The sequence below is a fragment of the Sciurus carolinensis genome, chromosome 12 (assembly GCF_902686445.1).
Source record: "Sciurus carolinensis chromosome 12, mSciCar1.2, whole genome shotgun sequence".
In the NCBI taxonomy this organism is placed as follows: Eukaryota; Metazoa; Chordata; class Mammalia; order Rodentia; family Sciuridae; genus Sciurus; species Sciurus carolinensis.
Window position 1 is genome coordinate 94798089 of NC_062224.1, and position 72089 is coordinate 94870177.

The following is a 72089-nucleotide window of genomic DNA, read 5'->3' on the forward strand; positions in this document are numbered from 1 at the left end:
AAGTTTTTAAGATCCATTTGAGTCTCACTTTTTTCTCAGATTTCTTTTGAGGCACTCCCTGTTCCAGAAAAACACATATGCGCCTGAGGGTACACACACTCCCACTTTCTCAAACTCCCCTCTGCCCCGCCCCATGCAATACATACAGGGTCTTCTTTCATGGCATTTTTGTACTAGTTTCCCTATAATGTGATCATTGAAAGTTCAATATTATTTAATACATTGAGAGAAGTCCTTGCTTCTTACTCTTCTATCAATCAAAGTTTTTAAGCAACCCATTAATTAGTTATCTCTTGGATTAATTAATCGTCCAGAGGATCACATCAATGGATGGACAAATGGATGGATGGATAGATGGGTGGGTGAATGGATAGATAGACAAATGCATGAGTTAGAGTAATAACTTCCTTTTCCTATTGTCTTGTCATTATTCTTCACTATTGTTCATATAATAAATATAAAGAAATTTTCTGTCTCATGGAGATATTTGTTAGGGTTGGAGTACATATAGCATAAATCTAAAAATAAAAGCAACAAAAAAGCAGAAAAAAGTTCAGTGACCTTTTATGCCTTGTTTGATTATGATATTTCTCAAAACTCCTTGCTACAGTGTGTTTAGTACATATGTAAAGTATATCTATGTATTTACCAATTCATGAGTTGATAAAGCACTGTCCTGTGCCACTTTTAGGGAAAATGTGTTTATTTTCAAACGTTGTGTAATGCCAGAATTTGGTATTACCCCTGAAACACTCCGACTGATTTAAACAGAATTTGGGTGATTATTTTGATGTTCTGCATAGGGCTCTGGAATTTAGCAACACAGTGAACGAAACTGGCTTTCAAGTGGGCAACCTTGCTCAGTTACATAACTACAATATGGAACCACAAGTGGTGAGACACAACTACTATTATATATGGTGAATTTAGGATTTAAAGTGGTGACTTCTCGTAAGAAGACAGTAAACAGTGGATCTGGGAGCGGTGAAGTTTCAGTTGCGTCCTCTCACTTGTAACACATTCTAAATGCAATCTGTTTAATTCAAAGTATTATCATCTTTAGAAACTATATGCCTCTTTTCTAAGGCTTCTCTTATTCACTTGTAGGCAGCTGGTTGATGAGCTTTCAGAAGGAAAATTCCCATTTTTTTTTTGAAAATTCCCATCTTACACAAAATAATAAATTTTGACATATTTTTAGAGATAGTTTCTCCTCTAACAAAGGATGACTTATTTTTTCTCTGTTGATTGTTATGACCTCCTGCTTAGGGAGTGACTTTCTGCAAGGTCAAAAGTAGCTCTACATACACAATCCGCACAGCAAAATGTCTCAGTATCCTTTGCATGTTCCTTGAAACAAGACTAGTTATTTTTTACTTTTGGGTGGTAGGAGACAATTCTCCATGGTCCTAACATTTCTACTTATTAGCAAGTAGAAGCACTGATTGCTTTGGTTGTAGAATAATTTTTTAAGGATGTTGTATAGCAAACAGCCTTGGAAAAAGAGTGTCTTTCTCCACAGCAGAAGACAGACATATCTGCTATCCACTAGAAGAGATTCAGATTCCCTAAGTATGGACTTTCTCTTTTGAAACACAAACATCTGAGCATGTGGGTTATATATCAGGCCCTCTGCCTATTACCTCATCGAAGTTGGGGCTTGAGGATGTTAATGCTCTGACTACTGTTCCTGGTCATGCACATTACTAACAACAACAAATATCACTACCACTATGAGTTATAGCATATTTTGTTTCAGATTTAGGAGGCAGTATTTTCTTCCATATCCATGAGATTATAGTAGGTTAATTTGTTATCTCGAAAATAGTGTACCTCTCTGATCCTTCACAATAAGTGAGAGTCATAAAATAGGATATATTATTTTAAGTACTGTGATGTAGAATTGATTAATTAATACTTTGATTTTGACCTATACTTGCAACATATGTTACAAGCCCCTTCTGATGGTTAAGTTGCTCTATGATGTTTAGAATACTACAAAGAAGTGCTTCATTATAATATGCTATGTGCATTTATTCAGTGTGATAGCAAGGGTAAAATTACATTTGCATAATGCATTACATAGATCTCCAAAGCCAGTACATTGCATTTTTTTTGTCAAGAGTTGCTACTTTTCTAAGCTTTCCATTTTAATCTACAGAAAAGTAATCTTTAAGTTTTGCAATTAAAATTTTTCAGACAGTTTCTGTCATAAATTTCCTCAATTACTTTCTTATATTTCTTGTCCCTAAGAAATTATATTTCTCCCAAGACATGTATCTGAAATACTCATGCTTAATAGAAAATCTGTTTGTTCAATGCACATATGTTTATATATTAAAAATTAGATAATTTGTATGTGGTTTATTTTTATGAAACATTATTAATTTATGTTTATTAACATTTTATGTTTTCAATTTTGGGAATATTCTTAAATCATTAAGAAGTCTTGTTTCAACAGTAATTTAAATAACTCAAATATCATTTCATAATGTATGTATATCAGGGCTGAGGACATAGTTCAGTGGTATAGCACTTGCCTAGCATGCTCAAGGTCCTGGGTTTGATTCTCAGCACTATTTAAGTAAGAAAAGGACAGGCATAATGTATATATTTCATAAAATTAAAATTTTCATTTAGTACTTACATAAGGTTTGAAATCCTTTTATTCATACTGTGAATTAATAAGAGTAATTCAGCATAATACTTTTGTTATTATATTCAGGATTTCAAATTACTTGAAAAATGCAAATGCAGTGTTTTAATAGTGTCCTTCACTGTGAAAATTTAGTAGATTTTAATGTTAATTTATGGTTAATATCTGATAATTATAATGTCCATAGTGAGAAATAGATTTCAATTAATGAATTAAATGTGTTTCATTTCTTCTTCTTTTTTTCTTTATGCCCAAACTTCTATAGATCAACTTGGATGCTGTATCAGGGAATGACAAGATTCACTGTGTGATTCTTAGTTCTTGATTCTTTTCCATTTGTCTTCTGTATAGTATTTACTTTCTTCATTTTCTTTATTCTTCTTTCCAGATTTCTTCTCTTCTTTTCTAGCCTTTTATTCTTTAACCAGCATTGACTTTTAGCAAGTAAGTCCTCTGACTGCAACTGTTCCACATAGCAATAAAAAACAAAAAAAAACAAAAACCAAAAAAAGACCAATATTGATTCCACTCCTTATTAAACATAATGCATAAATAATACAAAAGGAATATATAAGTAAATTCAATTCTTTTTTTTTAAAGCTTATCAAAACTCTGTGTCAGTGGCTTATACCACCCTTCATAATACAGTTCCTGCTTACTTCAATCTCACCTCTCACCTATTCTCCATTCCCAAATCTCAATGCCATCCTACATTCCCCATAATATTAGAATATTACTTATAACTGATGAAAGCATTTTAAGTATCTGTATCTATATCCATTGTTCATTCTGCCTGAACTATCATCATCTTAAACTTCACTTTGTTAATTTTCTCTGGTCCTTCCCAGATACAAAGAATGTCCTCTCTGATGCTGACTTCTAACCTGGATTAAGTCTCACCACATAAACCCATTCACACATTGATTAGGCTATAAATAATGTAGTAAAATTGATATCTATATTCATATTTAAGAATCCATTATTTTGATGGATGAGCCTTTAGCACCTAAAGGGAACTGTGAAGATTTTAGGGTTGCAATCTTTGTGTCTGATAACATATTGATGTATTGTTTCCCCAAGAGTTGATAATGAAAATTTCCTATTAAGACAGAAGTTATGCAATGGTCATGAAAACTGAGATTAAAAATGGATCAATAAAATATCTGTCCTAATACTTCCATGCTTATAAGTATTATTCTCTATATTAGTCTGCAAGTCATCTTTTTCAACATGATCAGGAACAAAGAGGGAATCATGAAAATAAGTAAATATATATATCTTATGAAAATATTTTTTTCTCTAAAGAGTGAAGCCATTTTTTCTGGTTTCAGATTTATCACCTATTTTGTACTTGATACCCTTATAAAAAATGCTTCAATTAACAAGTTCCAGATTATTTAAAGTGAATGGGAACTTAAAGAAATGATCTGAGTGTGGGACTTGTTCCCAGTTTTGTTTTCCAAATGTGGGATTCCATTCTAATTGTGGGGTCAGCATTTAGACTATTTATGATAGTGGCCTGTGTTCTTAACTTGGGTAAAAAGAGCTTAGCTACTAAGAGTGAAAGATGCACCTGCTCCCCTATGCCTTCTGAATGCCTCAAAAGTGCACTCTGGAGCCTTGGACTGATGGGTTATAGAAGAAAAGACTGGTAATGGACTTTTTACCCCCAAATAAATTCAGCCCCAATCCCCCTTTAAAACATAACTACCTTGTTATTACCATATCACACAAAAAGTAATAAGCTTTGTAGCTGTTATCAACCCATAAAGAATAAAGATTTTCAGATTAACAGAGGGAATTTACATAGAGCACAAGTGTTTTCAAAATTAGGTACTTCCAAGCAGGATCCTAGTCACAGCCAAAGACACCAATCTGTTGGGAATGCTTCACCCGCACTTATATGCACAGTAATTATTAAGCAATTCACCGTGGTTGAGTCTTTCCAAAAATTCAATTTGGTCTTCATTAAACTAAATCTCTTCCTGCTCTCATTTTATCTGTTTATACGTTGCTTACTTGAATCATACAAAAACAATAATAATTAAAACAAGGAAAAGAAAAGCACATCTGTCTCTGGAAGAATATACAAGCTTACTGGCATGAACAAATTAGCACTAGCTACCAGGACTCACGATTGCATAGACAACATTATTTTAAAAAATGGAGAACACCAAGAGGACCCCAAATATAAACCTCATACTTTTAGTGATTAAGACTTGTTAATGTAGATTCATCAAATGCAACAAATGTATCATGTTGCTGGGGGATGTCTTCGATGGTGGAGGCCCTGCATGTGTCAGGGCTGGGAGTATATGGGAAAACCCTGTGCTATCTCAATAATTTTTCTAAGAACCTAAAACTGCACAAAATATAAAGTCTTTGAAAAATGGAATGACCCAAAGAGGTCCCTTACTGGAGTTCTGTTAAAGAACCATCTAGACTTTAAGTTAAGCAATACAGGAAAATCCACATTTATTTATTCGAAATGATGTTGTATTAAAACCCTGTAAGAGCTGGTAAATAAATAGAAAAGAAGTGATTCTCCATTTATTGTTAAGGCTTAGATTTTTAAGAGTAAAAATATAATTCAATTGCATACAAAAATAAATGCATGTCAACTATTTTATTCATTAAGGGGGAAAACAGTGAAATAGCAAAGTTAATTAAAAAGAGAATGAGGGTCCTGGGGCTGTAGCTCAGTGGCAGAGCACTTGCCTAGCATGTGTGAGGCACTGGGTTCGATCCTTTGCACCACATAAAAAAATAAATAAATAAACAAGTAAAATAAAGGCATTCTGTTCATCTATAACTACAAAAAAAAAATTTAAAAGAAAATGAGACTGAAATACTTATATCAATCTAAAAGATCCTGAATTATTATTACTAAGTGATAGACAAAACTGATTAATGTCCTGAAGAGTAATACAATAATAATCTTTAGGGTTTTTTTTTTTAACCAGTCAGAAATAAATGACTTCTCCAGAATGTGGGGGAAAAGGTACACTCATACATTGCTGGCGGGGATGCAAATTAGTGCAGCCACTCTGGAAAGCAGTGTGGAGATTCCTTAGAAAACTTGGAATGGACCCACCATTTGACCCAGTTATCCCACTCCTTGGCCTATACCCAAAGGACTTAAAATCAGCATACTACAGAGATACAGCCACAACAATGTTCATAGCTGCTCAATTCACAATAGCTAGACTGTGGAACCAACCTAGATGTCCTTCAATTGATGAATGGATAAAGGAACTGTGGTATATATATACAATGGAATATTACTCAGCCATAAAGAATGATAAAATTATGGCATTTGCAGGCAAATGGATGAAATTGGAGAATATCATGCTAAGTGAGATAAGCCAATCTCAAAAAACCAAAGGACAAATGATCTCGCTGATAAGTGGATGATGACAGGTAATGGGGGGTGGGAGGGGGGCAAGAATGGAGGAAGGAGGGAGTGTATAGAGGGAAAAGAGGGGTGGGAGGGGTGGGGGGGATATAAAAAATAACAGAATGAATCAAACATCCTTACCCTATGTAAATGTATGACTTCGCAAATGATATGTCTTTACTCCATGTACAAACAGAAACAACATGTATCCCATTTGTTTACAATTAAAATAAATTAAAATTTTAAAAAATTACCTCTCCAATGGACAAAAATCACTTATCAATCTACAAGTTATCATTCACCTTCACTGTATCTGAATCCTAGTCAACAGTACACCCTAAGTCAAACAAGGGTCCATTCCCCTAGAGCAGGAGTGGACAAACTTTTCTATAAACAGTCAGATAGTAAATATTTCAGTATTTTTATGCCACATGTAGTCTCTGTCCTATACTAATCTTTTTAGTTTCCACTCCACCCACCTCTTTTACAATTCTTGGTTCAAGAACTAAACAAACTCATGTCTTGGAATTTTGTGTGAGTCATAGTTTGCTAAACCCTGCCCTAGGCAACAAAATAAATCTTTGAATGATCCTGTTGCACCATGCTCTAGTGTGATGATAAAAATCTTACTTCTTCCCTTGTCTTATTTCCAAGTTTGGCTAATTCGTTGCCCATACAAATGAGGAAGCAGAAGAGTTAATTAGTTCCAAGACCTAGAACAAGATACATGGCTAGGAGAGAGTCTGACTTCAAATGCTTTACTTGCTTTCTCATTCCTTTGAGCACTATGACTCATTGGAGAGGGAACCAGTTAGGAAAGACTTTGGAAGGCAGATAAAATGATAAGGCCCTAGATTGTAGTGGTGGCAGTGTTGATGGGAGTATATTGAATAATCACTTGTACCTAATAATTAATTGGATGTAAGGTGGGAAAAGAAATGTTAAAATGACTCCTGATTTTTGACTTAGACATCTGGGTAATAGGTGACTGATACCTGGAGGAATGCTAGAGGGTATGAAAGGCATTATGGCCTGGAATATAAGATGGCCAAATCATTTTTAAGTTTGAAATTTGAGGTGTTCATGTAATAGGCAGGTGATATCCATATTGATTGGGCAAACTTTAGGTCACTTCACTTGAATGTTTCCAGGAGTGTCCCTAACAATGTGATCCTATGTTGACATATTTTTGTAAAATTTTCAGAAGTCATGTATGTTAAACCGTTGCGTAAGACCACTGCCCCTTTTTGCTCTGATTTCCCTCAACCACATTGAACCTTTTAATTTTTTAGAGACTGCATTTTGATTCATTGTACACAAATGGGGTACATCATTTCATTTCTATGGTTGTAAATGATGTGGATTCATACCATTCGTATAATCATATATGTATATAGGGTAATGATGTCTGTCTCATTCTACCATTTTTTATACCCCCTCCCTCTCATTTCCTTCTACATAATCTAAAGTTTCTCCATTCTTCTCTCCCTCCCCACCCCCACCCCCATTATATCATTCTCTATTTATCAGAGAAAACATTCAGCCTTTGGTTTTTTTGGATTGGTTTATTTCACTTAGCATGATATTCTCCAATTCCATCCATTTATTTTTATTTTTTAAAGGTATTTGTAGGAAATAAACTTTACCTTTTATCTAAATTCTTTTTGTAGGAGAAATACCTATAATAGTATCACATATACCAAGTTTATCTGGGTTAAAAAGTCTCATGTTCTTTGCATTTTAAATATCCATACTAAAAATAGTATTTGATCAATCATGTCTAGTATATGACTGATTCATCATTTTAAATTCTTTATAATATTACAAACTAATCAAGGGAAATAAAGTAAATAACGGAGGTATGGCAGATGGTTAATCAGTGAAAATGGTGTGTTACCTTTCAGTTTCTGTGACACTATGGTATTTGTCAGCTTTTTAATATTTGTGATTATTCATCCTCATTGTGTATGAATTAACTTTTTTTCTTCTTTTAATATTTGTGATTGATTATTCATCCTCATTTGATGTATGAATTCATTTTTTTTCTTCTTTTCTAGTACTGAAAAATTGAACCCAGGGCTTCATACGTGCTAGGGAAGCACTCTACCACAGAGCTACACCCCTTCCTAGATGTGTTTTCCTTTTAAAACCCAATTTTATGTTCAGAATTTTATATTAGTTTTTCTTAAAGGACCTGTCATATTGTATAATCTTCAGAACACACAGGACCTAAATCATTCCATGAGAAAAAATACATATATATTGGGAGATTCAGGAGTACAGATGCCTTTAGGAGACTATGGGAAGCCACACTAGGAGAACAGGAATGGAATCCTAAAACTGGGAAACTAAGGAGTAGACAGAGAAAGAAGAGGGAATCCATGAAGCAAATGGAAAGGGAGTATCTGGGAAAGAAAAAGGCACTGGTGGAAAATGACATCACAGGGACCTTGTTATTGAGTTTCTGGAATGAAGTGATTTGTCATGTTAAATGCCCCAGAATGGTCACAATGAGGTGACTAAAAATGGACCACTGAATTTAATCCCCCAAAGCTATTGCAATTTCAGTGAAAAAATGGGCGCCACTGACAAAAGCCCCACTTGTACTAAGTTCATAATGAATTTGAGATGAACAAGGAGATACTGAGCACACACAAAACTTTCCTGATGCTTGGTTATGACAAGTTTAAATTAGGACAGTTATAGTATGAGAGAGAGAGCTTTTCCATTAAAAAGTGGGACATGTAGCATTTTTAACTGCAGATGGAAGCTGAAAGAGAAGAGGTTATGCTCACTTAAGGAGGAACGTGCACTTCTTTTACATCCCTCAAAACCACAGGACATGGGTAGCAGTTACAATTCTACTTGTTAAATGGAATGCCTTTGGTATGACCTTGCTCCCACCATTCTGCCTTTGAACAAGAGATCCCTCTTAGTTTTAGCATTACTCTTCCATTCTTCCAGAGCTGAAATCTTGGAATCAACTTTGTTTCATTTGTCTGGCCAACTATAAGACCATTATTCTTTGCATTGCTTCTTTTCCAGTCCGACCTCTTGAGTGCGCTCTGTGTTGGGTGTTCTGTGCTTTTGGCTGCTTCCTTCACAGCTTCTCCTGTTCTTTTTCTCTGTCACATGACTACTACATTCACCCCCTCCCTTGATTCACACTTTCTTTTTTTCTGTCTCAGCAGATGCTATTTTTAAGTAGTTCATGTTCTACTAGTAACATATTAATATAAAGTGATATGAATATCAATATTCATATGCATGTATATTATCCTTAAATGATCATTTATGCCATAGCTATTTTGTTTACATATGTTATATGAAGATGAAACTACTTTTTATTTGAGAAAATACTTTGAACTATAAGCTACAGTACAAATGGTGCTGTCTTTTCAGTCCATGGTTCACTTAGAGACTTTGCAAGATCTCTTTCTTGTGCTTTCCATATTGCTTACCTCTGAAGTACTAATTTAATGAGAGATTCTTAAAAAGACAGTAGTTATTAAACATTTGTAAATATACAGTCACATCCTTTAACACTGCTTTCATTTTATGTTTTTTTCTAAAGGTTTACTCTTATTTGAAATAGTGCAAAGCACAACTTATAGACACTTAAAAGTAGATAATTGAAATAAGTCATCGATGCTTACAAAACAGCAACTTTTAGTTCCTATAAATAAATATATACATGTGTTCATATATACATGCAACCTTTTTCTCAACAAAGTTCTAAAGGTATTTAAAACTATTATGTAAAGGTATTTATTTTCCACTGGCTTCTACTATGTAGTTTAAAAACTTCCTCTGGGACAAAGGCTTTTCTCTTGCTTAAAATATATTCAAGGTTCAATCTCTAACCTTTAAGTGTTAAGGTCTATTTACTCTTTCTTAAAAGACTACTTCTACCAGGAATAAAAACCTACAAATAAATCTATAGAATCATAGGACACAACACTTTAAAGCACATTCTTAGAAGATTGATCATGAATTCAACCATTTAAATCTCCCGGAATGTGCTCTTGGATTTTAACAATGGATTTAGCATGTTTCCATAAAAGATTCATATTCAAAAATTAAATACTACTTTGAATGATTAATTTTAAAATTATATTTTTTCCTGCCAAATAATAGACATTTTCTGTCTTTTCCATATCAGAAGTAAGAAAAAACAGTCTTATCATTTTGAATTCATGATTATATCTTTGTAGTAAACCTGACATATTTGGAAAATGGGATAAAAACTATAACTCAAAGACATCTTGCACAAAAATATTTACTTTTGAACTATCTAAACTGATACTATAAAAAATTAGATGTGTAATTTGAATTCATAGGAAATCCATGCAGGAATATTCAGTATATCTAAGTAAGTGAAACATTTAACTTCTTTTTATTATCAGTTTTTAAAAACAGCCATTTATTTATTATATTTTATTTCTAAGTCATCATCATCCACAACATTATTGATTCAAATATTACAAACTATTTTCCTAAATGCAAAAATGAAAAAAAAATAAAATAAAAGCACAAGAAGAAAGAACCTACACTATTTGTAAGGAGTTAATTTCTTTAAAATTCTTATTTTTAAAAATAGAAGTGTTGTAGGTAAAACATCTAGGAAGTTAATTAAACAATCACCACCCAAGGGAAAAAAATATGAATTGAACAAGACAATTTTCATTTCTTCGAAATATTCATCACTGACTTTAGATATAACACAAAGCATAAATATTCAATGGCTAAATCATAAACTGATTAAACTTCACTGGGTATTTTGTTTTTCCATTACTGTTGCATCTTAAGCAAACTGAGAAGAAAAATATAATGTTTCTTAAAAATAAGGTCTTTAAAAATGTTATTTCCCTTGTGTATATCATGTTAAGTGAAATAAGCCAATACCAAAAACCCAAAGACCAAATGTTTTCCCTGATAAGAGGATGATGATTATAATGGAGGTTGGGGGGGTGGGGAGTGAGAGAAGAATGGAGGAAATTTATATTATGTAGAGGGAAATGAGAGAGAGGTGGGTGTGAAAAATGGTGGAAGGAGACAGACGTCACTACCCTATGTACATGTATGATTACCTGAATGGTATGATTCTACATTGTGCACAACCATAGAAATGAAAAGATGTACCCCATTTGTGTATAATGAATCAAAATGTAGTCTGAAAAATTAAGCAATAAATAAATAATAAAAAAATTTAAAAAAAGTTATTTCCCACCTTCTATTTTGCTGTGAAGCACACCAGTATTTGTTCATTTATTATTACAACTCATTATACATGTATATTTTAATATACTGTATAAATAATAATTGTATATAAAATACAAAAAAATTTCTGAAATGACATAGTAAAGTTAAATAATATCAATACTTGTTTCTGATGGTTTCCCATTAAAAGGTAGTGGCAAATCTAACAAAAAAATAAGAGGACCATAGTCTATATGAATATTCATATAATAATTGATTATGGCTGTGACAACACCCCACCTTTTTTATGTAGTTGTAAAAGGAGTTCACTTTAAATTAACTGACATCACTGTGAAATAAATTACATAATTATGTGGGTGGGAAGTAAATTAAGCCAATATTAGATGTACTGCAGTGAATATGTTATATAGGGACTGTGCGGGGAAGGGTAGAGATAAACTTTTTTAAAAAAAATAAAGGTGAGAAGATGAGTGATACTGAGACCAAACTATATGTTTTTGCTTTTAAAAGCTATTTATTTTTTCCTTTCCTTTGTTTTTTAAGAATGAATCTCTTTAATTTTCCAATAATGATTCAAAGTGATTGTTTATGTTACCACTATATAATTGGGAATACTGGCTAATCAGCTTTCATATAGACAAAAGGAAGGAAAATTCAATCTGAATTTTAAGTCTTGGGTAATGAACTTAAAATGTTCTTTAAATTCCAGGAAAGAAACCTAGATTATTTCTCAAATTTATGACCCAGAATGTTACTGTACTTAAAAGTCCAAGAAGACACAAGACTTCATTAGAAAGAATGCTAAAAAGGAAACAAACACATTTCTTTTATTCTTGCTTTTATTAAATCAACATGTATTCTCATCAAGAATATCATGAATACATAAATTTGCTATACCATAGAGATTAGGTAATATTATAGAAAAAAGTAACTAAAACGGAAGGTGTGGAATGAACTGTACACATACAATAAAAATAAAAACATGGGCAAGATTGGGAAGATAAAGTAAGTTGGAAACTAGATCACATCTGTAATGCCCTAAAGGTTTTAGATTTTTATAATCAATATTGGGGGGAAAAAAACCCCAAAACTCTTGATTTTTTGTCCTGAGACTAAAATAGATCCTTTTTAGGCAAATATAAAAATCTGTATTTGTATAAACATAAAAATCATTGATGAAATGATTAATATTTGATATACTCATTCAAAAGGATTTTGGAGAAATTTATGGATTGTAGCTCCACATGAATTATTAAAGAAGATAAGATTCTTTTAGAAATATTTCTTCTAATTCCTTTAGATCTGAATTAGTGGTAGGAGAATGTAAGTTGCCTTAAAACATTCTGTGAGAACAGTCAGGAAATAGAAAAAAAAAACTGCTGGGGAAAAAGAGTGATAATTTGAAGGTTATTTCTACTTAAATATATTGCAATTTTATTGATGTTTTACTGCTTAGCTTTTTAATGTAAGTACTTCATTTCTTAAAGTTAATGGAAACGTTTTTTAGAAAATGAGATTACAGAATCACTGAATATTAAAACGCATTTTTAGGAGTGTTAATGTTGTTATTCATCTTTCACAAATTCATCTTTAATGTTAAATTTCATTCATAAAATCACTCATTGATGGAAACTGATAGAATAAAAGTATGTGGAGGGAAAGAGACATGAATAGAATCACATGTGGAAGAGCTACAGCTGATATTTTTCTGAAAATCTTCACTACCAAAAACTGGTAATTGCTTTCTTTTCTAATTGATTAAATTGGGACATCTGGAATCATCACTGAGGATGAGGAGTGAGTGGAGGAGGTAGGAAGAAGGTATTGATATTGAAGGTCTTTGGCTGGATTTCTATTAGAGGTCATTTAACATTCAATTTTCAACAGTTTTGACCCCTGCTCTATTTTTAGGCACTATCAAGCACTTACTGCTTCTAGTGGTGGAGGTGACATTTGTGCTTCCTTAACTCAAGAAAACTTGAGTGTCACTCATTAGCTGTGAAGTCTTACTCTATGATCATAAGAAAGAAGTTACTAGCTATTTACATATAGACATTCCAAACAGTTCCAATAATAAATGAAAGGTTCATGACTGAGTGTTTGTGGATGAGTAGGAAATTAGATTCCAAGATTTCAATGAATTTCTTAATAGGAAAGGGGACTACACAGCTTCTGCATTACAAGGAACCTGAATGGGAAGGTGGAGAAGTGACTGCTTTCCTCAGATATGCCACTGACCATGTGTGATCTGAAGAAATAACTGACCTTTCAGTTTTTATTTTTTTTTCCCTGTCTAAAAGCAGAAATGTGACTTTAATTTCTAGGCTTCCGTCTATCTTCAAAACTCTATTTCATTTTTTTGGAATAATTAAAACTTTCCCATTTTAAACAGAGACTAAATTAAAGTTGGAACCTCCAGAATAAATGCTATGTCGCTATTTTCCACTAAGTGCACAAAAATGCACACTAAATATTTCACAACCAGTTTGCAATATGCCGTACTTTAAAGGACTTGCAAATGTACAGGGAGTATTCCATTTGCATGTGTTTAAATGTTTATTTTCCATGATGAAGGGGAGGTGAAATTTTGTCTATCAAATGAATAGTTTGAAGAAACATGGGATAAGACATGCTATTTTTTCCTCAGCTTTTAAATGTTCAATCTCAAAATAGAAATAGTAATAAAGAAAATAAATCTGTGCAAATAAAATGGAAACATGCAAGATCTGTTGATCTTTTTATAGCTTCTCATATCAACAGGAAATTATCCATAATTATCATGGGACATTTATATAAATTAACAATTTTAGGAAAACCTTAAAATAAAAAATTTAAAAATTTGAGTTTGTGAATAAGTTCCATAGCTGAATGAGTGAATAGTTACTTAACTCCACAATTGAGTAGATAATGTTGAAATTTTAAAAACTTTTATGGGCTATGCTGTTCATCATAAAAGGATTTATCCATGCTCCTTATTGTACCTTTTTCTTTTATATTCCCATTAAAATAAGAAAATGGATATTCATCACTCTCAAACCCCTTTCCATACAAAAGCCTATGCCATTAAATACATCCAAGGAGTATATTTTGAAAAGCTTTGGCTCCTGGTGCTATTGGACATACATGTTAATTGTGCATATTGTAATTCTTCTTTTTAATTACTTTGAGAGCCACAGAAGTTTAGATGACCATTATATTATATGAAATAGTTTAGAATAGTTGAAAGGAAACAAATTCACAAAATGGAAGTTTGTGTTTTGGTCTAGAATTTTACTTTGTATAGAAGTGAGGCTTTTGAATAATGCAAATAGCATTTAAAATCATGTATATGATGCTTAACAGGTTCCTACTCTGCAAGAGGAAGATAAATAGTTTCTTGAATTTATAATGCCACAAAAATATCCGCTTATGGTTTAAAATCTAATTATTATTATAAATTGTCTCTGTACTCTCCCAATAGGAGATTTTTAAATACCTGATAAAATGACTAAATTCTAAACAAATGGCTTAGGAATTTAAGTGTGGTATATAAAAATATTCTGTTCGAATAAAAAATGCTTTCTAAACCCTAAAAAAAATTGTGTTGTGATTGTACATTTAAAACATTTAGCCTTGAAATATAGTGACTAGTTTATCATTTTACCTTCTTCACAAGAAAGGGAACCACTTTTTATGATTTCCAACCTGTTGGCTATTTACCAGTTTCTTATAAATCTCTGACTTTAGAAATCGAGGAAAGGAATCTTTGGCCATGAGACTGTAGATTAATTTCTGAGCCTCATCAAAGCATTTAGTTGTTGGTTCAGCAATGTTCTTTGAGATGAGTTCCCTGGTACTGAAGTCAATGTTAATCTGTGGAAAATAAGGTTGCATATCATTAGATTAGTTTAATCAAAGAATACATGGTTTGGACAGATGGTAGATACACATATTATTTGAATTTTTTTCCAAGCACAAAACTAATCTGATGCAAAACAGCAGAAAGGTCATGCGTTCATTTTCTGGAATGCAGAACACATGCTTGGTTTAATTATTTTCCTAGCTTAAGAGGGGTGTCACTGACAGGGAACAGAGGTAAAGCCTTATTTTGAGATTAAAAAAAAAAAAAAAAAAAGGAAATGGATACGCAAACAAGACAGTTTATAATTTTAAATTTCTTTTCCTAGTTACCTTTTCTTTTCTAGTACTTTGACCTAAATCCCTAAAATGTACTTTCTGTAGGCAGAACTATAACTAGAATTTAGTAGGTTGAGTTCTTTATTCCCATTCCGCATGGCTCCTCTTGCTGTTCCCCACAACATTGCTTTTCCTTCTTAATTTTTCTTTCTGTTTGAAAAAAAATGGACTAAATAAGCCCCCTTTTCACCAACTCTCATATCTTGCACAGAATGAATATATGTATATATAAAACTGATATATATTAAAAATGTTATATCTATATATCTCTATCTCTATCTCTATCTATTTATTATATACATATATATGTATATACATATACACACACACACACATATATCTTCAGCAAGGATATCTGCAACACACTATTGACCTGCAAATATGTAAAATGCCCCAAACCTTGTGAAGATATTTTCCCAATTCTACACATATTCCAGGATATGTTCTCAAAAGCAGAAAATCTTTTTTATCTAAGGTAGCTAATGTTAACTGAAACTATTCACAAAGTACAGAAGAGATTTGAGATTTGAATGCTAAAATTAAAATCTCCCCAAGGCAGGTTCTTTGTCTTATTTATCATTCCATTTTCTAGCACTTAGCAGAATACCTACCATATAATATGATATCAATAAATATTTTTTGAATAGAATGAAAACTCTTGGGCAAAATGGGGAGATTATTAAAATGCTAAAATTTGGGGGTCTGTTAAAAAAAAGACTATTAAGGCCTGTTTATGCTGCATTGAAATGTGGTTAAAGGAACTGCAAACAATTCCCTCTGTAGCTACTAACTTGCTGTTTGCGATTGAAGAAAGCTGTATAATTTCCTTTCATCTTCAATTTCCATGGTATAAAAAGTAGTAAAAGAACCTATCTATAAAGTATTTCAAAAATTAAGTAAGTACTATTGAAATAGTTAATTGTTCTATAAATAGGAAGAAAGAAAAAAATTAATTGGAAAAGAATCATCCAAAGTTCACTAACTACTCACAGATGTTTTCTTTCTTTAGGGATTTCAGGTACTCACAGATCCCAGAACACACCTGCATTTTTTTTTCTTTAATGCACCGGATAAAGTGTTGAACCTCCCTTAGAGGCCTCAAAACCTAGAATGAATTACCCTTTCTTTATACATGAAGATGAAGCAAGGAAGCGGAAGGCTTGGGATCATTATCAAATCTGTCTTCTAACACATGACCTTGGTGACCTAAGGAGAGTGACCTTGGTATTTCTGAGCCTCTGCTTCCTCATCCTTAATCTATTAAGATTTCATGAATCAAATAGAACTAAGATGAGATAATACATCCATTTATTGATACCACGATATTTATGAGTATTTATTTGAGCAAAATGCTTCCTTTATTTGTGGGCAGAAACCCAGTAACAAAATAAGTAGTAGTATTTTAGATTTAAAGTTGAAGGATAAGAATAAGACAGTCCTCAAAGGATCTGAGGACTAACATTTCTGCAAATGCAGAGTCTTGATGCAAGAAAGAATTTAATTTCTAGAGGGCCACTGTGCCTGGATGGCTGCAGGGTAATGTGGGTAAAGGGAAGTCCTGTGAAGTTCTGTGGTGGGAAGGAGATCCAAGCCAGGTCTTGAATCTGTGCATCTGTGCTTTGGCAAGGTCTCCTTGTTTTTCTACTGCATGCAATAGGAAGACATAAGAGTTTTTCACAGTGAAGTAGGGTAATAACTTATGTAATGAACCTAGTATAGTGCTTCCTGCATAGTGGGAATCAATGAATAGTGGCTATTATCAGGAACTTGTACTCATTTTTAAAACATTTACTGTGGTCTTTTTCATAAGCCTATCTTGTGTTATGGAGATATGGAAAATATGAATATGAATATATTTCTTCATCTAGATACCTTATTTAATTCTTAAACAGAATAATCTGTGATTTAACTTTATATTTCTCCTAGTGATAAATATAGTAACTTAACATTTAGGTGCTCATCAGGGGAATTTATACTGAAAGCAGGACCAACGTGTGCCAGCTACACAGTGATAGCTTATTATTATTATTATTATTATTATTATTATTATTATTATTCTGTTGTCATCAGGACTAACTACTTGCAGTACACCCCCCATTTCCTATTTAAAAAGTTCAAATCTCTGATTTTGGCATTTATGACTTCTACAATGTGGTTCTAATGTATACCTTCATTTTCTTCTATGTGTACCACATATTCCTACCAAACTAGACAAATGCATGTATTTTTCTACTTTTGAACATTTTTTCATACCATCCTAATATAACTGAAAGTCATCCCTTTTCAAGTAATTTTTTTTTTTTTCTTCTAAGACTTAATTCTTATAATACCTACAATGTGAGGTTTACTTGTGGATTTTTGTATATTCCTGACCTCTCAAAGGATTTTTGTGTTACTTATGTTATATTTGCATTTTGTACATTTTTCCTTTCATGCCTCATACAGTAAGGACTCAATAAATATATGCTGTACAAATCAGGTGAATAAATTATTCACATTTGTTTTGTTTAACATAATTTTAAAATTTAAAACAGAACTATTCATTTCAATGTAATAATACTATTATTATTGAACTATATTCAACTTGAACTTCTCATTTACTCCTTTCATTTTTCTGATATGCCTGTTTTCCTACCAAGGAACTACAGGTGTCAGTCATTGATAGTTAAGTAATGAGAAGATACTTTCCCAGGAGATAATCAGTGGTTTTAGGAAGATATGTCTTGGCATTCAGCTTAATTTCAGTGACAAAACATCACACCCACATGTTTAGATAAATGTCATTATTTTTCTCCAAGTTGTTCAAGCTGGAAACATAGGAATCATCTCTGACACTGCTTTTTACCCTGCTCTCTTATCAAGTGTGTGTATAAGGTGTTTAAAATTGTACCTTTCATATTGAAATATCAGTGATATTTTGCATATCAATCTTATTTCTCCTTAGGCCTTTGTAACTAACCTCTTTCCTAAACTATTAAATTTATCATTTCTCTGATACCTCTTTTTACAACATCTTCCCCTTCTAAACATTGTTGACAGTATTGCTATATTAATTTCACCAAAATATTACTTTTGTCATATGACTATTCAGTTATTATTTTCGGTGACATAAATTGTAAGTATTTTATTCTAGCTTTGGGATTGTTCACACCCTACCTCAGCGTGTTTCCAAACTAACTCCTACTTGTTCATACTGGTCCCCATCAAGCTGCTCTACTCTGTTCAAAGTGAATCTTTCACCTGAAACTCTGGTTCATATTCATTCACCATCTAAATTCCCTCCCACCTCAACTGTGCAAAATTTCCTCCTCCAAATGACTTATCTTGAGTTGAATATCCTCTAAGAAGCCTTTCTTGATCACAGAAGAAAAGACATTATAATTTTTGTGTCATTATATGTAATTTTGATTTTAAAATCTTAAGAAATTTTATTTCTTGCTTAAACTGATTTGGATACAAAAGCTTCTGTTAAAGTTAAGTATTTAATTTAATTTTCACAGAAAGAAAACTTGTCACTACAAAGGCAATTCAATAGTTCTCAGGATGGATTCAGCCTGTCTTTTGTTTATTACTGTTCCTTTGCTTCTTTTACTCTCCTCTTATTCTCCACATCCCTCAAATATGTGAGCAGAGCAGATATTCATTCCTCATGTTCTGTCCCAACCCTTTTCCTTCTAGTTTTTCTACTTGTTTTGTGTTTACTGACTCTTTTTTCTTTGATAGCAAAATATTTTGAACGATGGCATTAATTCTAAAACAACCACAAGGATATCTAGAGATTATCTTAATCGTAAGATAATAAGTTTCAAAAGTTTAATATTAGTACTGATGTGCTATCTTCGCCTGGCTACCTTATATTAAATATATCCCACGTGTGACTATAAAATGATTCAAAAGATCATCACCATTTTTTGGGAAAAAAAATCTAACATATCTTACATATCTGAAAACTGGTCATTTTATTTATACTCTTCCTTGAGTTTGTTCATTTGGTATGTTAATTGAGTAGGTGCTTAGTAACAGTGCTAGGATCTGAAGATATAAAGATGATTAATATGGAACATCAATCAAGAAGACTGATTTTGAAAAAGCAACCAAAAGAAAAAAAAATGCTTTCTGGAAGAAAAGTTTTCCAAAGGAAATGAGACTTTAAACTGACCTTTGAAATATTGTGAATAGGAAATATTTAACAGAGGATTTGCTCATGAGATAGTGAGCTAAAAGAAGCCTGGTGGGTTTTGAGGAGAGGAAAGGCAAGAGTCAGGAGAAGAATGGACGTTCCAGGTACTATAGGACCTTACAGGTCTTGTTAAGAAATTGTGTCCTTACCTGAGGGCATTGAGGAGAATTGTAAATATGGAAATAATGTAAGCACACGTTTTTTTAAAAAATTCACTGGCTTCCAAGTGGTAGAACAACAGGTAGGTTTGGATATAAGGAAGAAATATTCGGAAACTATTTCGGACAGGTGGACCACTGAGGGTACATTGGGGGCTGGTCATGTGGCCAGACTGACCAGAGGGTATGCACTGTACACATGCTCAGAAAGCAGAAAGGATGGGAATTGATATTGAACACTTATGAGCTGGGGCAAGGGAGAACATCTTTAAGGAGGGTTGGATTTTAGAAATATTCTGAAGAATGATAGGGCTGATAGATTGGATATGGGGTAGGAGAAAAATATCAACTGAGGCAGAATAATGGCAGAACAGTTTCCATTAATGAAGATGAAGATTTGGGTAGAAAAAGAGCTTTGAACAGAAAATCAGAAATCAGTTTTCAATTTGTGGCAAGTTTGAGGTGGCCTGTAAAGTCATAAGATTGGAAAAGATGACTGAGACACTGAGTGTAAACAGAAAAGGAATGAGGACTATCTCTGTTCATTACAGTGCCTGTCAGCTGATGAGTAGGAACAGCAGAAGAAATAAAGAGAGTCAGTAAGGGAGGAAATCCAGTCCAAGAAGTCAATCAAAGATATTTCCATTAAAGGAATGATAAATTTAGTCAAATACTCCTTCTAAGTCAATTCTGATAACTTATGGAATTGGACCCTTTCTTCTTGACTCCATGAAATTTCAGTAATGGGGGGAAAAGTGAAAAGTCAGGATACTGATATCTATCTATCTATCTATCTATCTATCATCTACTTACCTATCTGTCTATCCCTCTGCCGCATGTCTGTGAACTGAGTCCCTAACTTTGCACTCATCTCAAATGTGAGGTTTGGTTCAGTTCAGCTACAATGTATTTGGATAAATTTCTACCTCAAACAGTAAGAGATGAGATTATGAGCCTGGAACGTGCTGAAGATGGAAACTATCAGGAGGTGATCCTCTGACTTTCTCAGGCAGACTTCCCCACTGATGAATCTAAGGCTTCCCTGACCTGCTTGGGAGCTATGGAGATCCTAAAACGTTGCTGAACTTCTCAGAGCATTGGCTGAAGGTCAAATCAATTAATAAAGTTATATATATATTTACATTCACATATATGCACATATAAATATGGGTGTAAAAAGATGTTTGTATTCTGTTTGGATACTCTTTAGTTTCAAGGACTTTGAGAAACACGATATTGTATTAGTTTCTTTTTCAAAAGGGCATGAATTATCCTAGATATCTGAGACCACCACACTGCCATCTCAGAAAATAAGACACAGGTTTGTGATTCTTATGAAATGACAGCTGAGATGTCATCACAGCCATTTAGAGGCTTTTATATCCTGTCAGTTTTGAAAAGGCCTTGACACAGCTGACGTTGACAACAATCCATTGCATTAAAATGACTGCCGTCTGAATGACGTTTGTGGTAGTTGTTTAAAAACAATTTTATTATAAAGATCCAGAATAATTTAATACTCATGTGGTTTTGTTAACTGAAAGTTATGCAAGCCAAACTCCTTTCTTCTATACCAGCTTCTTAGAATTCTTCTAGCTTTCAACAAAATATTTTTGCAGGAGGAATACATTTTAAAGTGTACCTGTTGACTCTCCTGTGACCCTAAACTGTGCTTTATATATTTTTACATAATTTGAATGAAAAGTTCTCAATTGTGCTCCCAGATTCAAATTAGATAGTCTTTCCTCATTTAGAATGTATAGTGTAGCAGGAGACGATCATTATGCAAAAGATGTGTGCATGCATAAGTAAAACGCCTCACAAAGATGGAGCAGGCAGCATCTTAGACCTCATTCATAACAGAGCTGAAAAATTGCTATTCAAATTAAAGCCATCTATAATCATGTTTTTGGTTACCTAATTCTATTTAATCACCACTAACGCTTCTAGTATTACTTCATTTTTGACATCATCAAAGGCAAATGAATGTCCTAAAATATATTCTTCAAGGTGGCTATTAAAGTTGAAAATAGCAGTTTGCAACATTTAGAATAAATTCATCCCTGCACAAGAACTGTATCAGTTTGTTATCATTGGCTTGGGCAACAGAAATAGATGACCCTAGCTGGAAGGTAGTGCTAATAACTAAAATTGGGCAAGAGAAATGAAAGAAAGATAATTCCAAAGCACCTTGATTAATTAGACAAGTAGTCAAAGCAAAGATGGGGAATGAATAGAAACCAGATGCCTCTTCAATTTCTATGGCAATAAAGGAGATGACATGTATAAAATCATAAAGTATACAGATTGCTAAAAATAGACATACAAAAGCTACTTGCTGGAGCAGCTGAAAGGGAATGGATTCACTGATATCCTTCACCAACCCCAACCAGCCCAAGGCCTGGTGACCCAGAGACATAGGGATGTTTAAAGAACACGAGCTTTTTGGTTTTGACTTGAAATGTAGAAATCATTTTTGGAAGAACAAATGAGATTGTAGATTATTAGAAGAAATATTCCTGACACTTGTTTTCTTCTAATGCTTGAATCTCGGCTTCACAGTCTAAGAAGTTATAACACATTAGAGTGTGATAAGAGGAAGAAGGCTTCTTACAGAGAGGTAGATTCTATGTGACTTGATAATTTTAGGCTTCTGCCTCTAACATAAACCTCAAGGGGTCCTGGCTATGTCATTAACATGTGAAAATAAGTAGTAGATCTAGGGAAATGAATTTGAAACCAAAAAGCATGAACAGCAGATCTCCTTCCCAGTGGATCCTAATGACTGCAGGGCTTATCACTTTATCCCTAAAGTTCAGTTCATTTTTCACCCGCAACATGTAGATGATTGTGATACTGTCCTAAGATACTGAATGTGATAATGAAATGAGATAGTCCATGTAAAAGCACTATGCAGGTATTACAGTTTTTAGTTCTGTTTTTCTTTCTCTTCCTCCTTCTTTCCCTCCCTCTTCTTTCCCCCTCTTTCCTTTCTCTCTCTCTCTCTCTCTCTCTCTGTCTTTTAAAGAGATTCCTTTATTTTAAAATTGAATCAATAAGAATGCAAAATATTGGGATCCAGAAGGTATGGCTGACTCAGTTTACACTCTGTTACCCAATACTTAGCTTCTTTCACAACTGGGCTTGTCTTTGGGGTACTGGCTAGTCCTTTGCTAAATTTCTGTTAAGGTTTACTAATTACTTCTGAGGTACATTTCTTGATCTCCTAGACTTTAATTTTTCTGTCACAAATGCAACCTCACTTTGTATGTTCCTATCACAATGCTCCTGAAAGTTTGTTGTAATATTTATTTATTTATTAGGTACCAGGGATTAACCCCAGGGGCACTTAACCACTGAGTCACGTCCCAGCCCTTTTTAGTTTTTATTTTGAGACAGGGTCTCACCAAGTTGCCTAGACAGCCTCACTAAGTGACTGAGGCTGATTTTGAACTTGAAATCCTCCTATCTTAGCCTCCCAAGTTGCTGGATTATAGGCATGGGCCAATGCACCCAGCATCATTTTTATTTTTTTAAAACTGGAATCTTCCCAACTAGATGGTCAGCGACCCTGACCATCTTTTATCTCAACTCTACCAGCATAGTACTTAGGAGATAATAGACAATCCACTATTCATTAATAAACAATTTAGAAACTGAAAAATAAGCAAAATTGTTATGTCTAGAGAGGATTCCAGAGTCGAGCATGAATGGGGAGTTAGCAGTGACTCGTGGAATAGAGAGTCTCTGAAGAACTTGAACACACTAAGGAAGTGAGTGACATTTAAAAATGCAAAGGAAAAATATGAAAACGAAATAGAGAATATGAATTGGCATTACCAGTAAAAGCAAGAAATGTTACTTGGCGCTAATTTTTATAGACTTCTCTCAACCAACAATTCAAATACCTATTTCTTCCTTCAAGACTCAGTTTCAAAACTAACTTTATTTAAAGTAAAGAGTTCATCTCAATATCCTGTCTTACTGTTCCATCATTATATCCTTCCCAGATATAAGACAATCTTATTCTTTTTTTGCATTTAATCATTTGTGTCTTTGCCATTTTCCTAGTTCTAAAAATTTTATTTTTTAACCCAATTAAATCAAAGTTTCTTCTGCAGCTATTCATAATTTCTACTTATTTTCTTACGTTTCCTTATTGAGAGCTTCCTAGTAAAACCAGTGCATTATGCTTATGTATTTGTTATTTGTTTTTCTGCCTAGACTGAGCTTCCCTTTCATGGAGAGATTTCTATCAGAAGGAAGTGAATAATAGTTATAGAATAAGCCTTTATTGATGGTAAATAAAATATTAAACCATAAATAACATTGTACCTCATTAAAAATTAAAGAAGTCAGACACTAGTATTAAAAAGTGTCCTATGCAGATCCATTAGGCTATCTTCTTTATGACCACTATTTCTTCTTTGTTTTATGAGTTATTATGTACTCATATTTAATACATTTTCAAATTAAACATTTTATACTACTTTTTGACTTGAGAAATTACCAATGTAGTTGTTCCTAGTTGGTGATAATATGAAGATAAATTTATAGATACATATTATTTTGGTGCTGGGATTGAACCCAGGGCCTGAACCTGCTAAGTACTTGCTCTGCCACTAAGATATGCCCCCAACCCCTGAATTTATATAATTTTGAAACATTGCAAAATGTTATTATTTGATACTTTTTCCTAATCACACAGAATAACAATCAATATTAATTATTTTCTTTTTAATGACATTTTTCATCCTTTATGACCAATTTTCTTTTTACTCTAAAGGAATAAGGATATAAAAATATGTCCATGTCTTATATGAACATAAAGATATTATTTAAAATTTTCTAAGTAAACCTTTTCTCAAAACTAATACTAATTTCCAAATCTTATGATATTAGTGCTCTAAACTGAAGGAAGAATGAGTATAAGTTTAAGAGTTCTATTCTACTTCAAAAATTCCAGGTTCTTACTGTGCACAGAGGAGGGACACTTTAAAAAATATATTGTTTAGTTAACAATTTTCTTATCTTCTAGTCAATTAGTCAAAATAACTGGGTCACAGTAGTTTTTTTCCTGCAGAATTTTCTCCTGAACCCAACCAGTTACAGTTGACTGAGTTACTTTTTTTTCTTCCTTTTTTCTGAACCTGTTTTGTTGACATGTTTTTATAATATGTTTACATTTATACTTTTATGAAGTCATTTAAAGGTACTTGTCTTCAAATGATCATAGAAGTTAGCTAATGGCTGCTTTCATGTCTATAAATTTCAATAGTGCATATAGGGATTTCAAAGACACAAGGGATTACATTTTCTTAAAAACTGTTCTGCTTGATATAAACCCCAAACTCATTCTCCTATTTTTATTTCTCATCTCTTCTACGTGAATGGGTTTGTACACTTTTTTTAATGAGGAAACTGAGGCTCAGGGAGATGAAAGAGCCTTACACAAGATTATGTGCAAGTGAGGTGTCATGATTCGAACCCAGGTCTAGGCATTGTGAAACTTCAGAATTTCTGTCATATCATAAAAACTTCCTAATGTAGAAACAAGAGAGAAGGTCATACTCTGAAGGAGAGGCCATAAAATATAGTGAAATTATTAGCTTCTTTCATAGAGACCTGAAAGTTCAATTTTGTCTTCAGTCTCTGCCTATGAGGACAAAAATTGACAACCATAAATAACCTCAGTTTATAAAAAGGGGACATTTAGTAAGTTTAGTATAGTCCAATTGCAAACTGTCTCATTATAATCAGTTGAAAATTAAGCTATGCTAGCAATTTTATAGATAAGGCAATAAAGATACAAGAAGTTAAAAAGGAAGGTATATGAAATTTAATAGACATTTGGATAACTGTCATAGTTCTTTGTTTTAGGATTTTCAACTGAGGAAATTGGTTATAATTTTGATTTTTTTATAAGAATAAGCTATGCAGTAATTGAATATTGAAAATGGAGAATATTTTACATAAATTTCATCTTAAATTAATATTCTACTTATGAAAATCGTTGTACTTTCCAATCTTCATAACAGATAGATCATCTAATCATGTCAAGTCAGCCTATTAGATAAATCTAGAATATTTGCCAGCATGTCCTTATCTTCACTGTTGGCTGTCTACCCAGCTAACCTCATCCCCACTTCTCTGCTTGGGTTAGCAATATCAAAATACTTGTAATTTCTGGAAAATTCTAGGGTGATTTTTACCTCAGTTCTTAACCAGTATACTCTCGGTCTGAAATATGCTTTCTTCATTTGCTCTCTTCACAAAACATGATTTGTTTTTCATGACCTTTCTTTTTCATGTGTGAACCATGCTGTACATCTGTCCTTCAACTCTCCAGGTAAACTTAATCACTCTTTTCCTTGTGCTAAGAATGAATATTAAATGTGATTTTATTATCACATATTCTATTGTATATTTGTCTGGTCTTATGATATGTCAATCTCTCCTATTCTGTGACTTCTTTGTGGGGACAAACAATCAAAAAATCGGTTTAATGAATGAGCACATTAACAACTATATTTGACAGATAACTGATGGATGGTAGGAAAATACCTCAAAGACTTCAACTGGTATAAAACATAGCAAGCAATGCCCTTTAATAATTTGAGTTAGACACAATGAATAGTAAATAATAGGAAAGAGAATAGTTATATGTGTATTTGTGTTCATGTGTGTGTATATAAAGACATAATTTGTTTCCAATGAATTTTGTCACATCTGACAGTATATGTTTAGAGATTCTTCGATTTATTACTTGAAAAGAAGCTGTAAATTTAATTATATTTTATTTACTTGAAATTAATTAAATGGGTAAAGTATAAAAAGCTATAAAAATTTATGTCCTAAAATAATAACTATATAACTATGCTATTTAGTTAAATTATTACTGTGTGCATTTACTTTGGAAGGAAAGGTTAGGAAAATAAACAAAATGATTTCTTATATATTATAACTTTGAATTCACCTGCAATAAAAAGACTACATTTTTTATTAGAAGGTTTTTCATACACAATGTTTGACAATGCTTTTCCAAAGCAACAATTGTTAATTAGATGGATTAGTAAAGAAGAAAAAATGACTTTCCAACTGATATCACAATATAGGATATCTTCAGGGCTGATTTCCGAGCCTTTTAGGGAACGGTGAATTAATCAACTTGACAAATCATACATACTACATTTTCAATTTTCCCGAATTATTTATTGATTTTTAGATGGTGACTTGGAAATGAATGTTGAAATAACTCAGCAGGAGTTAAAGTTCCTTTTCCTCCATGAATTGCTGGCCATGTTTCAGTGGTTCATGTGTTTGTTAATGATACACTGGACCAATACAGTCTGCAGTAAGTAATGTTCATCTTAAACTTGAACTACTGATAGGGTAACTTTATGTCCCAGATTTTATGAAGGTATTTGCATTTCATCTTCTCTACCCTTTGTCCCCATAAGAGTACAACCATCCTTCTGAGTATTTAGAATCTGAGAATTTTACCTCTGAGTATAAGAATCTGAATATTTTAGATTTGAATCTGAGAATTTTATCCTCTGAGTATAAGATAAGAATCTGAGTATTTTACCTCTGTTGGAAAGATGACTGATCTGAGTTTATGTGCGGTGCTTGTAGTTCAACATAGCTTCCTGTTTGCTTGCTACTTATGCTTTCAATCTTTTTGCTTATATGATCTCTTTGGCAAGGGATCTAAAGAAATTTTAAAATACAAATTGCTTAGCTTTTTCAGTTAAGATGAAAAGAGTATCTGGAAATGTTTGATCATAGTATTGGTTCTGGAAATTAAGTCAAATATAAATAGGTTGTTCCCCACATAAAATGCTTTTGGGGGCCTATTTTCAGAGGTATCTAGGTTTCTCTCTGATTTTTAAGCAGCCCAGGTAGGTCCTGATCATTGGTTACAATGCCTCATACTTCTGAGTTTCACCATCAAAGAAATATAAGTAAACAACCCTTCCATTTGATAGTAAGACAGAATTACGTGCCATAAAGTGGACTTCTAAGGTATTAAAAATGAAAAACTTTTTTTACTGTTGGTTAGTGGGCGATTTTTAACTTTTTAACAAAGTACTCAAAGTGTTATACCACATTGGCCTTTTTAACTCCATGGTTCTCAAAAGGAAAAAAGAAACTGCCCTGGAAATCCAACAGCTTTTTAAAATGGGATATTTGTCATGTTGACTTCAGCTGTTTAATTTGAGATCTCTGACACTATTTTTCAAAATCCTGTGTGTGGTGCCATGGAGATAGAAATGTTGGTCAAATCTTATTTATACATAGTAAGTAGGTTTCGAGAAATGTTAGCTGAGTCCTTGAAAGACAGGATCATCTTTAGGAACTTCCTTTGGTATCTACTGACATTTTCTGTATGAATACATAGCAATGATTTGATTACCCTTTAGAAGGATTAAACTAATCTACTTCTAATTGGCAGCAGATTTGTTAGGGGATGAATCTTCATTGTCCTGAAGCATGTCACTCACCTCTTTAGGGGCATCAGCTACAATGAATTCAGAATAAATCATCTTGGCTTTGGAAGCAATTTTTTCTGCACTTTCCGTTTTCTTGAAGTCTTCACAGGCAAGCCAGAACTCAACGTTTTCTTCACTAAACTCTGATTTTAGAAATGTTCGAAAAGCATCTAGACCAGCTATAAAATATATAAGAACTTTTGAATAATATCATATGTAGCAGTAAGATGACCAAAGTGAGTACATTGTATTGAGCATCTATTGAGTATTCAAAGGCAAGTGTTATCATCCCATTTAATATAACATTTGTACATTTCACTTTCTAACTTTAGAAAAATTATTTTGTATAAGTAATCATAAACATAAAATATTCTTAATCTATATTCCTTAAATTAATTCCCCTAACAAAATATGTACTTTCTTTTTCTAGATATGAAAAAAGAAGAGTTAATGAGAAGGTCTTAATGGTTACTTTATAAGATACCCCATAAACTTTGTTTTTTAAACACACTCCACTAAGTTTAGACCAAGTCAATGCTGTTATTCTAACTTCAGAGTAAGAATGACTGTGTTGCTGTGAATTGATGAGGAAACACAATTTGAGAGTAAGATATTAAATTGTGTTGGTTTGGGCTTAAAGCAAACAAAGGAGGCAATGCTGGTCCTTCATTAGTGTGGGAAGAATAGATTGGACAAATATCTTTAAACCAAGAAGGTAACTAGTAAGGTATTTTGTGCGAATGTTTCTTCTTCTGTTTATTTGGTGACTGATAATTTTAATTCTGTGAGGCAAATGGTGGGGTTCTCTGCTGTTGCCTCAAGTATACTACTGATGTCTCCCAATCTCCCTCTTGGTATCTGTGGATGATGATGATACCTTCCAGGTATCCCCCTGTGCATGTATTCCTTTGGCAACTTTAACTAAGGACTGCAAATGGGCCCATTTATTTGCAGGTTCATTTTCTTCAACTTTGCTAGTATATGCATTTAAAAAATTAATAACTATAGTCAGGGCTTCTGATCTGTTATCCCTACATGTCTTCCCCCAACTCCCACCACCTTCTCTTATCTCCAGGAAAGTTTACACCCTTATTCCTTGCTCCTATAGATAGTTAAGTTGGGAAAACCTTGTTAGACCCTTACTTCTCTGCTTTTCTCATCAAAATGTGCCCCGAAATATATCCAGAGCTCATTTGAGAAGGTAAATCTTCTTAAATGTTTTAGGGCTGAGTACAGTTAAGAGTGCTACCAGTGAACAGGTTAGAAAGATCTCATTCGGAGCCCCTCTATTGATCAGACTGTTAGTGTGTTAAAAAGTCATGTTATTCAGTATCACACAGTTTGCATTCTTCTGAGGATGATAGCTGTTTCTAAGTGAGGATTTATAACTCTCTGAGGAGGAAAATGTACATAAGAGCTTTTGCCACTCAAAGGACTTTGCCTTCCAAAACATTGGTGGTTTTCTCCTCCACCTGTCAGGAAGACCCCTTTGCATGTGCACCAAGCAACTTTTCCCTGCCTGCAGACTGAGAGAGTTCATCAAGTTCCAACATAGGGAAGAACTTTGTGAAGAATTGGGGATAGGAAAAGTTTACCAGAGAAAATAACTATATAATGAAAAAAGTTAATGGAAAGGGGACTGTGTCAGTTTTTTATAGGTTGCTGCCAGTAGGAAGCTAAAAGGAAGTTTAGCAATAGAGAACAGAAAATATTTTTTTCTGGAGCAATATTAAATGTCTAACATCACTGAATTAAAAATAGATTTAACATTTAAAAATATTTGAAAGAATGTTGAAATAAAAAAGTCATTGCAAAAGTTTCCAGATACCAATTAAAATTCTCAGTAGAAATATTGGAGAGTGTGGATGTCATTAATAAGTGAGCACTATATGAAAATTCAATTAACTACACATTTCTTGCACTTAAAAATATATCCAAGAAGCTTCTATGACAAAAACTTAGGTTATAAAAATCTTAGTAACACTCAATTAGAATTTTCTCTGATTATGGTCCAAACAATGATGCATTTGAGAGATCCAAACAGGATCTAGGCTGAAAGTATTTTTATATAAAGAATAAAGTCTACTTTAATATTACTGAAAGAATATTGAGGATTCATGCCTAGCAGTATTTTATATGTGCATCATTAAGGCAGATGAATCTTTCTTCTTACGAGGATTACCTAAAGGCATCCCTTTAGATGAGAGATGGGAAGTTAGAGATCAAGGAACTATTATTATTTTCTCCTATTCTCTGATTTTAATGAAGGGCTACTCTGAACTAACAATGTGTGCTTTCTTCCTTTCAAGGCTTGGTTTAGCACAAAGTAGAACAAAATAAGCAACTTAAGTAACTAAAATGTGCTATTTATCTCTGTCTTGGACATGATACTTACATGACCTACTTTCCCCTTCTGTACATAGAATTTGAATGCTCAAAAGATGCCAAATGATTTTGGAATATATATGTACAATTAAAATCATTACCTGAGAGCACTCTACAGGGTGGATTGGTGGGTGTTAAACGGAATAGGTCAACAATAAGGAGAGAAAACTATAGTAAGGAAGGAATATGCTCAGTCCATCCCCAGTCCATGCACAGTAGACTTTCAGGTTGACAAAAACAGGGAACTTGATGAGTTCTTTAGCCATTTAAAGTATTAAGAGCCTGTATAGTTTGCTGTTTCTCTGGTATTATAAAAGCAAAATCAAATCATGAAAATTTGAACTTTTTGCATGAACTATGAAATCCCAGGAGGTATGCAGATGGAAGCTCAAAGCTCTCCTTGCCTTTGGTCTGTGGTGCTATTGTGTAGAATCCCTGCCTGCAGCCTGCTGAGCAAGTCACAACTAGTAGAGACACTTTGACGAGGTTTTTAGCAAACTTAATCTGTCACATTCATTATACACATAAGGAAAGAAGCACACTAGTTGAAACTTTTAAAAATGCAATTCATATCCATAGCATCTTTAATATGTCTTTAGTTGGATTCTGGGAGTTGATTATTTTATATTATTTTAGGGTTTAATTATTTAAGGATGATAAATTTGGAATTTCTAAATTCATCTAATTCAATCTAACATATATGAATAAATAGTGTGAAGAATTTATTCAGTTTTTTCATGTTTTGAACTTTTCTGATACTTTGGTTGTTTTACTTAGTTTATAATGGAAATATCATTTGATTGATACAAACAATACATCATTACAATATTTTCTGTATATGTCTCTGTAGTATCATTTTTCTTCCCTGGGATGAGATAGACTGCTGCAAAGCTGATTGTTTATAACATAATGGAAGTTGTAGATACCTTTGTGATTATTTTGTATGTTAACTATTTCATTTCAACAACTAGGACATCTTATTACTGACCAAAATTACCTTAGTAAACCTCTTGTTAAATATAAACAAATATTCACACATATACATATTAACACACACACATTTAAATGTTTTTGTATTTACTAAAAATAACAGTTAAAATATGTATTTTAAAGCAACTTTATTTTAGCTAAAAATAAAGTGATTTATTTAAGTTTTCCAGTTTTTGATAGTTGGCATGTTTTTTTTTTTTTCATTTGTCCCAAAGATAGACACTTATTCTATACATCAATTGCTGGTGAGCTGAAGAAGTGGGAAACTTCTCATTTGTTTTTTGGAATTTTCCTTTTGTTTTAATGCATAGAATTGCTATAAACTTATTTTAGACCCAAGCAAATTCCTTTTGGACTTTGACTTTGGGCCTTTGAATTTATGTCACTTTTAGAAGCTTTATGTTTCAAAGGTTGATCGTATTTTATGCCTGCCATTTTCAGAATTTAATGATTTACATTTGATTATTGTATTTTCTAAGCCTATTATTAGTAGGATCTTACCTTGGTTGGCTAAAAGTGTGTCCATATTTTCAGACCACGCCATTGCTTCTGTGGTTGGTGACCTGTAGAAACAGCATCTACCCTTGACAATAGCATTGTGATCTTTTTCTTCTATAAACTATAGTAATATTTGAGGTATATGTATTTGTTGCACTACATTATTTAAATGAGTTTTATGCCATTAATCAAAGAGCAAAAAATCATATGTTTCCACAGTGGACAGCTATAGCAACCTGAGATGGGATGTACTTTGACATCAACAAATTGTTTACTAATCTATTAATTTGTAAATTCTTATTTCTTAAAAAGGTACCAGAGCAATATTGGTTTTGTGGACTAATAGTGAATTTCTTCTTAATTATGATCGTAAATGTATGTGGCGTTACTCTGCTCTGTTCATGAAAATTTCTTGTGATAAAAATGATGAATGAACTACTTCCTAAGTTTTCACAGTATACAAAACTATCCATTTAATGATTATGTGTCTTAAAAAACTTCAGAAAAGTTTTAAGATTTTCTAACATCTGATGATCTTAAAAATGTTTGAACATAGTATTTCCAAAATATTTACCCCATACTGAGTAAGACTTTATTTCTCTTTTGACTTATACTTCTAGTTCCAGATTGATTTATTTAAATCTAGGAATCTGTCAGGACAGAGTAATGTCTTTTCCAAGGCAGTAAAAAATTTATAGACTTAAGTCTTCTGAGGAAGGTATACTTTGGGGGATGTGATGTTGAAATAATAAATTAGGTTTAAGATATAAACTTTCTGAGATGCAAATGCATCATGAATCATTCCCCTTAATAAACAAAGATTCTGAAAAAATAAGCCTCATCCACAGAAAACATCTGATGGCCAGAAAAATAAACAAATGTTGAATTATGTGGCTGTGATTTGAAAATGACTTAGTTATGGAAAGGAATGATCTAATTTAAAATTTATATTAAAATGATTGACAAAATAGAAATAGTCTTGTATCTTGTCATCCTTATAAAGCTGCATTTGCACATGAAAGTGACAATCTTAAATACGGTTGTGTAAAGTGATTCCTATGCTTTTATAGCCTATCACTTATAATTTGCTGCAGTTTTATAATTTTTGTGAGGATTGACTGTGTTCCCTTCTGTTATTGCAGTATTAGTTGAATTTTCAGAAAATAGGGGAGGACACATAGAATAATGTGACTGGGAATTCATTTTTCTCTCTTTTATTACTTACATTTCCTGTCTCAAAATTTCCTTCCCCAGTTATGGATCAGTGACTTTTCTTTCTCTCTTGGCTTACTAAATTCTAAGGACACAAGATTATCTGGGAAACCATTTTGAAATAGTGGTGTTTTCACTGGAATGGAAATTTTGAAAGTTTTATATTGTTCAGTTCCCACCTTCTATAAATGGGGGATGAGACTAAATCCGTGATTTAGTTTTACATTGAAGAGCTTTTGTGCATTATATAATCTGTTACTTGAATAAACTGTTACATTTCATATGTCTCAAAATATGAGGTTTTATAGGCATTCTAAAATCAAATGGTCACTTGGAATGTACATGTTTAAAACGTATTTAAAAAGCAGACAAATTTGGTGATTAGCCCGGGTATTCAAATGTAAAGCAATCAGTTCCTATGGAATGTATGCTAATGCAGAGAGTAGAGCTGAGCCTGTCCACACAGTACATCTGTTTTGAAAGGGGAGCAAACTTCTAGGGAAAACACTGAGAAACAGAATCTAAGCAAATTCATTCAAGGATGAACATCTACTTCCCCATTTGTATGTAGTTCTCTGATGACAGAACTAAATGCTATTTATAGCGCTGGGAACAGTGTGCCTGGTCTGAGACATGCTGTTGAACATATTAACAAACTGGCCCCAAATATGGCAGGTATTAAACCTTCAAAGGAAGAAGGGCAATGGCTTTCAAGATATTGGAAACTATAGTGATAAAAAGATTATTGAAAGGTAGTTAATTGTATTAGCTTTCAAAGACCTAGCATGATCTGGGTGAGGAGGATGAAAAATGATCTGAAAGCATCCCTGTGGAGGAACAGGACGTGATGGGCCTCACTAAACCCTCACTAAAGCCTGGGTGAGGTAGAGAGAGAGGGGACAACATCTAATAGAGAAGGCCTTGAGAAAGGTAGGTCCTGTAGGGAGAGCCAGGTGTTAAAAGAACAGTCCACAAAGACCTTTGTGGATGTAAAGTAGTCTTTTGTAAAATGGAAGTGTTCAAATAAATGGTAGCCCTTCTTATTGTCTTAATTAATGTAGTGAAAACAGAAAGAAGAAAACAAAATCTGGGCGCTAGTAAAGAACTGAAGACAAAAGGAAAACATGTTGTGAGCTGCAGAGCTTTACTGAAACATTACAGATGTTCTATAGATACACATATGGAACCTTATAGGTAACAGAGTTAGAGCTGCTAGGAAATTCTAGTGCTAACTGAGGTCCACACCATGCTTACGTTGCTGTGAAGGGTTACCCCTGCAGCTGTGCAACAATGCCTAGCATACCCTCAGATTATTTGCTAACCTACTCCTCATCCCAAAAGTTCAGTTTTTAATATCTGATAGGCTGAAAGTGTTGGAGGTAATACAGCCTTTACTTTTTAGAAATTAGTTGACATATAACTATTTTAAGGAATAATCCTTATTTATTGTCATTTAATTTTTAAAAGTTTCAGATTTCTTGTATATTTATCATTATGTGGAAGAGCAAATTATTGGTCTCTGAACAAATTGAAAGGCTTTTTAATAGCACTAAATTGCACAATGATCTATTGAATGTTTACAAGGTACACTTTATTGTGCTGGTTCATCACATACTTTACCTAATTTTATTTTGAAAATAAAATTTTATTCCCACATTATTTGTGAGTAAAAAGGCTCAGAAAAGCTGGTAACTGGAACATATCCCACAGATAATGGGAAGGTAGAATTTAATGGAGTGTGTACTTATCACCCTAAATTTTCACCCTTCTTCCTAAAATGACTGTGTAAATAGATATATGCTTGTTCCTTATTTATGTTTTGAAACATGTGATAAATACCTTGAAAGTGATTTTCCTGCAATAGAATTTCGTTATACTTCATACAGGTGTTTGTTCTAAATAATAGTTAAATTGTGATAATTGATTACTCAATAACAAATTTTCACAAGATATTCTTAAGCTTGTTCATTGTCAAATAAAAATGGAACATTTCTTAGGTTAGATGTGAATGAGAAATATGATTTTGTGTTTCAAACAATGCAACTTAGAAATGTCAGGAAAGAAACCTATTGAATAAAAATGAGAGGAAAGAGAAGGTGGCTGGTTTAAAACTGTACTGCCTTGGTTGATGTTCTTTTCCCTTGATGTGTGTTACCTAAAACAAATAGACAGTGTATCATTTATTTTTCTTTTTATTTTAATTATAGTTATAACTTTAAGAGAGGTTTTGTGAGTGCTTGCATGTTGCTTGTTTCCCCTAAAATTCTGATGCATAATCAGAGTAACTTTTTGTGTGTGTATGATTTGCCATGAAAATTCACTTTGTATTATGGAACCAAAATTGCACTTAGTATTTCATGGGGTTTTGGCTGATTTCCTTTCTGTTTTCTTCATTAAGCAAGTGCCATCAAGGCCAGCAGTACCCATATTATATGTCCAGAGAAGAGCCAGACCAGATGGGAACTGCGTGAAAGCTACCAGTTATCTTGCTAATTGTGCCAGCTAGAACCAGTTGTATTGCATTAAAAATGTGGAATCCAACAACTTAGCTGTTCACACTCAATTAGCAGTGTGCTGGAGAATGGAAAATTCAAGCAAGGAGTCCATGTGCCCCGGGAAGTGACAGCTGCTTCCTTACCCAGCATTTAATATCCATGTAAAAGTTTCTCCGTAAGCGTTGTGATAATGAATAATTTTTGCAAGGATCATATACATGACATGTCTCTAACTCATCTCATAATCTTGAAAATCATCCTACAGAGAGGCTCAGTGTCTTTCTCCACTTTATAACCTTTCTTTATCCAGGAATCATGAAGTTAACTGTAAAGTAAGCCATGCATTGTTGACATATTTCAGAAAAGAAGAAGAAATCAACAGAGAAAAGAAAAAAATAAATAAATCAGGAGGTAAGGCAACAAATAGCATATTTATCATAAGTGAAGGAAAGCAAGCATCTAGACCAATGAATACTCAGTGTTTCATTTTTACATCTTCTGAGATAGAAATAGCTTTAAACGGCAACTCACTTCACTGGCATTTTTTCGTCCACTGTCTGACTGTCACAGATGATGCCGAATTTCTGTTTCTGACTGATCTTCAAGCTGAAGGTAATGTGACAGCAGGAACATCACAATTAGTATGCAAATACCTGTCCCCTGGGTTATAAACTGGCATTCTTTAAATCATGCTATACTCAGTTTTTTTTTTTCATTTTGCTAACTTTTCACTGGTCAAAACAAACTTCTAAGTAACACATAACTCTGAATCAATGTGACATTTCTCTGAGTCTGGCATAACAAATAGATATTCCATTTGAAAATTTAATTACTGAAGTTCACATGAACTCATTTATAAGACAGCTATTGTTGACACGAAATTCAGTGAATGTGAATATCAAAATATATATTTAATATATATGCCTTTACTATTCACCTTTAGGTTTTTAATTTGTCTGAAGAATCATTTTTTTTCTTTGATTTTTTTGGAAGTGGGAAGAAGATTGTACTTCTAATATACTCAAACAACTACAATAAATATGTAAGTATTTAAATCATTTTATATATGGGCTAAAATGTTCTATATTTAGTACTATACTTTTCTCTGAAACGTGTGCAGTTTTTCTTATATAATCACATTTATTTCTCTATTACTTTTTACCATGAATCTCATGCAATTTTATGCCAATCTTTCTTCATGCAATGATGTTTAAAATAATAATAATATATTTATTAAAAGCAAGACCATATACTGGTATTTTTAATTGTAGTCAATGCTTCATATCCCCATGCTTTGTCAAGCTTTTATCTCAATGTGATAGAGTTCTTTGGTTGTAAAATTCTACTACCATATATCTATGAACCCCATTGTAAATTAAACATTCCTGAAAGACTGATGATTTTCAGGATGAAAAAAAGAACTCAGAATGTATCAGAAAGCCAGCTTTTCCCTGACTTAGTATTAAATCTTCTCCATTTAGTTGCTTTGTGGAAATCCCTAGTCTGGGAATGACCCTGGGACTATTGAGACTGACCGAAGAAGAGATGACCTAAAAAGTCAGTGTATTGTTAAGAAAGGATATCATCAATGAGATTGATTTGTTTTGTTAATTCAAGCACCATTAAGTAATGTTCTTATGATATGCAAAAACCAAATCATTAAACATATTTTGACTTTGTTTGCTGAGGGGAGATAATGAAGAACTCTATAACATATGCATATGCAAGAAAATATTACATTTTAGAAAACAAGCTATCATTTTTAAAGATCCTTTTGGTAAAATCCCTGCAAAGTCTTTAAGAAACAGAACTCAGGAAAAGATTTATTTTACATTAAACCAAAAATTGAAATTTCTATTTTGAGTTCAATACAATTGCAAGCATGCCATTTCTCATAAATCCTTCTACAAACCATAATTATTATTTACTTAATATGTACTTCCCATTCCTTTCAAACTTGTTTTCAAGAATTGGATTTTATGTACCAAAATGAAGGTCCATAACACAATGAGCAGGTAAGGAGATAAACTTTCTGCTTGAATGATTCTTTGCAATATTCAATACATCCTAATAAAGGATTGCTAATATAGACATTGTTGAGGCATCTAAATATCACCAGATTTTAGCCCAAAGGGTTTCAGGCTCCATTATCAGAGTTTTTTCCCCAGGTTGAATAATGGCTCCCCAAAGATGTCCAGGTCTTAAAGCCTGAAAAGTGTGAATATGTTATCTTCCATGACAAAAAGGAGTTGATTATCCTAGATTATCCTGGTGGACCCATTTTAACTAGCTGGGATCCTTTAAGAGGAGTGGCAGGAAGGTTAATGTGAGTAGTAGGATGTGTGGGAATGGAGGCAAGAGGTTGAAGTGATGTGAGGAAGAAACCAAGAGCCAAGAAATGCAGGTAGCTGCTAGATGCTGAAAAGGGCAAGGAACAAATAATTTCTTCCAACCCCAACCCCCCACCCCTCCCAGAAGCAACCAGCCCTATCAATGTTTGATTTAGCCCACCGAGACTGGTTTTGAACTCTGCTCCCAATCTCTAAGCTAATAAACGTGTGTTGTATTAAGTTACTAAGTCTGTAGTAGGTAGTTAGAGCAGTAATAGGAATCTCATACATCCAGGTAACTCCAGCCTTTAAACTCCTGCTTAAGAGAAGATAGGAATACAACAAAATAGTAATAAATTTAGAGACAAGAGCAGTGAGTGCTTCAGTGTGGCTTCTTCATACCAGACAGTAAACTTGACCTCTTTGAACCCCTTTGCTACTAAAATGGACATAGGGTCTATCTCACAAGGCTATGACGAAAGGGAGCTCGAGTTAATCAGTGTGACTTAGGTAGAATTATTTATATACGATCGCTTTATTTCCTTTCTGCTTATTTAATGTTCACAGAACCATGGCTCAGACAATAGTAAGGGGGATTAGATTGATCATGCTTTTCTGCAAGGATCTGAAATTTATTCAAAAAATTTGTACAGTGCTTACATTGTGTAAGAAAGAGATCATGATAGTACAGGAATAGAAAATATTAATCAGTGACTATGAAATTGATAATTTTGGAAAATTAACATGATTAAGACATGTGTGGAATGAATTGGAGGAATGTGAGAAGGCCAGGGAGAGTTAAACATCATGTTGTGAGTATTTAGAGTTTTTAATTTATCAATGAAAATAATTAAAGAAGAATTGGCAGAATCAGAGGAAGTTCCTTTTTTACATTTTTGGCTTATGATTAAGTAAATACTTATAAACCACATGTTTATATTTTGGAAATACTAGAGTTTTGGGAACTGAACTCTCCAGTCGATTTTTTAGTTTAAAAAGTGCCAGTTCTTTGTTCTTGATTTTAATAAAAAGGTTAAATTTTTTTTTTTTTTTTTTTTTTAAAGTGAGGTGCAGTGGTTCAAGTACAAGAGAACAAGGGTTGAGCCAGGGGAACTGTGGAGGGATGAAAAGATACACAGCAGTCTGGGGTGCCTGTGTGTCTGGGGGTCAAAGGAACAATGTCTAACCCAATCCTCTGAGCGAATGCTGTTCCCAATTGTGATCACAGCAATATCAAAGGAAAAGCAGGATTGAGGAAGTAAATATGTAAAAGAAAGCTCTGAGATGCACAGATCGTTTAGACAGTTTTGATTAGCTTTTCTGTGAGCGGTTGCACCATTTTTATAACCCATTCAAGGACAATTAAGTCCTTTTAAACCTCTATGAAATGTCTCCACTAACATAAAATAACTACTTCTATTTACACTTCACTAAGAAAGGCAAGAGAAAAAACCAAAAGATTGATTCTTGTACTTGGTACTTGAATAATTTAAGTAAAAGCATAACATTTTAACTTTATGCAACTGCTAGGAAATACTCATATTTTAGAAATTGATATATCTAAGTGAGGATGTCATGAGTGATTTGGGGAAATACAATTAAAATAATGGAGAATTTGAACTAATACTAGTTAACATACATTGAGTGTATGTATCAGAAACTTATCAACCATTATCTCCTGGGTTATTGTTCTATGATATAGACAATATTTTTAGGCTCATTTTGCATATGAGGTTTAGATAACTTTCTAAAGATTATATGTAGCTTGGAAATGGTAGGGTTGGATGGAGCACGGTCTGTGGTGAGAGCTGGTATTTAAGTGGTGTTAATTGTTCACTTGTAAGATTTAGTTTAATAAAGGAAATGGAACAGAAGAACAGAATGGAGAACTATGGGCTTAACTATGTGATAAATGTTTAAATACTGCAGTAACTGCTGAATGCAGAGCAACAGCTAAATTTTAGGAATAAAAGAAGAAATGAACTAGGGAAGAAGAGGCAGCACAATCTCAGAGAAAGACTAGGGCTGTAGAGTGGTGTGGAATATTTTTAGGAATACTCTTCATAACATTTTGGGAAAAAGAACACAGGATAAAGAGGACAGATGACAGAAAAGAATTACAAAGAATAAGGAGTGATAAAATACTGAGGAATTTGCTAAGGTATTCTGTGGGAAAAATAAACAAGACCAGCAAGAATGAGTTCAGATGAGTGGGCAGTTCACACAAGACTGTACTGATTATTTAGTCCATGTTATGTTCCTGTTTAAATTACAAGGGGAAAGAAGGATTGATTATGATTTTTTACAGTAGTCTTCAGAGATTTATAGAATAGTTATATAGGGAGTTTAATTTGGGATTAAATAATTTAAAATTTAAATTTCTTTTCTAAACAAAGGAAAGAAGAAATTATTTTTTCTTGATTCTGCTTTGCCTCAAGTTACTGCTGGGTGAGGCACAATTTATAAAGCAATGAGCCTGAGTCTTGTATGGTTCATAAATTATTTCTGAGAGCAATTCTAAAGGAGAAGTTTGAAATGTTTTGAGCAATGGCAATACTACTGAAATGTGTCTGATCTCCCAAAGTGGCTGCTTGGAAATACAATGCTCATTTGGTTATATAATTCTTAGTATGCTTGTTGACAAATCAGTCACATTACTTTCTAGTCACATCTCATGATTATATGTCCTAAATGTACTTTCTTTGTGTTTTCTTAGAATACCAAGTCCCTGATAGTCAAAGAAACATCTGCCTCACTAAAGAGAAATATTTAGAAACTTAACAAGATTTCTGATGTGAATAGAAGTCTTATGTTTTAAACGGAAAGTAACATTTTACATTTTAGTGGTTTCACATACCTATATTAATTGATGAGAATTAAATTTGCCTTTAAAAATTTTTTAATTTGTTCTTTTTAGTGAGAATTAAATTTGAATCACATGATAGAAATTATTGAAGTTAATAATATTATCCATACCAAAATATTAACTTCTCTTTTGAAGAGAAGAATGTTTAACCCAACTCCCACATTTTCATAATATACATTATCAATTGATCCTTTACTTCTTTTATAGCTAAATATGCTAACAGCAGGGATATAAATAGGCATTTAATTGATTTCCCCCATGCTTCAAATTTCTACGTTGCTATTTTGTATACATACCATGTGTTTAACTGTTCTTCTGAGCTAGGTATTCCTTTCTTTACTATCTGGTAATGAGTTTAGTATTCAACCCAAAAATATGTAAGGCAAGATAGTAGCCATGGGAAATAGTAATAAAGATAAAGAGTGCAATTTTTAGGAGTATGTTTCAACTAGAATATATGTGTACCTTTGGCAAAAAATATTTTTTTAACTTTTTTTTCAGTCCAACAAAATATTACAGTCTGTGTAGGAATTTTGACATGTTAGAAGAACGATGCTCTGTCAATTGTAGCATTTTAAAAATACACAACAGATAGAAGGTGATCAATTTTTCCTTGTCTTCATGGACATTAATTCCTAAACTGAAAGGAGTGTGCACCAATTCAGGCTCTATGTATCTAAATTAAAATTCTTGATTACATCCAAATGTATTTTATGCATAGCATATACTCTTTTACTTTTTTATAAAGGTTCTATTAATTTTATATTACTAAATTATTTAAACCATGACATAAAGTTTATTTAATTCTTTAGCCAGATTAAAATTTCAACTATGGATAATTTGTCCTATTACATAAATCCAGAATAGAAAAGAAGAAAGGCAAGTGAAATTCTCACCAACTCAATCAATTTTTTTCCTTAACAAATAATAATATTTTTTCATTTATTTTCATCATAATCAGGTATCTCCCTTTGTACCAAAATTTTGCTTATATATATATATATATGCTTATATATATTTATATATGTATTTATATGTATACATATATATGTATATATGTGTATATGTGTGTGTATTTAACTTTAAACCTGTAAAATCTATTTTGCTACAATGGAGAAGGGAAAGGTAATTAAAACTATTCACTTTTTTGCAAGTATAAGTAAAATATCTGGCATTATGCTTAGTGATGTTCAATCATGTAACTTTTTTTGACAGGCTGAATGGGTTTCTCTTAATTTGTAGATTATTGCTGAAAGAACTCTCTTTTCAACATTATAAAGAAGGCAGGAAGTCATCAAATAAGTGCTCTGCCGGGAATCAGACAGTAGCAAGTCTCCCATTGAATTTATCATTCTTTGACTGCTTGAGCCTTTTAATCCTCTGATTAGTGGTGCTTAGGCTTGACTTATAGACTGGCTACAGGAAATTCAGAAATGTCATACATACATTAATTTTCAATCAATTGGTTTTTAGACAGTATGCTTTACATGGCAGGATATTACACAAGTTGTTAACCTAGATAGGATGACAAGGAATTTACCTTCTTGAACAACTACCCAAAAATTTTCCCTGGTTTCCTCTTGCTTGCTCAGTGAGTCCAAAGTCCTTGGCATGGTGGTATGTAAACTATTTCTTCTAAGCACAGATCTTTTATTTGTCCCTCTCAGACGCTGATTTTCTGTTATTCCCTGATGGTGCCTTGCTCTTTATTCTTGTTCATGCAATTTCTTCTACTTAGGATTCTCAGTCCACCTTTTATTATCTGAATATTTTCAAGACTTGGCTTCAAAGTTGCCAGCTCTTTGAAGTCTTTTGTGCTTCTCTTTAGACCCCACCCCACAACTGCAGCCTTTCGTGGGTAGTACTATAATGCTGCAGGTCACCTGCTGCATAGTCTACTGCGTCATTCTGTGTTCCCGTTTTTTCCCTCATTTGGGGTGGAGATAGTGTCCTATACGCCTCACAGCAGATGACATAGTGCTTTGCACTGTAAGAGTGAAAAGGTACAGAAAGAACAAGAGAAATGGTGTGGTAGGAAGCCAATATGCCCAACTAGGGGCCACATTGGGAGGATTAAAGTAACACAAAAAACAATGAGGAGGGACTTAATAAGTAACATCATTAATGGAAGTGATTGCCATGAATAAGCCTCTGCTGCGTGCCAGACTCTGATTATACCCTCTGCATAGAGTTTATGAATATATTTTTTATAATTTCTTAGATTCTCACGATATAGGTAAGGAAACGTGTAAATTCATGCGGAAGTCACTTAAGTGGTGGAAACAGTATTCAAACAAAGCTTAACTGATCCCAACACTGATATTCTTTATTTGCATGTAATTATAAGGACAAATCATGTGCATCCTTTGGTTATAAAGGTATTTGTCATATGTTTGAAAAAAAAAGATCAAGTAGTATTTTGATTATCTCTGAAGTTAATTTTTAGAGAAGACTTATGTAAGAGTAAACACATAATGATCCCATATGATTTCCTAGTGCTTGTTCAGAATTTTCCAACTCATTCTTCAACAGCTTCTCTTCAGCATCTATCTTTTCCTGCCCTTTTTGTCTTAAGTGACCTATATCCATTACAGCATGATTCAGAGGTCCCTTGTCTCTTTATTTGATAAAGTTTCTAAATAAAAAATAAACATCAGATGGCCTTTCTTGATACAGTTTAAAAAGCAGATTGTACTCATTGTCTTATGGAGAGAGAGAAATTGTGCCCAATATGGACAAATGAAATTCTTAAACAAAAATGGAAGAATATTGGTAGAAACCCTTTCATAAATTTTCTTTGATTTGGACAATAATACTAAATGATAGCCATCTATTATTTCTTCTTTTAAAGTGATAAACTGATGCTCAGAAAATGCATTCAGATTTTTTATTCATACTTTCACAACTAATAAACTTCTTAAATCATTAACTGCTGGATGTGGGATTGAAGTTTAGGTTTCTCTAAGTCCAAATGTGCTTTCTACTCCACTTATGTTGAGAAGTTTGCTCTCTAAAAATATGGCCTACATTAACAAAGACATGCAGACCCAAAGCCATGGCTATATATATTTCTTTCCATAACCATGATATGTTTAGGGAGCCATATGTTAAAGTAGTTCATTTTTTTCCATGGGAGTAATGATACAATTCTGAGTTATATTTTCGGCCATACAATATGTTTTATTTTACTTTTTAAAACTTTTATTTTGACAGAACTACAGGTTCCTAGGAAGATAAAATGATAGGACAGAAAGGTCTTATGTGCTCATCACAGTTTTTTCTGGTGGTTTGCATCTTGTACAATTATAGTACAGTAGCCAAACCAGCAAATTGACATGGACATGTGTATGTCCAGTCTTTGTCATTTCATCACACATGAAGGTTTATGTAACCAACGTGGCAATCAAGATGGAGAATTGCTCCACCACCTCAAAGGTCTTCCTCAAGCTGTGCCTTTATGTTCACCACTTCCACATCATCTCTACCGGCTGGAAACCACTAATTGGGTTTTCTATCTCTCTTGTCATTTTAAGAGTTTTAGATAAACAGCATTATATAGTAAATAACCCCTGAGGATTGGCCTTTTTCACTCAGCATTATGACCTTAAGAGACATCTGCATTGTTTTGTGTGTGAATCATCCTGGTCCTTTTATTACTGAGTAGTATTTTATCATCATGCATACATCACTGTTTGTTTAACCATTCACCTATTGAAGGACATTGTTTAGGGTTTTTGATCTATTAAAAATAGAGCCACTACAAACAGGTGCAGATTTTTGTGTTTAGGTTAAGTTTTCATTTATCTGGAATAATCATGAGTGATTACAAGTGCTGAGTCTTATAGAAAATGTGTGTGTGCATTTATTTATTTAAGAAATGGCTGAATTATTTCCTGATCGACTATTGTTCTACATCCGACCTACAATTTATGAGAGACCCAGTGAGTCTGTATGCTCCCCAACTTATTCTGTTGGTGTTGTTCTGTTGTCTGCTTCTATCAATGATGCAGACTGATCCCGTATCATTCTCAATTCTTTCCATTTGCATTGCTGGTAACATGGAATATTTTGCTGCTGTTTCTTTTCATGTTTCCTTTTCCTTTATTGAGCTGGACAGATGATTTATCCTTTCAATATAAATTTTTATGTTCTTCATACCTGGGAATTTTCCTTTCATCACATTTTTGATAATTTCCTTTTTTCAGTTTTCCCCTCAATCTTAAGTTTATCAAATTTAAGTTTATGAACATCCTGAATTTAACTTCTATATTTGGACTTGGTCTTTTCTCATCACTGTGAACCCTCAGTCTAAGGTTATGCTTCCTTTGTATGAATTTTGTTTTTGTATCAAATAAATTTCCCCAAATTAAAAATATATATATTTAAAATGTAAGACCCTTGTATAGATATCTTTATTATTGTGAATATATTCAATACTTGTTTCTTTAATATTATCTTAGAATGGTCTTGAGGGAGAGGCAAAAATACTTTCAATCTATTAATTCCATCTGAATTCTTATTCAGCCTTTAATTCTTCTCAACACCTAGCACTAATTATCATATGTCACAATAATGTTGGTTGACATATCATATGCACAACAATATTGGATATAAAAGTACAATTGAAGAGAACAGAATTTTAAATATTTTGATGTCTTTCTTCATCTCCCCACAACTAGGGAGCGCCTTATAGCAACATGACTTTAACATGCCATGAACATATATCTATAGGACAAATTTATTGTTGAATTTGTAAATTTATTTTTAAAGAAATAAGCTCCTTTCCCTAACCCTGTTCATAATGTAGAAAAGACAAAAATGTGTGTTTGGTGTGTATAGATTTTGGGGATTTGGGGCATGATTCAATATTTTCACTCTTTCTGTGTTGACCTCCTTTTCCCATTTGTATTATTGCATCAGGCAGTAAGATTATAGAACAAAGATTTGGATGTGGCTTTATATTAATTGCATAACACTCCTCATTTGAGAAACATTCTTCTCCTTTATAGAATCTATGAAATTGCCTTAATACTTTAATTTCTCCATTAAAAATATTCCTTTAAGTCAGAGTAATAGGTGTTTATGCAATTTTATATTTCTAATGTAACATGTAATTTGCATAAATACCTTTTTTCTCTTCATAATAATTGGCAAATAAATTTAAATATTCTTTTACAAATAGGCATTGCAGAACCAAAAATAGTAAAAATTTAGCTTCTGTCGGTAAGAAAAGTGGTTAATGTGTCAGCAATGACCTCAAGAAGTGAACTTAACAATGGAGTGAAGCTCATCTTATGCTCACAATGAAGATAGCATATATTCAAGAAAAGTAGAATGGGTGTTTGGATTTTATGCTCTGTTCGCACTTGTGGGAGTAGACCTATACATTTTAGTTGTACAGAACTCATTTTCACTGAATTCAGTAAGGTGTCGATTTATTTCCAAGTAAATCTGACAGTTTTAAGGCGTTAAAAGTCCAATCACAGCCAATAATGTTAAATTTTGATTTATTAGATCAAAAAACTTATAACCTAGATCACTATGAGGTAGATTTACTCCCCTGAACTTTTTATTGCATTAAAAAAGAAAAACAAATTGGCTTGTGAAATTCTAACATTTGAACTACTGGAAAAATAATTTTCAATTTTATAACATTTTAACAAAGTAAATTAATTGAATTTAATCATGTTTATATGTGAAAGTATGAGATATTGTTAAATCAGTCTTTAGCTCTCTATATCAGTAATATTACTTGATCATAATAGCTGATGTCTGCAAATTATTTCATAATTTATTTAATCAGTCCTGTTAAATTTTCAGTCATTTCCTCTTATCCACTATTTTAAGTAATATTGTGATGGACATTCTTGTCTACATATATTTTATGCATAAATATTTATGCCAATGTAAATTTCTGCAAATGTAAATTCCTAGATCAAATTTTATGCATAATATATATTTTCAGACTTATTGGTAAACTGCTCATTAGACTTGTTTTTCTAATTTGCTTTTTCATGAAGAACTTTCTTTCAAATTTTCCAACAATGAAGTTTTATGATTTAAAAAAAACTACTTATCATTCTGATCGACACATGCCATAGAATAGGCGATAGCCTATTTTGTTGAGACTCTCATCTGAAACTCATAAATATATTTGATCTAGAAAAACACAGTGAACCATAAACACAAATTATGAATGTAATAAGCATTTCCATTGCAAATAATAAAACCAACTTATTTATTTCAGGTAAATGATAACTATCTGTGCTGAAGTTTACTATTTAATTCTTCATCCTTCTTATACTTCCAATCTTATAAATTCAGTTAATACATCTTACAAATAAAACCAGTATGAATTTCAACAGGCCTGTATCATTGTATATGCTTCTTTTAAAAAAATCGAGAATATTGTATTCATTTCGTGTATGGGGTATAGTTTACATTGATGATTACATCCATTTTGCTTATCAAAGTAAAGACAACCCTGTTGGTGATTAGGCAATATGACTTGAAAATAATAAGCATCAATTTAGTTACATAAGCACAATTCCTGATGTGATTAAATTGCTATAGATGCAGAAGTCAGAGTCATAGTTTTTTTGCCATGATAATTTTTTCCTCATATCATCATTTTATGCATATAATGGGTTGAAACAGATTTTCTCTATTTACCGAATGCTCAGTTAATTATTTAATAGGACTTTGCTTTCCAGATGGCAAATCCTTTTAGGAATGCATTCTCTTTCCCTTTAAAATGTAATATTTTTTATTTCATACAAATTTTGATTCAGCATAATTTTTGTCTTTTTAATTTCCTGCTTTCTTGCATTCATAAGATTTAGGGCATTGTGTAATCTGCTTGTCGCTAAGAATGTTTTGTTGTCAAGTGCTTCTCCTTCTAACCTTTTGTATAGTCTGTGTTCATCTTCCTAAAGGCTGCTCCTTTCATGCTGCAATATTCCTTTTATTCATTGCTCTTTGCCACCTTGGTAGCATTATATCCCCCTCCTTATTAAGGCTGCATGATATTTGACCAACTTTTAGTTTCTCAGCTCATTGAAAAAGTTTACTAAGTTACCTATTATTTGTTGCATATTGAAAGGGTTTCTCTATTTCTGGAAATTCTCTTATGATAATCTTTTTAATTTTTACTTTTTATTTTCACAGACTGCATTTTGATTCATTGTACACAAATGGGGTACAACTTTTTGTTTCTATGGTTGTACACAATGTGGATTCATTCCATTCATGTAATCATGCATGTACATTTTGAAAGACATGGTTGACTTCTTTGGAAAGAGTCCTCATAAAGCTATTTCATCTGAAGGTAAAGCTGGTTCTTCTACCATCCTTGATTATGCTGTAAAATAGAACCAGAGAGGACTAGAACCTGGAACATGCAAGGACTTTTGAAAATGCTCTTTTGACTTCACTATCATATGTGAATTAGATAGATATACACATTAGATCATTGGTGGTGTTCACTTGCTCTGAGCAAGTGACTGTTACACTTCATATCCTTTACTTACAGGGTGGGTGGATGCATAATGACACTACTTAAACTTAAAATCAGTTGTTGTGCATATTGTAAATACAAAGTGAGTTAGTACATTTTTGCTTATGAAATTAGTGTTAGTCCAATAGACTGTATTATACATTTCTTGATCTTCTAAAATTGAGGAAATTGTATTTCGTTTTGCATATGAGGTATAATTCACACTGCTAGTTACTTGAATTTTTATCCTCAAAGGAAAGACTACCTTCTTGACTTTCTTGTTGATTAGACGATATGACTTAAACATGTGAAGCATATACACACTTAGTACTTCACAATTTAGGAAATAATTTCTTATATTATTCAAAGTCATTAAAAATAAGTTAAAGTAAATATTGTTATCCATTGTCTTTCAGGTGTGGATATTGAATATACATCATAAAACTAATAAGTTGTAGAGTTCAAATTGAAACAGATTTTTTTTAATCATTTGGACAGGGGCTAATTTAGCTTTTTCCTTTTTCTGTTAAGTTTGGTAATACTAGATAAAACACTTTGCTTATCTCATAACTGTTCAAAGTATTTGGAAATAACTCTTGATCTATCAAATGTTATAACAGAAAAAGGAATATCATTATTTTAAAGTCATGCCTAGCATTTCCCTATTCTGGTACCATGAAGATTACCCAGATTTGTCAGTCAATATGTATACCAGCCATTTCATTGTCCTTGTTCTTAAGTTGTAATATTAGCTTGATTCATAGATTTGAGTCTTAATTATTTGTCATAGAGTAGTCATATTTTATCTCTATGATATAGTAAACCATTTTAACAATCTCCCATACATGGATATTAATCCTTTTTGACAAAACAACTTAGATCCGCATTCTTCCTGTAGGATCTGTCTATTCCAAGTTAATCAAAACTGAATTTTTCTTGGTATCACAAGACTTGAAAATTTGAAAAGTAGGGACTCAAGGTAGCTCACACTCATTCTCGTCAATAGTATAAATTAAAGACAGAAGAGAACAACTTTTATCTTTGTCACCACCAAATGGTTTTTCACAGCTTAAAAAAGTCTCACCTTCCCAGTCTACCCTTAGCTATAATACCTTCCTGTTATTTCAATTCAGCTTCTTAATGATTACCTTGTAACTAAGGCATTCATTGGCCTGAGATTGTCTTTGTGGGATTACCTTTGGCAGTATGCAAGATATTATTTTAGAAAAGATGAATAGTGTTTAATAAGTATAAATGGAATCCACATATGTTTCTCTATAGATGGAGATCTGTGAATGTCAAAATCTGGCAACTATTTTTATATATTATATATATCAAGTATATAAGTATATATTTTATATATATATGAGAACTATCTATTATATATATGTGTATATATATATATATTCCTCTGTGAATACTTTCGGTATTTTATGAGCAGATTTCCATGTGCAATGTAATCATTATTTCCATTTGCCCAATGTGAAATTCACATCGAGGTGAAATACTATTCCTACGGGAACAGCAAGTCATGTTTCTGACTCTCAGTTCAATTTCATCACTAGTGCAACACGAAATCTCGGTCAAGTGCAACTACTTTTGCCTTATCCTTTTATGAAATAGATCTCTTTCACAGATAACCTACACAAGGGAAAAATTATACCCAAATGTAGAGCAAAAATCAAACTGAAATGAAAACTTGTCTAATGAGAAAGTTATTTAAGTGTCTTGCAGAATTTGTCATTCTGCTGGGACTTTACTACCAAAATGGAGTTATAGATATGGTTAGCCCATTGATCTGTTAATATTAAAAGATACTCCCTGTGCTGATTTTTTGATATTATGAATGTAGAGAAATGCATACATCTGTGAAAACAGTAATTAAGTATTGCATGTGTATTTTTCATATCTGTCATTACCTGTATATTTGCTCTTCCTTATCAATTGTTGTAGTCTTAGGAATAATGATAGAGGCACTTACATATGGCAAAATTAGTTTTTAACAATCAGTTTTTGTTACAAGGTCCTTTTTTGGAATACATGATGCTATAAATCTCTGATAAATAACGTGGTAAGCAGTCTGGGGATTTTGTGCTTTTATAACTTGGAGCTTCATCTTTTTTTTCTCTTTGAGATCTTTCCTGTTTTGTGTGGTCATATCAGTAACTGTTTGGGTCATTTTTATTAAATCTATTCATACCACCTTTAGGCGAATGATTTATCTGGTCTTCATCTATAGTTCAGATCTTCCTCTTGAGCATCTTATCCTTATACCACTACTTAAAATTCTCTGCAAATATTAACTTTCACATGACCATCATCTTTGCACTCTATCCAAATGACTCCATCTCTAGCTTCTTTGTATTAATTTTTTTCTATCATCTATTCAGTAATCTGAGCAAAGAATTTTAGAGACATTTTTACCTTTCCTCTCTCCCATCATATCCAATCTAATTTCACATTTCTTGATTTATTCATTTCACTTTCTCTTTGCCTTTCCTAGCTGAGCATAGCTTCTGTCTGCTGTTTCTGCAACTGCCCCATAACTGCTCACCTAGCATCCTCTCTTGCCTGGATGAAGGCCACACCCCATGAGGCTACACGTTTCATCTTTCTGAAAAACAAATCTGAGGTTATGTCATTGCCTGACCAGATGTCATGCAAAGTACTGCAATTTCCTCCAAGGCCAACCTTTATGCAAAGTCAGAAAGAGACAGCTGCCTGTATGAGGTGAAGCAGAGTTGCTGTTTCTCCATCACAAATTTCTCCCTTTGGGACACTTTCACTATTTCTGAAATTTCCATCTTCCTCATTCTTTGTGTTGACAAATGAAAGTCTCTTTGAAATATAGCACATAATTTTTAAATAGTTATTTTGAAATAATTTTAGTTTTACAGATAAACTGGCAAGATATTACCAACTTCACATAGACCCCACTCAACAATTCCTCTCCCATAATGTTTTATATTATTATGGTATATTTGTCAAAACTAAGAAACAAGTGGCACACTAATGAATGCTATTTACACTTCAAAGTTTATTCAAATTTCATTTGACTTCCCATCAATTTATTTTTTCAGTTCCAGGATCCAGGTGGGAATGACACAGTGTATTTATTTTTATTTTTTAATTATTATATTGATGCATTATAATTACGCATACCAGTGGGATTTATTGTTGTATATTTGTACATGCACACAACATAAAATTGACTAAATTTGCCACAGTGCATTTTAATATGGTTTCTTTTAACAGAGAGAATTGCTTGAAGTTATTGTAAACTTAGTTTTAGATACCCTTTTAGAATGATAAACAAATAGGTCAATAGCAGTAAAATTTGGAGAGAATGTTGTGGTGTTTGAGGGGAGTGTGTCACTGTGGAGCCTTGCACTGGAAAGGTCTGGTACTATTTGGAAACCCTGGAAAACAGTCACACCCGAGGGCACTTGATTTAGGAGATGTAAAATTCTTGAAGCATCAGAACACAAAATGGTTCACTAGAAATAAATATTTCAATGATGTTGGAGATTAATGTTTTTAATTACACAGAGCATGTGAATCACTATGAGTACAACTCAGAATGGGAAAATAATTGGGGAAACATTAAAAACATGTGTCATTGGTCAGAAGTATGAATTTACAAATTCTTGCTAAGGGATCCTTTATGTGGCGTTTGAAGGACCTATTGGTCTGGGAATGGAAATAGATATTCTGAGGTTTGAGCAATTAGTTTGATTACTGCCTTGCCACTATAGTGTTTTTCTGCTGATATAAAATCTATAGTCAGCCTTAGGCATTTGAATGTCATGCTTCTATATTTAAACAAATTTTCTCAGGTTCTAACGGGCAAATATAACTTTCTGGCTAAGTCATCTACAGAGGACCCTGAGGGAAAATCTGTGCATTTGTCAACTTCCCTGGAAGTATCAGCTGTAGTCCCCAGCAAGGGCAGGATATTGGATTAGTAGCTCCACTTCTAATTTCCTGGGAACATATTGTGTAGTAAGAAGGACATTATAAGAAAAATATGCATTAAATACCATTTAAAAATGAGATGCACAAGAGATTTACTTGCTATAATGTGTGTGTGTGTTTGTGAGTGCATGTTTATGTTTTTTGGTTATTGTTCTTAGTAAAATTTCCCATTTTGATATGATGTAAATGTAGAATTGTTCAAGTATTGGAAATGAAAACCACATTAAACATATTATCTTCAGATCAGAGCTCTTCTTGTGTGTATATAGGATTCATGAGAGAGTAGTTTGATTTACAGCAACTTTACACCCCTATAGTACATCTTTTTAACTTATCATCATGTTCATATTATACATGAATACGCAAATAATTTATATGAAAGCAATCTAAAGAGGCATAAAATTAAATCAATAAGGATTTGTTAATTTTTATAAAGTGTCAATAACTTTCTCATTTATTTGTTTTTCTTTAGAGCTTAGTACCTAAAGTTATAAATGGAAAACAAACAGGATCAGGATGATTTTATATGAGTTGCATTTCATCAATATGCTGGGGATTAGACAATCCCGAGTCATAAAACTTTCCTCTATTTCTAATGAAAATTCAACCCTGATGTCAAATTCTTATAAGTTTATTAGGCACTTGTCATAACACTCATTATACATTAGATCATTTTATATGCTGAAGAACAGGAAAGGTAATTAAATTGGTTGTTTCATTAGTTGATGGACAGTTTTAAAGATTTTATTTCTTCTGGAAAATCAAAGTATATTGTTCTTTCATCTTCTAACTGTTTAGTAGAGAAATCAGACTGAAAAGAAATCTAAAGTTTATATAATAAAATAATTTTACTATGAATATGACTTGATTTCATTAATAAACCTTAATAACTATATTTTTAAGATGTGTAGATTTAGTTTTAGAATTTAAATATTAGATTTTTCTTTGTTAATGTGTGAATTCAACTTAAAAACATGTTTAATTAGATGAATTAAAGGCAGAAAGTCATGATAATATTACCTGTTGTACAGTCTATTCTTTGAAAATATGCTAATTGCAGGAACTATATGTAAGTAATAAGTCTTTGTAAATTCTTAAGGATTATAATTAGCTTTTATGACTTCTTTTATCTGGCCAGACTTAAAGGTATACAAGTGATTAAAAAGTCAGCCAAGTTGAAAAAGAAATTTTCATTATTTTTAGTCATTTAGGTAATTCTGAATTTGCTTTTTTGGCCTCTCATGTTATTTTCTATTCTCCTTTTTTCTGAAACTACTAGTGGAGAAGTAGGAAACTAAATTTATCACATGGTAAATAATGAAAGTCATGTTCCAGAGCAGTTTTCACCCATCATTTGGTGGCCAAGCTTTAGACTGCATGTGTTTCCTTATCAGAAAAGCGTGGAGCACTATTACAACACTCTCTCACACATAGCTTCTGTTAACATTTCTATTGTCTGAGTTTCTACTCTGTGGGGTGCTCTGATTCTCAGTCTCTCATGCAATCATTGTTATGTAGAACATCTTCTGTGCATATATTTTCCAAAATGGGTATTGCTATTTTGTATGCAAATATTTTAACTTAAAGAGACTTATGTATTTCATTCTACTTCTTAATGTCTTTCATCCAGCATTGTGCTTTTTAAAAAAGATTCATTCACGTTGCTGTGTGTCTTTCACTTATAATCATTGTAATATACTTCATTGTGCACCCACCCTTCTCTCCCCATAACCACTTTCACCTCCCAGTGACAAGCAGTAAGGTATATTCAATTAAGCTGCCCTTTATCACCATTTTTCAGATGAGGAAACTGAGGCATGGAGAGTTGAGTAATCTTATCAGAATTGCATAGCTGGAATTAAAACCTGCTGTCTGTTCCTAGATTCCATCACACTTTACTCCTACTGTGTGCTGCTCTGATAGGTTAGTCATCAGAGCATGCAACTACTCTGTTGTGTTGTATTCCAAATAGTTTTATCCAGAAGGACGACTCTTGCCCCAACTTTGACCTTTGTATGTAGCTTAAACAGAATAGATAATCCAGTGACCGAAATCTGAATCTAAACTCTATTAGCCTTATGATGAGGCACATGGTATGAAAGGAAGAGCTAAAAGTATTATTTTGTATAGTTCTCTGGTCAAGGCTGAAATGGCAAGAGAACTGGTACTTATGAACTGTCTACTAGGTACCATCATACAAAAATTTTGTATCCACTAATTACCTAGTTAGATGCCCTAGGAAGGGGCTTAAATGACTGCTTCCTAGCAAATCAAAAAGTAGCCTGAATAATCATAATTGCTAACTCTGGCAGAATCAGAACCAGAAGTTTACTTAATGCAGTTCATCCATTTTTGTACCAAACCACAATGTTTCCATTTAATGAATTGATTTAAAAAATAAATAGAGGTAAGAGTGCTTGATTTCTCAGATGTTTATCTAATTTTGGAAAATTGTATGTATAGCCTCAGCAAAGGTTCATGTGAAATTCTTCCTAAATACTAATTTCTATGTGTTTGTTTTCATATGGTTTAATAACCTATGAGAGTAAAAGTAGAAAATATATATTTTGTGTGTGATATATATTTCATATGTGAATTGGAGATTGATTTTCTTAGAAAACAAACATTTTGAAATGAAATTGATAAAGAAAAGTTTGAATGGGTTCTCATGTTAAAAAGTTTACTGCATTCTTACAGCTGTTTGAACTCTGCCCTCCCATCTGTTTATTGGTGTAGAGATGGACAGCATGTCTATGTAAAGTATTATTTGTCTTTCATTTACCTTTAAGTGAAAATGGCCAGCATCTCTTTATGATGATTATGACATGAAATTATTAAGTATCTGCAATAGTTCTTGGAAGAACCACTTCTAAAAAATTGTTGGATAAAAAATTTCATATTCTTTCAATAGATAATTTTTCTATGCTTGAGCAATGGTGTGATGTTGAATCAATATCAGTTTAAGTACTAGAATGGCACCCGAACCATAAAACCCATCAGTAAAGACAAAGTAACTAAGCCAAAATTGGGAAGTAAATTATATTTCACCCAGGAGGATCTCCAGTAGATACATTTTTCTCCTTGTATTTCTGCCTCAAGATAAATCTTGGGAGAGAGCAATGTTACAGACAGGCCAAAACAGAGAGTTGAGTTCAACTTAAATTCTGACAGATTTCACTGTTCTGGGAGGGTCAGAGTCTAGCCCAGGGAGGGTGAAGGTAAGGGCAGGCTGCTGGGGTGAGATCCTGTGATGTCCCCCCACAAACCACAGAGGAGATTGTTTTACTCCTCTCCCAATTGCTCAGAGGCAATTAGCAGAAGTAATTAATAGTGCTACTTTGAGAATGCTGAGGCTGCTTGATTTATTTTCAAATCAAATGCAAAATTGTAGTGTCCCATTAACAAACCCAAAGGGATACTTGACATGTCTAATTTTAATGACTAGGTATTTAAGATAATGCAATATCTCAAAAACCTATAAGCCAGTTTTAAAGAACTTAAAATTTTATAGAAGTTGCAATTTTATTTAGGATGGCATGAAGATAAACATTTTTCAAGAAGGGGAAAGAGTTGACAGCATTTGTCATAAATTTTAGGGCATATTGTAAACTAATATTATGTAATGGTATGTGCATTTATACTAGTATAATAATGTACTAGTAAATAATGAGTTAACCACACTTCATCTTTAGTCAAAATGCCCATTTGACTACTGAAATCTTATTAAGTTGCAAATTAAAAACCTAAATCATTTTTAAAGAACTTAAGATTCTACAGGATTTGTAGTTTTATTTAGGGTGGTATGAGTGTTTTTCAAAATTATTTTTAAAATTAGATTGGAAGAATGGTAAATATATTAACTTAAATATATGTCTCAAACTTTGAACACAATAAAAGTACTGATTTTATCTTCTCATATTCTGCCCAAGTTATTTGACACATGTGTGTATATATATATATATATATATATATATATATGTGTGTGTGTGTGTGTGTGTGTGTAAGTATATATATATGTGTGTGTGTGTGTGTGTGTGTGTGTGTGTGTGTGTGTGCATATATGGAGTAATTTCATATTAAATGTTTTTTAAGGCTATATATAACATCTTTCTGATAGTTTCTTTATATAATTCATTATTTTAGGGTCTGAAAATTGAACACCTACTAACTTTGTCCTTGAATAAAGTCTTATTATTACCTATTCTAGTTGCTTTTCTAAAAAGATATAGGAAAATGAAGAGAATTTTTTTTTTTTTTTTTAACACGTCTTCTAGCTCTAAAACTCTATGGGTTCCATGATCCTATGTGTGTTTTTTTTTCCCATCTCCTGTGGAGTCTATCATCTTTGTTCATCTTTTTTACAAATTTGAATCAGACTACTTGGCAGAGTGTCAGTTCTCTGACAGTCCATGACAATATATTATTTTGTGCAAATGTTACCTAGTGAATAGCTAGCAAGTTTTCCTTTTTATGATTCTAAACTTACTGAGTTTGATGAATAGAATCTAATATTTGTCATTTTTATCTCCACATGTCATTATTTTAACCTTTATAGCAAGTTCATCTATATAACAAACTTTAAATCTCTTTATACTCACGAATGCAGTGCAGGGGAAATCACTTTCCTTCTTACTCTTTTGATGTCTTCTTTGTTGATTGGATGGTTGGGAGAATTTGTACTTCTTTTAGATGAACTTTTTTTCCCAAGCAGTAATTTTTCTATATTAACATGTCCCCTACCATATATGTTTCTTTTCTACACAGTCTTCATATAACCTCATTATTTTTGAGGTCAAGTTTAATATCGAAACACCATTGAATCCATTCCATACTCAGGATATTTAAATTTTAGTTAGTTTTAATTTGAAAGATTTTGGTGGTGTTTCTATCAAGTTGTAGTAAATCAGATTCAACCATAACCACTACTGTCTGAATCTCTTCTAAAAAAATGATCTAGGGCCTGTATGTACTTCAGTGTCCCGAAATCTTCTCATTGTGAAGTCACCGTGTGATATGTAAATTTTTTTCAGTCAAAAATATGTAAACCTTTACTTTGCAATTGTCCTCTGACGAAAGAACTCAATTTGAGAAAAATAATGACAAGCCATTTTTTTCTTCTCAAGGAAGCATTTGCATGACTTTCATATGGTATAAATGTTTGCATAGGAAATTTATTATTTATTATACATTTGCATGGCTCATTGCTTTTTGTTTTTATGACAGTTTATCTGGAGGAAAATGCTTAAAAACTGCATACTATTATTTTATAATCTTACCTAATCAAGAAATACCTTTTTAAAAAATTTAATTTTTTTTTAGTTGTGGATGGACTTTTATTTTATTTATTATCTATATGTGGTGCTGGGAATCAAACCCAGTGCTTCACACATGCCAGGCAAGTCCTCCACTGAGCCACAACCCCAGCCCCAAGAAATAACTTTTAATGCATAAACAACATCTTTATTAAGTCAAGTAAAGATTGAAGGGAAATTGCCAAACTATACTATTTTTTTTTAAATTGAGCTTAATTGCAAAGATACTTGAAAGGATGATAGAGGAAGAGACAAACACTATAGCTGCCCAGATCACTTGAATTTTTCTTATATCAATAAAATATCAATTGTCGCACTGGAATCACCTTTAATTCCCATCCTATCGAAGAATGTAGAAAAACTAAACAAAACAAAATGAGGGACTGGATAGTTCAGCTTTAAAAAATAATAAGAAAATAAAAAAAATCCTCTGTAGAATAACAGCACTTTCTCTTTAGTTCTATTTGTTTTAATTTCATTTAAAAATGCATATTGAAAAGTGATAAATAACTTTAAGTTCCATTAAAGATATCAACTTAATTTTAAATTTGAAAAAACTTTTATGTTTGATTTACTGGTAAGCTTATCTAAGTAGTCAGATTTTAGATTAATTTTTGGAACCATTTCAAACCTGGAATTATGCTCCCAAATATAGTACAGTGTTTTTATAGACAATTGATGAAAATGATTATTGCTTTTTTTTTTTTTTTAACTTTTAGTCTAAGGTAATTGCTTAGAGAAAACAGATGGATAAATAGGGACATGTTTTGGCTACTTCAGTCCAATCCATGTTCAGTGACTTACTTGTATACCCCTGAGGTACTTAGGTAACCTTTGACAACCTTCATTTTTCTGCCTTAATATGTAAAAAATAAGACTGAACTCTTATGCTTATAATCAGAAATAAATGAGGTAATCAACTTGAGTGTTTATCGAACTGATTGCTGCATCATGGAAATATTAACAAATGTTAGCTATTGTTGCTAAAGGATGAGTATATTAAAACAAATTCAATATGAATATAAAATTCAAAGAGAATTTAGAATATTATTTTTAATTATTAGTGAAAAGTTGAAATAAATTAAAAAGGGTCACAACTGTAATTTAGAGCAAATGTAAATGGACCAGTTTAAAAAAAAATTGCAGAGCATCTCATACTTTCATGTCAGATTGTTTCACTATCATGAAGGGGAGAAGCAATAGAAATAGCAAGATCTTAGCAAACTAATGCCGCCAGGTAGTCTGGCAAAGTTTTGAAATAGAGATGGTGAATTCTCAGCACGGGGTTAGGAAGAAAGGTCACTTGAGTGATAGAATTATGCATATTTTCTACAGATGCAGGATTCTGAAAATGTGATTTACAGAGTTTATAGGAAAGGCAGTGAAGGAAGGAAGAACTAAAGATACGGATTGAGGTTTCAGCAGAGGCATAGTTTAGCCAGGGCTATGAGTGTTGTGAGAGAAATTTTAAGGATGAATGTGGTAATATATATGAAACACTCTCTGTTCCCTGGAAGAAAGGTTCTATAAAAACATAACGTATTGCTGATTCTTAGAATGAATGGTGAAGGTTGAAAGATTTTCAGACACAGGGAAAGGGCACATTCACAATCCAGTGAGAGGCAGAGGATATTGAAAATGGAAAGTCAGAAACAAGAAAGGAAAAGGAAGAAAATGTTAAAGCTCCTTAGAAGACTACGCACGGCACAGTTTTAAACAGAACTGTCTTTACTTGAATTGCTTTGTAAAATAAGAATTTTAAAAATGATTTTTTTTTTACTTCGAAGATAACTGTACTTAGGATTAAATAATGGAAACACATAAAGATAAAATAAAAGAGTGGTCAAGAAGAGCCAAGAATGAATTTGGGATAAATGTCTAAGGAAACAATAACATAAAAGAAAATGTATAATAGAAACAGTAAAGAAGTGACTGTTCAAATAAAATTATTTTTATTTTTATTTTGCCAAAATATTTTGGGAAATATTTTGGGGGATTGAATTGTTTTAGAACTTCTCTTAAAATGTTTGCATGTAGTGGCTAGTGTAATAGCTTACAAAAGGATTTATAGCCAATTTTAGATGCATAAATAGAATTGGAGGAAATACAAGGAAATTAGAATGTGCCACCCAGAGTGTCTCATATGGAGCTTCTGATTACATATCCGGATCTCATAATTGATGCAGAGGTGTCTGTCGGGGTAACTCGGCCAACAGAATGACTTTGAAACAAATCAACTATCCACATTACAAACACCAATGAAACGTGTTACCATTGAAAGTCTATACTCCCTTAATGACATAAATCTGTATATACTTTTGATACTCTAATTAGGTTACCATTTATGTTTTTACTAACAAGTATTAAAAATTAGAATTTTACAGCTAAATGGAAGAGATGTAATAATTAATGTCTTATGATTTGAGGAAGATTTTCTGAAAACAGATTTATTCAGTGCTCACAGGGAACAATTAAATAGTGCTATGATAAATAGAAATCATGTGTATCGTTATGTGTCTGAAATACACTTATGAAAATAATAATAGATTTTCTTATTTGTAGCTGTCTTCCCCATGGGAATCTTATGACAAAAGAAATTCAGTGTTTTTGAGATCTGAATGTTAGGTTCTTTTATTATACCCAATTACCACATATTTAAGTACAGATGAAGAATAATCTCTGGCTATTCCATTATAATTTTTTTTCTTCTGATACTAGCAGGAGAGTCACTTTGCTTTATTTAGAGACTTTTCCTTTGAATTATTCTTTCCTCTCACATGCCTCTTCCATTGAGTTACTAAATCACTTTGATTCTCCTTTCCAAATGTACCCTTTGTCCTGTCTTTATTCACTTACCTCCATCCCCGTTATCAAGCTTCAGACCTTCTCTCCCTGGATTACTGCAGCTGACTGAGTTCTTTAGCTTTTACCTCCATGTTCCACTACCAATGTGGCAACTTGGGTGATTCTTTTAAGGTGCATGCTAGATCCTGTCATTCCTCTACTCACACGTGGCTATGGTTTCCCACCTCAGTGAGAACACATCTTCATCTGCCCAGAACCTCCTCGTAGAATTTGGTCCCTGTCACCTCTCTGACACTGACTCTACTTACACACAGTTGTGCTTGCTGCACCTTAGCTACATCGACCCGCTTTTCACTTTCCAAACACCCTTCTTCCTCAGCACCTTCACACTGACTCGCTTTTCCTTTTCCAGGTGTTCCTGGCCCACCATTCTCATGACTGACTGCCTCACCTGACCAGCATAGTTGATGTTGTTAACACATTGCAACCTCACCCCTCTACTCACTCTATCCCTTCTTGCACCCGTATTTTCTCCGTAACATGTAGTGACACACTACCATCTGGCATACTCTACCATTTAGTTTATTTTTCTATTTTATCTCAAGCTCCACGTAAACTGGGATTTCAGTCTGTGTGGTTTCACTTTTCTATCATCGTACCCAACACAGCATATGGCATGTAGAGATATTGAAGATATTTGTTGAATGTATGAAGGATGTCACACCTAGAGTCATGCTTGTGTAGTGGCAGCTTGATAATGCATTTTCTTGCATTTAATTAATAAAAAACTGTGGGAGGGGAGTCTCTGCCTGAAAGTCAAGGAAGTTGTACTTAGCAGGAGAGGAAAGTTAGAGAAAAAGATGTAATAAAGAGAATGAAGAGCACATAAATGTGCATAAGAGAAACAAAAAGGTCTATGATTTCATTTTTCTTGAAAACATAAGATTATCTTTCATTGATTTTCTTTTTTTTAAAGGTGAAGAATGCTTCGTATTTGCTGAGTAAAATTAACATTTTGGCGAATAAAAGTACTCTAAACTTGAAACTTTTTCTAAAACTAGATGTATATTAATCTTTTTATAACAATAAAATTGAATTTCTAATCTGCATTCTCCATATAAAGCAACATGTAAAGTTATTTAGTCTACTTTAAACACTTACCTTCAGTATTTGGGACTCTTATGTTTTAAATACTTAGATTTTTATGTAATTTGACCAACACTGTAGCTAATGTTGGTTTCTAATAAACTTATGATATTCAAACTAGAGCCATTAAAAAAATCCTGTCTGCTTTCATAAGTGAACTAAACCCTGTCTGCTTGTTTTTACCAATAGATGTCAGTGGTTGACCATATTAGTGAAATTATTGCAGATGTACTTGTTTTATTTCACTGTAAAAAGAAAGGAATGCTTTATTCCTTAAGCGATCCTTTTATTATTTCACCTTGGGAAGTAGTATATATTATGACATGGTAGACTTATAACAGGGAGTGTTAATAGATTCCCTCATTTACTTGAAACCATTAAATTTTTAAAGTGCTATAGAAAGTATTCAAAAATTCAAATCAATTTTTAAAATGAATTTTTTGTTTACATAGATTTACATATATTTCTTTAGTCATGCAATTTTCAAAGTACAAGTTTTATTCACATTCACATCTGTTGTGAAGATTTTTATCAAGGTTTCAAGCAACTTACTTAAAAATAAGTTCAAGGACAATTCCAAGGAAGTTTGCAGATAAAGTTTTACTTTATAAAAATTACAAGTGTTTCCATAGCAATTGACTAAACCTATTTTTTATCTATTAAGGAGAATTGTGAACATTACATTTTAACATAAAATATACTAAAGTCTTAATCATTTCTCTCTCCTCAATGTTTCTTCACTTAATTATATCTTCTTGACTTAGAATTAAATTTAGACAGCATATACAGGTAAATTTACTTGGATTAATAGTTTCAGAAAAATTGTTAACAGATCTTTGTAATTTTCAAGATTGGTAACAATGCATTTCTTCTTTGGACAATAGGAAAACCACAAAACCTTGAGATACTTCAAAATTTTTCTTAATTGTGATCTTTTTTTATAGAAAGTCATGATGTTGAAGAAAATATTGAGGCAATCTTTTGGTAATGATGTCATTAAAACAGAACTGAATATATGCCATAATTTATTGATGAATTCAATACATATTTATTGAGTTCCTACCAGATATCTGGAACTTAACATGATTTCTTTCTTTCCTATGATAATCTATTACCACATAAAAAGCTTTTTGTTCAGTTTCCCATGTATAAAATGATTGTGTGTGTGTGTTATAAATAAACATGTTGAATGAAAGAAATATAAGTCAGAGTGGGAGAAAATGTTTTTGATATTTAATCTGGCAAAATAGATACATGCTGAAAACATAGGGAACTCTTATGAATCATGAAAAATACATATAGTCCCTCTGGAAAAAAGCATAGGTAAAAAGTTAAGGAAGCACGCTTCATAACAGAGTGCATGAAATGGTCAATAAACACTTGAAAGGATGTTCACCAATATTAGCCATCAGAGGAAAAAAATTTAAAACATTGTACACTCATCACAGTGTAAAACTTAAAAACAATGGCAAGCATAGGGGAGACTACTGAATGACAAGAACCCTCTCACAGTTTTGATGAGAATAAAAATGATCCCAATTCTTCTAGAAAACATCTTTTAAAGTTGAACATTTTGCAAAGCGAATGACCAGATAAATGTAGGTAAATCTATTTCTAGGTATAGCATGCACATAAAAGAATAACATGCACATTTGTACCAAAAGATATGCATTAGAACACCATTACCAGCATTGTTTGTAAAAAACTCACACTACAAACAATTTAAATGTTTACGTACAATAAAAGGATCAGTTAAATGTAGAATACTCGATAAAATATTTGACAGCAATAAAAAATAATGAACTATTGCTACCTGCAACATGGATACATTTCACAAACATTAAGTGAAAGACTAGTGATAAATGAGCCTGTATAATAAATTCCATTTCTATAAAGTTCAAAAGCAGTCAGAATTAACTTTTGGAGGCAGAAACTGCAATACCTTTAAGAGGGGTAATGACTGGAAGGTATCATGAAGGAGGTATCTAGATTGCTGTTTTCTTTTTCTTAACCTGGGAGGTCGTACACAGGACTGCATACTTCATTTAAAAAACTCAATGGTGTACCTTTCCCTGCATTTGCTAAACAATAAAATATTTACTTGAACACTAACTCAACTACTCTTTTCAAAACTCTTAACAAAGGAACTCTGACACAATTCTTTTGGTTAATAAAAACACTTTATTTACTGTTCCAGATAAAGGATTCTTTGAATTTCTTCACAAAGTGTTGGAATAACTTTCCTCATTTACATTTTTAACAAGTACTGATAGCATGTTATATGGGGGCAAGGACAGTGTTGAAGGGAAAATTGAAATAATTATATTTGAGATACTTCAGTGAATAAAGGCACGTAAATCACAGAACTTAGTTGTAAAGTCCTTTGAAGGTCCCATCACAAGGGAAACATGATAGACTACAGGGTTGTTTTCTTTTTAACTAATATAATAAAGCATTAAAGAAGAAATCATGAACTTTCTTGCTCTGAATTCTGAAACAATATTATATATTTTTTATTTTAATTTTTATTTTTTTGGTGTAAGGGTCATTAAACAACATAATACCTGTGCTTTATAGCTATTTTTTTTTAAATTTTTTCCCATGTATGTACACAGGATAATTCAAACCAATAACCATGTTACCTATTTATTTAAATGCTCACTGGCAATAATTATTTTTAAAATTTTATTTTTAATTTGCAAATAGTTATATATACTTATGGATAAAATGTCATGTTTTATATAGATATACTATATTTTATGGAATGATTAAGTCCATCTAATTAACATATCTGTCACCTCATATGCTTATTTAAGCATTAAGAGAACATTTAAAATCTGTTCTCTTAATTTTTAAATAAATGCTTCATTATTATCAACTATATATAGTTGTCATACTGCACAATTGATCTTATTACTAATTACTAACAGAAACATTGTACCCTTTGGTCAGTGTCTCCCTAATCCCAATCCCTGACCACTCCATCCTCCCTACCTTACCCTACCCAGTCACTGGTAACCACCATTCTATTCCTATATATCTATAACTGACATTTTAGATTTCACATGAAAGATCGTGAGATATTTGTCTTTCTGTGTCTGGTTAATTTCACTTGGCATAATGTCCTTCATGTTCATCCATGTTGTCACAAATGACAGGATGTCCTTTTTTGTTAAGGCTGTAGAATATGTCTTATATGTACCACATTTTCTTTCTTTATTCATCCATTGATAGACACGTGGGTTGAGTCCATGTCTTATACATTGTGAATAATGCTCCAATGAACATAGCAGTGCAGATATCTCTTTGACATACTGACATCAATTCTCTGAATATATACCCAGAAGAGGAATTGCTATGCACTTTTTATTTTTATTTTATAATTGGAAAGGAATTCTGCCGTTTTGGTTGAGGTTTGATTTTCAAAAAGGGGTTATGTTGAATGTTGACTCCTCTCTCTATCTCAAAATATGCAGTTTGTCAGACAATCCTCTCACCTCTATCTGACCATTGCTTACCACCTCTATCATTTTGTCTCTAGACCAAATTGCTAATGCCCCCCACCCTGACTTTTACCCCATTTGTCTCTGATTAGCTTTTCCTTCTTGCACCTTTTTTTCCCCATTTTGTTCTCACCAGATCAAACAGTGTGGATTCAGTGAGTTTTATACCTTCTAATGTTTCCTTCTTACTCATTAATGCCTTTTCCTTTTGGTTTGACGAATTTCTTGAAGGACAGGTGTGGTGGAAGGATATTCTCTGAGCTCTTGTTTGGGAATAACTTTATTTCCCCGAATTTCTAAAGGATAGCTATTTTGGGTCCAGGATTGTTGGTTAATTTGTTTTTCCTTTAGTATTAAATCTCATGTCACTCTCTCCTGGTCCATAGGGTTTTTGCTGGGAAGTCAGGCAAACTTGGACATACTTAGGGTTACTTGTTTTTATCTCTTGCTGATTTGAGAATCTTCTCATACAACTTGAAGGAGCTTCATTATGTATAGGGTAGGCTTACTTGAATTAAATCTGATTAGTGACTTTTGACCTTCCTCTCCTAGACATTTTTATACTACCTAGAGGCTGGGGAAGTTTTCTGTTTTCTCTTGAAATAAATGCTTTTAATTCTGTCCCTTCCTGTAAGTTTTATTTTTTAATTTTTAATTTTTTTAAAATTGCTTCCATCTTCCTATTAAGTTTCTTTGTTAGAGAAATGAGTGACTTCTCTATGTTCTATTGAAACTCTCTGACTTTTCTTAGACAGTTCTTTTAAATTCTACATCCAAAACTATATCCATACTGGTCACTATAAGATCAGTTATTCATGTCTCGTTTTGACCATTTGGTGAGGTCTTAGTTCTCTGAAAGTTGTAGATGCTTGTCAGTGTGTGACATCACTTGGTCACTGATGAATTAGGTATTTATTTTAGTTTACCTAATATGACTTTTATTGTGCTTGTATTTCCCAAAATTCTTAGCTGGCTGCTTATTTTATTTGAGCCTGTGCTCTCTACCACTATGTCAACATTAAATGGTGACCTAAGTCTAGATTTGCTGAGTCCATTGTTGTGTTGTCATTGCTTCAGCTCCACAGGGTGATCCAAGTCCAGGTTTGTCCAAAATAAGCAGCTGGTATGTTGCCTGGCATGAACTGGGTAATATCTTAAAAGGTAGTCCATCTCCACCAGCATCCCAGACAATTCATTAACAATCACTGACACATGGCCAGGCGCTGAAGAATATTGCATAGATCTGGAAAGAACACAGTAGAGGTACCAGCCCCAGGCTCCTATGCTATACTTGTGGCCACCAATCCTTCAGTACTGTCACATTGAGTCCTTAGCCCAAGTAAAACACTGAGTAAGACCGAAGCCCACACTGCCTACTACTCAGGTGGACTCATGGACCAGAACTGTTATAATCAACCATAGGTCATACTGGATGGAATAAAAGACCAATAGACTAGAACTCTATGTCTCCAAGTAAGACCTGGGCCATTTCACAGTTGTCATCTGTAAACATTCCTGGGTATGGTGATCATTTGAGATCTACCTACCATTAGGTTTCACAAGTCTGGCACTGAGTTCCAAGGCATAGTCTATGTTTCTGATTTTGCTCTATTCCTAGCAAATGGAGACTTGTTTCACTCCATGCATCCCGGGGTTGAGGTAGTATTGACCAAGCTGATCCTTAGCACCAGGTCTGACACTAAACTGCGTTATACCTGAGTCTTACTGTAGGGGTTCCTGCCACATTCAGCATGGGTGAGGGAAAGGGTTTCTGTTGGAGGAAGGTGCCAGCTTTGAAGACTAATTGTTGGGACTAATGACATGTTAACTAACTCAGGCTGATTCCTTACTCCCTGGAGAGTGAGCAAGATCAAGTCCTCAAAGATGGTTTCAAAAGTTAATGACAATAAATTGGACCACCATCAGGGATTGGTTAACAACAGTTCCACGAAGGTGATCAGCTCGTGCTTGCCATAGTCCTATGGGACTCTCGCCTGTGTGAACCCCACCCCCCTTGCTGACCTTTAAGCTGATTGGTTCCCGCCCAGCCTCCACCCTACATAAAAACTGTGTGATTTCCTCAATAAACGAGTTCCTGCTGTGACTGGTCTCCCTGAGGCGTCTGATTGTCCTCCACCTGGAGGGCTGGGTGGGGGGGTTTAGTGGGCCCTACCTATCCCGGTCAGGCCTTGTTGGGGAGTGTTCCCTTCCCTTGTCGCTGGTCGAGAAGAGCAGGGGGGCTTAAGACCCCGACAATAATCATTAAGAAACTTATTTAAAAGGATAAAACACAAGAGACAATTATCTTTTTAAATTGAAGGGGTTGTGACAGATTGAGCCATGCCAAGATATGACCCCTAACAACATGGAGAAGCCCACCTTCCCTTTGTTTATAGTCGTACAGGTAAAGGAGGACCAGGAGCAGCTTTTTCTGTGAGGAACAGGATGGGGTGGAGTTAAGGAAGCTGTTTGCTTTAGCAGGTCATTGCAGTTGAATTAGCATTTCCTCAGGCGGTGAGTCACTCTGCACAGAGCCACATACCCCAGACTCTTTGAAACAGTCTCTCATGACTGGAAGTCAGACTTCTGTGTCCCATAGCTCAGCCAAGCCTGATTCTGCCAGTCATGAATGGGTTTTCCACATCTCACAACTACAAGGCTCAAGAGTGCACATAGGCCCCATGTAACAGTTGGTAGTGATGTAGGTTTCAACATGAATCCATCCCACCAGAAACTAGGTCACTTTGGTGCCAGGGCAGGTCTAGAGGCTCCATCTGTAAGCACTGGCTATGCTGCCAGAGGCTTGTGGGGAGGTAGTGAAGAATCTCCCTCGGACTGATGCTAAGCTGGTTTGCAGCTGACTCTTACAGCAACAGGTACCTACTCCATTCTGGGTGGGTGGCATGCCTGAGCCCATATCAAGGCTGGTAAAGATGCAGGTTAAAACGTGAGTCTGTCCTCCTGGCACACAGGTCTCTACTGTGATCACGGGGTAAGCCTAGAGGTTCAGTCCTGAGCAGGGACAGAGGAACTCTGACGTCGGTACATGGGTCTGTGGTTTCTGTGTCGTACTGGGCCTCACTGTGGTGAACCCGTGAGAGACTGAGCTCCAAAGTAAAATCCTGTATTAGATTTCCGGCCCTGTTCCCCAGTGAATTGACTTTTGCTGACTCTTTTCTTTACTGCCCAACGTTGCAGGAGGGGTGGTGGGATGGCAGTATCATCCTCACCTGGACAACGGTTTCTGCAGCTTATTCCATGGGTACTTGTCTGGAGTCAGGGATTGTGGACTCTGCCTGCTACTGGGTTTCAAATCTGAGTCTGAGACTTAATTCCTCCTCCTCCCCATAAGGGGAGGTATTTCTCCCCTTGCTGCTTGGATATTGGAAAAGGGGTGATACAGGCAACTTTTTTGTTCCCATCTTCCTTGATGGGTCTTTTGTCATTATTATACTAATTGTGGTCTCTCTTATGGCTTCCTTAGCTCTTGTGAAGGTAGACTGGCACATAAAATAGCTGCTGAAATTGATATATCTATGAGGACAGCATCACTGGAGAATTTTACATAGCCATTATATTGTTTCATTTATAACACTTTAATTTCCTACAGATACCTAAGTTCTGTCATGAAATACAACTGCAATAGCAAAACTCCCAGGGGAGGAATATTTCTGTGAAGAATCCTTTACTCTTTCTTTTCAATGGGATTTTGAAAAGAAGTATTACTTAATTGTGCAATTTTTTAAACAGATTGCTTTACTTTGTGTACCAAGTACATAAAATAATGATGAATAATAATAGAAACTTTCTTATGAGAAAAATACTTTGAAATAAGGTCCCAACAGTCTTCATTGTGTTCTGGAACATTTTTTCTAGTTTGATATTCAGTCAATATCATATGCATTATATGGGTTATGTTCAGTTCCTCTTATGTCAGACAATGAGGTTGTATTCATTTTCTTAGTTTTCTCCACTCAAAAGCTGGAAACACAATTACAAAGGCATCGGGGCTCTTTGGAACGAAGCATCAGGTCAAATGTCACAAAGGAGATTATATGTGTAAATGATGACCATGAATAATGTGTACATGAGCATGTGTATGTACATCATCCCAAATAAAACCCAAGACATTAATAATTAATAAATACTACATAAACCCACACTCATATGTAAATTTTATAGTATACATACATGTGTATATATGAGAAATAGGAATCAAGAAGATTGTTAGAAAAAGTCATACTTGATTTAAAATTCTATTGTTCTCTAGGTGTATGTGGTGTTTATCTAGAGGTTTTCTATATCATAAAAGGAAAATAACTGTTCATAAGCATAAATCTTTCTCTTATATTTAGCCATAGTCCTTGGACAACATCCTGAAATTTAATAAACTTGAATTTTGTCAGAATAAAAGTAAAGGTGATTTAATGGTCAAGACCCTGTCATAGAAAATATGTTTCTTGGAGCTTTCTGAGTTGGTAAGCTTGTCAGTGTAAGAAGCAACTGAGAGACCAAATAGAGAATCATTCTTAAAACCACTGAAGGCATAAACCAAAAACAATAAGCAGTAAGAAAGTACCTCTTTTTTCACAGAGGCCACCTTCTATAGGAAACCTTTTTCTTTTTTTTTGTAGTTGATAATTTATTTGGTAATATTTTAACAAATATTTATTCTACGACTACTTTGTATATAGCAGGAATAGGACCACACCCTTTGTTGAAGTTGGATATTATGTGACTGCCTGCTGAGCTATAATGGTCTGAGTAGAATATTGTTTTTTTTTTCACTAAAAATAGATGACATTTAATTTGGGAAATAATATAACAATATTTATTTACACATATTACATATCAAACAGGACTACCTTTTCTCTCCAATTTAAGACCTTCCAATAATATGATGATACAGTTTCTTAGGAAATCTCAATCTAGTAAATTTCACTAGATATAGAATTGGAAGTTCAAGTCTTGCTGGGTGCATGGCTCATGCAGTTTGGGAGGCTGAGACAGGAGAATCCCGAGTTCAAAGCCTCAGCAAAAGCAAGATGCTGAGCAACTCAGTGAGACCCTGACCCTAAACAAAATACAAAGTAGGGCTGGGGATGTGGCTCAGTGGTTGAGTGACCCTGAGTTCAATCCCTGATACCTAACCCCTCCCCCCCAAAAAAACAAAGTTCAAGTCTTATTTCTGCGACTTCAACTTGAGTTATATTGAATAGGATAGACATTTTTGGACCTAAGTTTGCCCCCTGGAAGAACAAGGAGCTAATAAAACATTCTGGAAGTTTCATTATAGTACCAAAATAATATTTAACATTACAAAAAATACAAACATCCTAAAGTTGAAATAAATTGATATATGTCTACTTTTGTTGTGGTATTCTAATTGTTGCAACTAAAATCCAGAAAAAAAACTAGCAAAAACAATAAGAATCTTACTCAAAACCACTTTGATCTGCTTATGAATCACTTACAGTCTAAAGGGACACATTTTGTAATAAATCAAAGAGAAAAAATGAATTTTAATAGAAAGATTAAATTTGTATGCCAAAACTGAACCAAAAAAAAAAAAAAAAAAAACCCTAACCATAAAACTAAGAAGTGATAAAATTAAAGCAATAATGAAAAGTCTCCCCAAAGAAAATTAATAAATAAATACCCAGGTCTGGATGAATTCAATGCTGAATTTTATGAGGACTTTAAAGAAGAACTAACACCAATGCTTCTCAAAATATTCCGTGCAATAGGTAAGGAATGTTTCCAAACTTATTCCACAAAGCCAATATCACTCTGACACTAAAACCAGATAAGAATACCACAAATGAAGAATACTGTGGACCAGGGTCCTTGATCACACAGAAGTAAAAAACTATTAGTAAAATTCTTGTAAACTGAATTCAACAGCACATTAAAAAGATTATATACCATGGTTTCATTTCAGAAATTCAAAGATGATTCAACATATGCAAATTAATCAATATACTATGCCGCATAAATAGAATCAAATGTAAAAATCACATGATCATCTCCGTAGTTGTAAAAATGACTTTTGACAAAATTCAAAACACCTGCATGATAAAAGCCCTGAAGAAACTACAGAAGAATTTTAAGAACAAAGACAATATATGACAAACCCAAAGCCAATGACATGCTGAATGGGGAAAATTGAAAGTATTTCCTCCAAAATCCACTGAAGGATGTCCACTCTCACCACTTCTATTCAATATAGTATTTGAAATTTTAGCTGGAGCAATTAGGTAAGAGAAAGGGATAAAAAGGATGCAAGTAGGAAAGAAGTCAAATTACCCTTACTTGTAGATGATATTATCCTGTACTTAGAGAACTTTAAAAATTCTACCAGAAGACTTTTAGCCTGATAAACAAATCCACCAAAGTAACAGGATACAAAATCAACATTAAAAACTTTCTGTACAACATAATGAACCCTTTGAGGAAGAAATCAGAAAAAATTCCATTCACGATAGCTTAAAAAATAAATAAAATACCTAAGAATAAACTTAACCAAGGTGGCGAAAGACCTCTACAATAAAATTTAAGAACACTGGAGAAAGAAATGGAAGAAGATGCTAAAAGATGGAAAGACCTCTCATGTTCAATATGGTTTAATATTGTTAAAATTGCCTCATTATTGCAAGTGATCTACAGATTCATTGCAGTCCCCATCAAAATTTTAATGACACTCTTCACAGAGCTGGAAAAAAAAAGAATCCTAGAATAATATGGAGAAACAAAACACCCATAATAGCCAAAGCAATCCTGGGTAAAAAGAGAAAAGCT

General features: G+C 33.1%; 1 protein-coding gene across 1 annotated transcript; it reads right to left on the reverse strand.

Moving 5' to 3' along the window:
* Positions 1-14921: 14921 nt before the first annotated feature.
* On the reverse strand, positions 14922-36401 carry Rgs21 (regulator of G protein signaling 21). Its single transcript, XM_047521506.1, has 4 exons — positions 36391-36401; positions 32156-32232; positions 28292-28458; positions 14922-15125 (listed from the first exon to the last, which is right to left on the reverse strand). The coding sequence occupies exons 1-4, from the start codon at positions 36399-36401 to the stop codon at positions 14922-14924; spliced, it is 459 nt and encodes a 152-aa protein (XP_047377462.1).
* Positions 36402-72089: the final 35688 nt, after the last annotated feature.

Excerpts from the sequence above, each read along its gene's own strand:
- Rgs21 (XM_047521506.1), bottom strand. Across the intron at positions 28,459-32,155 it reads CACACTTTTAGCCAACCAAG|CTGGTCTAGATGCTTTTCGA; the intron begins GTAAGATCCTAC and ends TATATTTTATAG. Across the intron at positions 15,126-28,291 it reads TAGCTGATGCCCCTAAAGAG|ATTAACATTGACTTCAGTAC; the intron begins GTGAGTGACATG and ends TATTTTCCACAG.